Source organism: Pleurodeles waltl, chromosome 2_2 (genome assembly GCF_031143425.1).
Source record: "Pleurodeles waltl isolate 20211129_DDA chromosome 2_2, aPleWal1.hap1.20221129, whole genome shotgun sequence".
In the NCBI taxonomy this organism is placed as follows: Eukaryota; Metazoa; Chordata; class Amphibia; order Caudata; family Salamandridae; genus Pleurodeles; species Pleurodeles waltl.
The window spans coordinates 838895294-838967382 of record NC_090439.1 but is presented as its reverse complement, the minus strand read 5'-3'; positions in this window follow the sequence as shown (position 1 = coordinate 838967382).

Genomic DNA, 72089 nt, shown 5'->3' with positions numbered 1-72089 from the left:
ACTGTCCACAACCTCCACCGGCGCTAGTGGACAGGACACCCCACCACAGGACCACCACACCAGCACCCCAACCCCTTCAGAGGGAGAACCACCTCACAAACAGTCCCTGAGATCCAGGACAAAGACAGAGAACAATGCCAAGACCCCCACCAAGAAATGAGACCACCCTGATTGTCATCCTACTGTCCCACTTTGTCACCCTGTCCATCCTTAAAAAGCCCCAGCTCCACTTCCTATGCCCATATGGGCAATGCACCTGTGAGACTAATAGACTGGACTCTGCCATGGACATTCCTCCGCCATCACCCCTCACCATTTTACAACCCCCACCAATATTGAGCACTTAAATAAACACCCTTAAAGCACAAAACAATCTGGAGTCTGTCTGTAATTTCGGAATACTGTATTAGCAATAACTGTGGCAAAAAGCTTTTTCATTGGTAATGTCAACATACCTATGTCACACAGCTCTAGTCCATGAGGAATCAAAGCAGATGTCACACAGTGGGACCCACATCTGTGAAATCGTAAGGGAAAGGGACAACTCAGTGACCATACACTGGGTGAAAACGACAAACAGTAGGGAGGCAGTAGTGTTTAAGTAAATGTAGTAGGCAGGTCTGTATTCTTACCTGTGTGTCACTGGAAATATTGCTGGATCACTGAGTCCCTGTTGTCCATGTCTTCTTCCTCTGCTTCCTCGTCTTCACTGTCCACAGGCTCCACAGCTGCCACAACACCACCATCTTGACCATCCTCCTGCAGAAAAGGCACCTGTCGTCGCAAAGCCAAGTTGTGAAGCATACAGCAGGCCACAATGATCTGTCACACCTTCTTTGGTGAGTAGAATAGGGATCCACCTGTCATATGGAGGCACCTGAACCTGGCCTTCAGGAGGCCAAAGGTCCGCTCGATCACCCTCCTAGTTCGCCAATGGGCCTCATTGTAGCGTTTCTCTGCCCTTGTCCTGGAATTGCTCACTGGGGTCAGTAGCCATGACAGGTTGGGGTAACCAGAGTCACCTGCAAATGGCGAGGGACAACTGTTAGACACACACTAACCTGTAGGGATATCCCCAGACCCAGACAACCATTCCCACTGACTTGCTTCCAAGTGCTCACCTAATCGCCACACACAGTGCCTCTGGAGTTGACCCATCACATAAGGGATGCTGCTATTCCGCAGGATGTAGGCATCATGCACTGATCCAGGGAACATGGCATTCACATGGGAGATGTACTGGTCTGCCAAACATACCATCTGTACATTCATCGAATGATAGCTCTTCCAGTTTCTGTACACCTGTTCACTCCTGTGGGGGGGTACCAAAGCCACATGTGTCCCATCAATGGCACCTATGATGTTGGGGATATGTCCCAGGGCATAGAAATCACCTTTCACTGTAGGCAAATCCTCCACCTGAGGGAAAACGATGTAGCTCTTCATGTGTTTCAGCAGGGCAGACAACACTCTGGATAACACGTTGGAAAACATAGGCTGGGACATCCCTGATGCTATGGCCACTGTTGTTTGAAATGACCCACTTGCAAGGAAATGGAGCACTGACAGCACCTGCACTTGAGGGGGGATTCCTGTGGGATGGCGGATAGCTGACATCAGGTCTGACTCCAACTGGGTTCACAGTTCCTGGATTGTGGCATGTTCAAGCCTGTATGTGATTATCACATGTCTTTCCTCCATTGTCAACAGGTCCACCAACGGTCGGTACACCGGAGGATGCCGCCATCTCCTCATATGTCCCAGCGGATGGTGCCTATGAAGGACAACAGCGAGCACAGAGTCAAACAAGTCAGAGGTACGTACCCACAGCATACACAGAACACCATTCATAATCTAAAAAGTGGCCTGTATGTGTGTTGAGTTTAGGCCTAGGTATGTGTGACGCAGTAAAAAATGAAGCCATGTGGGCCCCTGAAATGGCGGCTGCCTGACCTGTAAAGTGGGACAATGGGATGTGAGGTAACTTCGCTGGCGTTGTACACCGTCGCAGTAGGCTGTCGAAGACCACGGCGCAATGCTGCATTGGTTAACATTGGACCCTATGGGTCCCAGGAGCCAATGACGATGTACGCCGGTGGTGACGGTACGCACCGCCGCGGACGTGACCACCATTTTCTATCTCTTCAATCACTCGATACCTGATCTTCGACAGGAGAGGACCTACACTGCAACTGCTGCTGTGACCTCGGTCTGGAAGAGACAATGGCTCGAGTGTCTGGGGAAAGGACCCCTGCCTTCACATCGGAGGAGTTGGAGAAACTCGTGGACGGGGTCCTTCCCCAGTACACGCTACTCTACGGTCCTCCAGACAAACAGGTAAGTACACTGGGAGCATGCTGTATGGGCTATGCCTGTGTGGAGAGGGGTGGATGTAAGAAGGAAGGGGGGAGAGTGTGGCGTGCATGAAACGACGGTGAGTGCATGTGCCACATGGCAAGGGTAGAGATGGGGGCCAATCACTTTGACAGTGCAGTTGGTAATAACTTTCTCTTCACCTTGTACAAATCATGTAGGTCAGCGCCCACCAGAAAAAAACATATTTGGCGTGCCTTCGCCAAGGACGTCCGGACCCTGGGTGTCTACCACAGACGGAGCACCCGCTGCTGGAAAAGATGGGAGGACATTTGCCGCTGGAGCAAGAAGATGGCAGAGGCTCAGCTGGGGATGGCCTCCCAACGTGGGAGGGTTGCCCGTCGCACCATGATCCCTCTGATGTTCAGGATCCTGGCGGTGGCGTACCCGGAGTTGGACGGGAGCTTGAGGGCATCAGAGCAGCCACAAGGGGGTGAGTACACTCGCATTCTGCTGATTTTGTGCGCAGTGGAGGTGTCTGGGTGGGGAAGGTGGGCTGTGGGTTTCCCTAGGCCAGGGCGAGTTCCGTAGGCAAGGTCCCTCCATAAGGCAGGCCATGTGGCACCCCACTGCACCTCTGTAGAGTGCCAACTACACCTAGTCATGCCCCTGTGTCATCCATGTGTCCAGATGTCGTCCATAGGCTAGTAGGCCATTTCCCAGGAATTGAACAGTGGAGCCCAAGAGCGTGGCGTAGTGCAGGGGCCTTCTGTGTCTGTTGTGTCCGCCAACGGTAGTGGTAATGCATGCACTCAACATGTCTTTCTTCTGTCGTCCCCCCCTTTTTGTGGTCTCCCTGTTCTTGTGTGCATTAGCATCATCAGGCGGATGAGCAGTGGCAGCGGAGCACAAGGGGGCTGCATCCCACATGGCCATGGAGGGCCACACTACGGAATCACACTTTGCCAGTGGGACGGAGGGCGAGGGGAGCTCCACGGCGGGGACAGGAGCAGAGACCAGTGACACGGACTCGTCCTCTGATGGGAGCTCCCTTGTGGTGGCGGCAACATCTGTGCCCACCCCATCTACAGGTACAGCCGCCACCCCCCCCTTCCAGCACCGCCCTCCCAGCAGCCCCTCAGCCTTCGCCCCGTGCCCGCTCACCCGGGAGGGTGGGCATCACCTTCGCCCCAGGCACCTCAGGCCCTGCCCCAGTCACCCCTGCTGTCCTCAGTGAGGAAGCCAATGACCTCCTCAGGTCCCTCACTGTTGGGCAGTCTACCATTTTAAATGCCATCCAGGGTGTAGAAAGGCAGTTGCAACAAACCAATGCATTCCTGGAGGGCATTAATTCTGGTCAGGTGGCCCTTCAGCGAGCTTTTCAGACTCTGGCCTCAGCACTGATGGCAGCCATTGTCCCTGTGTCTAGCCTCCCCCTCCAACTTCCTCCACCCAGACCCAATCCCCTCTACCTTAGCCTATCCCAAGCACAGCTACAGACCAGCATGCACTCACGTCAACACACAAGGGAAGTTCACTCAAACATAAGCACCACACAACCCACAGGCACTCACACAAGCATCACAGACATGCAGACACACCAACATCCATAGGCTCCACTGTGCTCCCCCTTCTCCTCGTCTCCCTCCTCCCTCCCTGTCTCGTCTACACTCACACCTTCATGCACTACCTCTACAGCCACTACTACCATCACCAGCACACCCACCACCACACCCTGCTCATGTGCAGTCACCACCCCACTACCATTCACACGTCCCCTGTGTCCTCTCCCAGAGTGTCTGTGACGCCCCCTCCCAAGACACACAAACGCAGGCACACACCCACCCAACAGCCATCCACCTCACGGCAGCCTCCAGCGCATGCACCTTCACCCAAAGTCAGCAAACGAACGCCTCCTACAACCACAACCTCTTCCTCCACTCCCAATCCCCCTCCAGCTACCCGACCCAGTGTGTCAAAAAAACGTTTCCTGTCCAACCTTGACCTCTTTCCCACACCTCCCCCACCCCGTCTGTCTCCTAGGTCCCGAACTAGCACCTCAGCCACAACATATCCGAGACCAGTGGTGCCTGTAGTCACCGGAATCTGGAATGCACCGGCCACCAGGGCAACCAGTGTGACACAGAGCCACAGCACAGACAGTCCCCCACCTGTGAAGCATCAGAAGTTGGCCAGTGCCCAGTCGGGATAGGGGGAAGACTCCAGCCACCAAAGCCGCTCCCAGGGGTACAGGTGGGAGTGTGGAGTCAGCTGCAACACCTTCCAAGGGGGAAAGGGGCACAAGAAAGTCAGCAGGTCTGGGAAGAGCAGCACAGTGGAGAAGACCGCCATCATCCCAGCTGCCCAGGAGGCCACCACCAGCACAAGCCCAGCTGCCCAGGAGGCCACTGCCGGCACCAGCCCAGCTTCCCAGGAGGCCACCACCAGCACAAGCTCAGCTGCCCAGGATGCCCCCTCCAGCACAAGCCAAGCTGCCAAGGAGGCCACCGCCGGCACAAGCCCAGCTGCTCAGGAGGCCCCCCCAGCACAAGCCCAGCTGCCCAGGAGGCCACCGCCGGCACCAGCCCAGCTGCCCAGGAGGCCCCCGCCAGCACAAGCCCAGCTGCCCAGGAGGCCACTGCCAGCACAAGCCCATCTGCCCAGGAGGCCACCGCCAGCACAAGCCCCGCTGGGCCATGAAGGACCGCCAGCAGAAGCCCCGCTGGGCCATGAAGGACCGCCAGCAGAAGCCCCGCTGCCCAAGAGGCTACCTCCAGCACAAGCACTGGGCCATGAAGGACCGCGAGCAGAAGCCCTGCTGCCCAGGAGGCCACCGCCAGCAGAAGGCCCGCTGGGCCATGAAGGCCCACCAGCAAAAGCCCCGCTGGGCCATTAAGGACCGCCAGCAGAAGCCCCGCTGGGCCATGAAGGACCGCCAGCAAAAGCCCCGCTGGGCCATGAAGGACCGTCAGCAGAAGCCCCACTGGGCCATGAAGGACCACCAGCAAAAGCCCCGCTGCCCAGGAGGCCACCGCCAGCACAAGCCCTGCTGGGCCATGAAGGACCGCCAGCAGAAGCCCCGCTGCCCAGGAGGCCATCGCCAGCACAAGCCCCGCTGGGCCATGAAGGACCGCCAGCAGAAGCCCCGCTGCCCAGGAGGCCAACGCCAGCAGAAGCCCCGCTGGGCCATGAAGGCCCACCAGCAAAAGCCCCGCTGGGCCATGAAGGACCGCCAGCAAAAGCCCCACTGGGCCATGAAGGACCACCAGCAAAAGCCCCGCTGGGCCATGAAGGATCACCAGCAAAAGCCCCGCTGGGCCATGAAGGACCGCCAGCAGCTGAGTCACTGCAATGGAGACCGCCGCTCCAAGCACTGCTGAACAGGGCACCGCCATCTCAAGCACCACTGAACAGGGCACCCCCGCCTCATGCACCGCTGAACAGGGCACCGCCGTCTCATGCACCGCTGAACAGGTAACCGCCGCCTCAAGAACCGCTGAACAGGGCACCACCGCCTCAAGCACCGCTGAGCAGGGCACCGCCACCTCAGGAACCGCTGAACAGGGCACCGCTGCCTCAGGAACCACTAAACAGGGCCCCGCCGCCTCAAGAACTGCTGAACAGGGCACTGCCGCCTCAAGCACCGCTGAACAGGGCACCACCACCTCAAGAACCGCTGAACAGGGCACCGCCGCCTCAAGCACCGCTGAGCAGGGCACCGCCGCCTCATGAACCGCTGAACAGGGCACCGCCATCTCATGCACCGCTGAACAGGGCACCGCCATCTCATGCACCACTGAACAGGGCACCGCCACCTCAAGCACCGCTGGCCCATGAGCGCAAAGGGCACTGACGCTACTGAGTCCGTCACGGGCAGAATAAAGCACTCTGGGCACCATGCCCCCTCCAGAACCAGTGGAGAACCAGTGGAGAGATCCATCCACTACCTCTGTCCTTAGCAGGGTGAAGCGCTCTGGGCACCATGCCCCCTTCAGAACCAGTGGAGAGATACATCTACTACCTCTGTCCTTAGCAGGATGAAGCACTCTGGGCACAAGGCCCCCTCCAGAACCAGTGGAGACTGTTATCCACTTGAGAGACTGTGGCTTTGCACTCCCCAGGATGGAACAGTGGGCAACCTACCCACTGTATAGACTTGAGAGACTGTGGCTTTGCACTCCCCAAAATGGAACAGTGGGCAACCCACCCACTGTATAGACTTGAGAGACTGTGGATGTGCACTCCACAGTATGGAACAGTGGGAAACCCACCCACTGTGTAGACTTGAGAGACTGTGGCTTTGCACTCCCCAGGATGGAACAGTGGGCAAACCACCCACTGAAAAGACTTGAGAAACTGTGGTTTGCACTCCCCAGGATGGAACAGAGGGCAAGCCACCACTGTATAGACTTGAGAGACTGTGGCTTTGCATTCCCCAGGATGGAACAGTGGGCAAGCCACCCACTGTATAGACTTGAGAGACTGTGGCTTTGCACTCCCCAGGATGGAACAGTGGGCATGTGGCCCTCTGGTGGATTTGGCGTCGTGCACTCAACCGGCTGAGGTGCCCCCCCTTTCCCTCCCCCTGAGGTGCCTGTTTTGTTGCTCTCTGATACCCCTGCAGTGTTCTCTCCGTCATGGTCGGGGATCTTGTGTGGGCCTCGCCCATACCGTGTGGGCCCAGTGTTCCACTGACTTAATTGGAGCACTACCTGGACTACTATGCTTGGTATATATTTTGTACATGGTGTGTATATATATATGTTTTTGCCTACTTGATTTTAATATATTACAATGGTTACACTCATTTCTGTTGTCTTTGCATTCTTCCGGAGGGATTGGGGGGAGTAACTGTAATGTATCATGCTGTATTGGTGTGTGTGTTGTAGTGGGTGAGGGTGGGGGTGTTGCGTGTTACGTGTATGTGTCCCTGTTTTTTCCCTCCCCCCTCCCCTGTGTCGTAGGTGCAGTACTCACCGTGGTCTTCGCCACCGGCGATCGTGCTCCTGGTAGAGGAGCACGAAGACTATCGCAGGGAGAATTTGGAGATCCGGGTCCATGGTGTCCTCGTTCCTCGTGGGGTGTGTAGAGGTGAGCGTTTTACCTTCGGAATCTTGTTTCCGCCGTGTTTTTATCCGCGTTGAATCTGCCCCGGAAAAGGTGGCGGATTGATGGGTTGTAATAGTGTGGGCGGTACATTATCTCCCGCCTGTCAGTTGGCGGTGACCGCCGCGCTGTTTGTTCGTACCGCCGTGGCGGTCGGAGTGTTAAAGTGGCTGTCTTTGTTGGCGGTTTCCGCCACGGTCGTAATTGCAAAATATTTGCCGCCGGCCTGTTGGCGGTTTTACTGCTGCTTTAACACCGTCCGCCATGGTTGCAATGACAACCATAGTTCCTTGAAGTCAATAGCTTTGTTTGGGACTATCACAGCGTTGTGCACAATGAATTCAACAGTTCAGGCCAAACGCAGGGTCGCAGGCCAGCTTCGATGTCAGGAAGACCCACAAACAGAACCATGGAAATGTAGGGCATAGTGATCCTTGCAATGAGATCCGGAATGTGGCGTCACTGGCATCAGCAGGAGTTTGCAGCTGTCCGTTCCACGGTCAGTGCAGGGTCGTTGGGCCCCTGAAGTCACATGCATTGCAGATCGAACTCTGGGCTGATGACGAAGTCAGGAGTGCTGGCATTGATGGTGTCGGGGCTGTGATGAGAAGCGCCATAATGTGATGTGCGGTGTCAACAGGTCACAGTGCAGGCAGCGGCTTGGTGACGGCATCCTTCGGTGTCAGTGAGACTAGGGCTGCGATGTGAAGCGGGCGGTGACACGTGCAGTATCTTCAGGTTGTGGTGCAGGCAGCGGCAGTGTCATTGCTGAAGTGCTGTCATCGGTAGGCCCAAGGCAGTGGTACGACACGGGGCAACCTCCGTGTGACACCCGATGATGCTGGAGTCATTGGCTCTGCTGTCGGTGGACCGGGGCTGTCGTGGGGGACAGGACAGTGATTAATGTATCTCACAAGAGGTGTGCTCAGGCCACGGTGCAGAAAGCAGTGTCGGTGTCAGCATAGTTAGGCATCGATGGGGATATCAAGGGTGCAGTGTGAGCAAGGCGATGCGGAGTGCGGGCCCACGGGTCACTGTGCAAGCAGTGGCTCAATGATGGTGTCAGGTGGTTGCATCGGCGAGACCAGGGATGCTGTGTGAAGTGGGGCACGGCTCCGTGTGGCATCGTCAGGTCACAGTGCAGGCATTGGTGTTGACAGCATTGTGGTGATTTTTCTTCTTTAGCAGCACAAAACACACAGTTTCCAGTGCTGTAGGCAGATGAATCCGAAGTCTTTGATATCACTGAGACTTCCAACAGGAAGCAAGCTCTACTTCAAGCCCTTGGAGAAACTTCACAAGCAGGATTCAGAGCAAAGTCCAGTCTTTGTCCTCTTTAAGGCAAAAGCAGCAGTTGCAAGCCAACCCAGCAAAGCAAACACAGCAAAGGGGCAGTACTCCTCCTCAAGTTCTTCAGCTCTTCTCTTTGGTAGAGGTCCCTCTTGATCCAGAAGTGTTCTAAAAGTCTGGGGTTTTGGGTCCACTACTTATACTCATTTCTGCCTTTGAAGTAGTCAAACTTCAAAGGAATGTCTCTGTTGTTCACAAGATCCTGCCTTGCCCAGGCCTGGCCCCAGAAAAACTCCAGGAGGTCAGAAACTGTATTGTGGGAGGACAGGCACAGCCCTTTCAGGTGCAGGTGTCAGCTCCTCCCTCCCCACTCTACTCCAGGAGACTTGTCAGGATATTCAGGACACACCTCAGCTCCCTTTGTGTCACTGTCTAGAGGGAATTCACAAACATCCCACTGTCAGTCTGACCCAAACATGGACTCCACAGGCAGACAGAGGCACAGAATGGTTAAGCAAGAAAATGCCCACTTTCTAAAAGTGGCATTTTCAAACAGATAATCTAAAAACCAACACTACCAAAAGATATATTTTTAAATTGTGAGTTCAGAGACCCCAAATTCCAGATCTCAACCTGCTCTCAATGGGAAACTGCACTTAAAAGATATTTAAAGGCAGTCCCCATGTTAACCGACAGAAGAGATAGGCCTTAGAATAGTGAAAACCGAATTTGCAGCATGGGGCTACCTAGGGCCTACCTTAGGGATGCCTTACATGTACAAAAAGGAAAGGTTTGGGCCAGGCAAGTGGTTACACTTGCCAGGCCAAATTGGCAGTTTAAAACTGCAAACACAGACATTACAGTGCCAGGTCTGAGACACGTTTATAGGGCTTCTCATGTTGAATGTCCATATAGCTGGACACGACTGAATTGAGCCAAAAGGATAATACCGGTCCCTAGACAGATAGTTTAGAATTTCATCAATATAGTGTGCTTGTGTAAAAAGAGGGAAACACACATACTCCATCAAGGAGTAAACACTAGCCGCCAAACCAAGTTACCCCATTTTGCTGTAATTAGGATGCCGCTTACCAAACAGTGAAGCAATTAAGCGTGCTATTGTGCTGTGGTGTTGGCGTGCGTGAGCAGCTTTGAGATGATGTACTGCTACGGCTTTAAAGAAATGTTCCAAAAAAATAATATTTTGTTATGATATTTAATTAGATAATGGTAAAGGCTGCAGTTAATTCAAGTGTGAAGGGGCCGTCGGAATCATTTCAAAAACATACAACACTTCTACCTTAGCGCATTAAAAAGGTGAATTCATCTATGTAAGGTGCTATTGATTACCTGGTTGGGAGTCAAACCTAATTAAAAAATATACTGTTGGAATTTAGACATGGAGTAAACCCAGAACAGTCACATACATTCTGTACCATAACAGGGCAACGTACCTGGAGGTGGAATACAACTAAATTCAATAACATATGACATAGAGCTGGTGTTTCTTGAATACCCTGATTACCTTCAATATTCTATATGATGGAGTAGCAGCAAAATAAATTCAAGCAGCTGCACCCTCTGGCTCACAGCGAGGTGCCATATATGCTGATTTTTCAGCATGAAACACGCTCCTGGCACTAAATCACAGCACAAGCAGAGCAATGTGACTATTTCCACCCATAGCAAGGACTCGTTTTTATGTAATTCTGTGGGATTCTGCAGAGTCAAATTCCACAAGTCCGCCCACCCCTATAAGTAATACAAGAATGATGTAAGATTATGATGAAATATCTTCAAAATTCAAGAAAGTGTGTTTTAACATAGTGCTATCAGATTCTATCACTGGGGTATTTATAGGTATTTATTAAAAGCAATAATTCCATGAACTAAGGGAACATTCCTACCTCCCTCCAACCCTGCCCACAACAATGCCATTTGTGAACAAAGAGGCCAAGATTCTTATCACAAAAGGAGAAACATTAAATGATATTAAATCAACTACAAGAGGTTTCTGTACAGCACACATCCTGAACTCACATCTTTGTAGATGCTCGCATATGTGATAATGAGGAAAAGGAGGACTGTGACATAAAGGTGGTCATTACAACCCTGGCGGACGGTGTTAAAGTGGCGGTAAGCCAGCCAACAGGCCGGCGGAAACCGCCAACAAAGACAGACACTTTAACACTCAGACCGCCACGGCGATACAGACAAACAGCTTGGCGGTCACCGCCAACAGCCAGGCGGGAGACAATGTACCGCCCACACTATTATGACAGGCCAATCCGCCACCTTTTCCAGGGCGGATACAATGTGGATAAAAACACAGCGGAAACAGGCATTTCAAATGAAAAATGCTCACCTCTACACACTCCACGAGAAAGGAGGACAGCATGGAGCCGGAACTTCATATTCTCCCAGCGCTAGTCTTCCTGCTCTCCTACGAGGATCACCAACGCCGGCGGCGAAGACCACAGTGAGTACTGCACCTACGACATAGGGGAGGGGGGAGGCAAAAAACAGGGACACACACACTCAACACCCCAAACCCACATCGACCCTCACCCACTACAACACACACACCAATGCTTATCAATACATTACAGTAACACCCTCCCAACCCCCCCGGAAGAATGCAAAGACAAAAGGAAATGAGTGTAACTATTGTAATATATCAAAATTGAGTAAGCAAATATATACATATATATATATATACACTATAAATAAAATTTATACCACGATTAGTAGTCCAGGTTTTGCATCATTCATAGTCCGTGGACCACTGGGCCCAAAATGCATGGCCGAGTCCCACACAAGATACCCGAACATGACGGAGAGAACACTGCAGGGGCATCAGATAGAAATACAACAGGAACCTCAGGGGGAAGGGAAGGGGGGGCACCTCAGCCGGATGAGTGCATGACGCCAGATCCACGAGCGGGCTTCATGCCCATCAATCAATCCTGGGGAGTGCAAAGCCACAGTCTCTCAAGTCTCTACAGTGGGTGGTTTGCCCACTGCACCATCCTGGGGAGTGCAAAGCCACAGTCTCTCAAGTCTCTCCAGTGGGTGGTTTGCCCACTGCACCATCCTGGGGAGTGCAAAGCCACAGTCGCTCAAGTCTCTCCAGTGGGTGGGTTGCCCACTGCACCATCCTGGGGAGTGCAAAGCCACAGTCTCTCAAGTCTCTACAGTGGGTGGTTGGCCCACTGGACCATCCTGGGGAGTGCAAAGCCACAGTCTCTCAAGTATCTCCAGTGGGTGGGTTGCCCACTGCACCATCCTGGGGAGTGCAAAGCCACAGTCTCTCAAGTGGATAACTTTCTCCACTGGTTCTGGAGGGGGCTTTGTGCCCAGAGTGCTTCATCCTGTGCAGGACAGAGGTAGTGGATGCATGTCTCCACTGGTTCTGGAGGGGGACTGGTGCCCAGAGTGCTTCATCCTGTGCAGGACAGACGGTGTGGATGCATGTCTCCACTGGTTCTGGAGGGGGACTGGTGCCCAGAGGGCTTCATCCTGTGCAGGACAGACGGAGTGGATGCATGTCTCCACTGGTTCTGGAGGGGGACTGGTGCCCAGACTGCAGCACTCACCCTGTGACGGTCCCAGTTACGTCACTGCCCCTGCCGCTAGTGGGCTAGCGGTGCTTGCCATGGCGGTCTTTGCCTTGTTCAGCAGTGCTTGTGTTGGCAGTCTCAGCCCTGTTCAGCGGTGCTTGCCTTGTTCAGCGGTGCTTGGCATGGCGGTCTTTGCCCTGTTCAGCGGTGCTTGAGTTGGCAGTCTCTGCCCTGTTCAGCGGTGCTTGCCATGGCGGTCCTTGCCCTGTTCAGCGGTGCTTGCCATGGCGGTCTCTTCCCTGTTCAGCGGTGCTTGCCCTGTTCAGCGGTGCTTGCCATGGCGTTCTCTGCCCTGTTCAGCGGTACTTGCCCTGTTCAGCGGTGCTTGCCATGGCGGTCTTTGCCCTGTTCAGTGGTGCTTGCCCTGTTCAACGGTGCTTGCCATGGCGGTCTCTGCCCTGTTCAGCGGCACTTGCCCTGTTCAGCGGTTCTTGCCATGGCGGTCTTTGCCCTGTTCAGCGGTGCTTGCCCTGTTCAGCGATCCTTGCCCTGGCGGTCCGTCATTGCCCAGCTGGGCTGTGGCTGGCGGTCCTTCATGGGTCAGCTGGGCTGTGGCTTGTGGGGCCCTCCTGGGCAGCTGGGCTGTGGCTTGCGGGGCCCTCCTGGGCAGCTGGGCTGTGGCTTGCTGGGTCCTCCTGGGCAGCTGGGCTGTGGCTTGCGGGGCCCTCCTGGGCAGCTGGGCTGTGGCTTGCGGGCCCTCCTGGACAGCTGGGCTGTGGCTTGCGGGGCCCTCCTGTGCAGCTGGGCTGTGGCTTGCGGGGCCCTCCTGGGCAGCTGGGCTGTGGCTTGCGGGGCCCTCCTGGGCAGCGACGATGGGGCTGGCGGTGGCCTCCTGGGCAGCGACGATGGGGCTGGCGGTGGCCTCCTGGGCAGCGATGATAGGGCTGGCAGTGGCCTCCTGGGCAGCGACGATGGTGCTGGCGGTGGCCTCCTGGCCAGCGACGATGGGGCTGGCGGTGGCCTCCTGGCCAGCGGGGATGATGGCGGTCTTCTCCGCTGTGCTGCTCCTCACTGACTTTGCAGGTTTCTTCTGCCCCTTCCCCACCTTAGGAAGAGTCACCGCCGAGTCCACACTCCCCCCCGGGACCCCTGTGAGCGGCTTGGCTTGCTGGAGTCTTCCCCCTCTCCTGCCGAACACTGTCCAACTTCTGGTGCTTCACAGGGGGGGGGAACTGGCTGTGCTGTGGCTCTGTGACAGACTGGCTGGCCTGGTGGCTGGTGCACTCCACATACCTGTAACAACAGGCACCACTGGTCCCGGAGATTTTTTGGCTGAGGTGCTAGTTCGGGACCTATGAGTTGGGGGGTGTGGTGGGAAATAGGGTAAGGGGGGACATGAAAAGTTGTTTGGACACACTGGGACGGGTAGCAGGAGGGGGTTTGGGAGTGGAGGAAGAGGTGGTGGTTGTAGGAGGTGTATCTTTTGTGGATTTGGGTGCAGGTGCATGCACTGGAGGCTGTCGTGAGGTGGATGGCTGTTGGGTGGGTGTGTGCCTGTGTTTGTGTATCTTCGGAGGGGGCATCACAGACACACTGGGAGAGGACACAGGGAATGTGTGAATGGTAGTGGGGGTGGTGACTGCACGTGAGCGGGGTGTGCTGGTGGGTGTGCTGGAGAGGGACGTAGTGGCTGTAGAGGTAGTGCATGCAGGTGTGAGTGTAGACGAGACTGGGAGGGAGGAGGGAGACGACGAGGAGGGGGACACCGTGGAGGCAGTGGATGTTGGTGTGTCTGCATGTGTGTGATGCTTGCGTGAGTGCCTGTGGGATGTGGTGCTTATGTTTGCCTGAGCTTCCCTTGTGTGGTGAGGTGTGTGCAGGCTGGTCTGATGGTGTGCTTGGGATAGGCAGAGGTAAAGGGGATTGGGTCTGGGTGGAGGAAGTTGGAGGGGGGAGGCTAGACACAGGGACAATGGCTGCCATCAGTGCTGAGGCCAGAGTTTGAAGGGTTTGATGAAGGGCAGCCTTACCAGAATGAAGGCCCTCCAGGAATGCATTTGTGTGTTGCAACTCCCTTTCTACACCCTGGATGGCATTCAAAATGGTAGACTGCCCAACAGTGAGTGACCTGAGGAGGTCAATGGCCTCCTCACTGAGGGCAGAAGAGGTGACAGGGGCAGGGGCTGAGGTGCCAGGGGCAAAGGTGATGCCCACCCTCCTGGGTGAGCAGGCATGGGGCACACGCTGAGGGGCTGCTGGGAGGGCGGTGCTGGTAGGGGGGTCGCAGCTGTACCTGTTGAAGTGGGGGGCACAGATGTTGCCACCACCACAAGGGAGCTCCCATCGGAGGACGAGTCCGTGTCGCTGGTTGCAGATCCTGTGACCGCCGTGGTGCTCCCCTCGCCCTCCGTCCCACTGGTGTATTCTGAGTCTGTAGTGTGGGCCCCCATGCCCATGTGGGATGCAGCTCCCTCATGCTCCGGTGCCACTGTACCTCCGCCTGATGATGCTAATGCACACAAGAACAGGGAGACCGCAAAAAAAGGGGGGGGAAACAGAAGAAAGACAGGTTGAGTGCATGGCTTACCGCTACCTTTGGCGGACAATACAGACACAGCAGCCCCCTGCACTACGTCGCGCTGTTGGGCTCTACAGTGCAATTTCTGGGAAATGGCCTACAAGGCTATGGATGACATCTGCACACATTAAATGACCCTGGGGCCTGAATTGCTATACGTGGCACTCTACAGAGGTGAGGTGGGGGGACACAGGGCCATGCCTTATGAATGGGCCCAGCCTACGGAACTCGCCCTGGCCTAGGGGAACCCACAGCCCTCCTCCTCCACCCAGACACCTTCACTGCTGAATGATAGTGTACTCACCACCTTGTGTCTGCTGTGATGTCCTCAAGCGCCCATCCAACTCATGGTAAGCCACTGCCAGGATCCGGAACATCAGGGGGGTCATGGTTCGACGGGCACCCCTCCCACGTTGGGAGGCCATCCCCAGCTGAGCCTCCGCCGTCTTCTTGCTCCAGCGGCGAATGTCCTCCCATCTCTTCCGGCACTGGGTGCTCTGTCTGTGGTGGACCCCGAGGGTCCGGATGTCCTTGGCGATAGCACGCCAAATATCCTTCTTCTGGTTGGCGCTGACCTACATGAAATGTACAGGGGAAGAAGAGAGGTCATTACCAACTGCACCATCAAAGTGAGTGGCCCCCATCCCTACCTTTGCCATGTGGCACATGTATTCACCGTCTTTCATGCACTCAGAACTCTGCCCCCTTTCTTCTTACAACCAGCCCTCTCCACACAGGCATAGCCCATACAACATGCTCCCAGTGTACTTACCTGTTGGTCTGGAGGACCGTAGAGTAGCGTGTACTGGGGAAGGACCCCGTCGACGAGCTTCTCCAACTCCTCTGCAGTGAAGGCAGGGGCCCTTTCCCCAGACGCATGAGCCATACCAGACTTCGGTCACAGCAGCACTTGCAGTGTAGGTCCTCTCCTGTCGAAGATCAGGTATCGAGTGATTAAACAGTTAGAAAATGGCAGTCACGTCTGCAGCGGTCAGGTCAGGTCCGTGGCGGTGCGTACCATCACCGCCGACGTACATAGTCATTGGCTCCTGGGACCCATAGGGTCCAATGTTAACCAATGCAGCATTGCGCCGCGGTCTTCGCCCGCATACCGCGACGGTGTACAACGCCAGCGCAGTTACCTCACATCCCATTGTCCCGCTTTAGAGGTCAGGCAGCCACCATTTCTGGGGCCCACATTGCCTAATTACCAACTGCGTCACACATACCTAGGCCTAGCCTCAGCACACATACAGGCCACATTTTGTGTATAATTGGTGTTCTGTGCATACTGTGGGTACATACCTCTGAGATGTTTGACTCTGTGCTCGCTGTTGTCCTTCATAGGCACCGTCTGCTGGGACATGTGAGGAGATGGCGGAATCCTCCGGTGTACCGACCGCTGGTGGACCTGTCGACAATGGAGGAGCGACATTTGATCATCACCTACAGGTTTGACCGTGCCACAATCCAGGAACAGTGTAGCCAGTTGGAGCCATACCTGATGTCAGCAATCCGCCATCCCACAGGAATACCCCCTCAAGTGCAGGTGCTGTCAGTGCTCCATTTCCTTGCAAGTGGGTCTTTTCAAACAACAGTGGCCATAGCATCAGGGATGTCCCAGCCGATGTTTTCCAACGTATTGCCCAGAGTGTTGTCTGCCCTTCTGAAACACATGCGGAGCTACATCGTTTTCCCTCAGGTGGAGGATTTGCCTACAGTGAAAGGTGACTTCTATGCCCTTGGACATATCCCCAACATCATAGGTGCAATTGATGGGACCCATGTGGCTTTGGTCCCCCCCCACAGGAGTGAACAGGTGTACAGGAACCAGAAGAGTTATCATTCCATGAATGTACAGATGGTATGTTTGGCAGACCCGTACATCTCCCATGTTAATGCCATGTTCCCTGGCTCAGTGCATGACACCTATATCCTGCGGAATAGCAGCATCCCTTATGTGATGGGTCAGCTACAGAGGCACCGGGTGTGGCTATTAGGGGACTCTGGTTACCCCAACCTGTCATGGCTACTGACCCCAGTGAGGAATCCCAGGACCAGGGCAGAGGAACGCTACAATAAGGCCCGTGGGCGGACTAGGAGGGTGATCGAACGCACCTTCAGCCTCCTGAAGGCCAGGTTCTGGTGCCTCCATATGACAGGTGGATCCCTATTCTACTCACCAAAGAAGGTGTGTCACATCATCGTGGCCTGCTGTATGCTTCATAATTTGGCTTTGCGACGACAGGTGCCTTTTCTGCAGGAGGATGGTCCAGATGGCGGTGTTGTGGCAGCTGCAGAGCCTGTGGACAGTGATGAGGAGGAAGCAGAGGAAGAAGACATTGACAACAGGGACTCAGTCATCCAGAAATTTTTCCAGTGAAACACTGGTGAGAATCCATTCCTGCCTACTACAAGTACTTTTACACTTCTACCTCTATCCTGTCCGTCTATTTCACCCAGTGTATGGTCACTGAGTTGTCACTTTCCCTTACGGTTTCACAGGTGTGGGTCCCAACGTGTGTCATCTGCTTACATTCCTCATGGACTAGAGCTGGGTGACATAGGTATGTTGACATTACTATTTCCTGGAAATTTTGTCACTGTAATTGCAAATACACTATTTCAAAATCACAGACAGACTCCAGATCTTGGTGCTTTAGGTGTGCTTATTTAAATGCAAAATATTGGAGGGGGAAGATAAATGGTGAGGGGTGATGGCGGAGGAGTGTCGATGGCAGAGTACAGTCTATTTGTCTCATAGGTGCATTGCCCATTTGGGCATAGGAAGTGGAGCTAGGGCAGTTCCAATATGGACAGGGTGACAAATTGGGACAGTGGATTGTCAATCAGGGTGGTCTCATTTCTTGTCGTGTGTTTTGGCATCGTGCTCTGTCTTGTTCCTGGATCTCAGGGACCGCTTGCGGGGTGGTTCTCCATCTGCAGGGGGTGGGGTCCTGGTGTGGTGGTCCTGTGGTGGTGCCTCCTGTCCACTAGGGCCGCAGAGGTGGTGGGCAGTCCATCGTCCATGCTAGTGTCAGGGGCCCCTTGGAGTGCCACAGTGTCCCTCCTGGTGTTTAGTATTTCCTTCAGCACCCCTACGATGGTGCCCAGGGCGGAGCTGATGGTTCTGGGTTCCTCCCTGAAGCCCAGATACTGTTCCTCCTGCATGCGCCGGGTCTCCTGAAACTTGGCCAGGACCGTTGCCATTGTTTCCTGGGAGTGGTAGTATGCTCTCATGATGGAGGAGAGGGCCTCGTGGAGAGTGGGTTCCCTTGGCCTGTCCGCCCCCTGTCGCACAGCAGCCCTCCCAGTTCCCTGTGTTCCTGGGCCTCCGTCCCCTGGACCCTGTGCCCACTGCCACTGCCCCCAGGTCCCTGTTGTTGTTGGGGTGGTGGGTTATCCTGGGTTCCCTGTAGTGGTGGACACACAGCTGATTGACGTGTCCTGGGTACGGAGGTATGGGCCCACTGGCTGGGTGCTGTGCTGATGTTACCAGAGGGTGGAAGGTCTGTGGTGGCCAGTGCCTGTGCGAGGGGAACTGACTGTCCCGAGGCCCACGATGGTCCGGGCTGGTCATCTGGATCCAGTTGGACAGAGCTGCTGTCATCACTGTAGGCCTCTTCTGTGGGTGGGGTGGAGATGTCTGGACCCTCCTGTCTGGTGACGTTGGGTAGTGGTCCTGCAGGAGTGTAAAAGCTTAATTATTGCATCTGTGTGTGTCATGGTGGGCAATGGGTGGGTGACCGGTGTACCCCAGTGCTTGCATTCCTATGTGGGGACTTGTGTGATGATGGTTTAGGGGGTTGTATGGGTATGTGCAGTGGGCATGCTTTTTGGTGATGGGTGTCCATGCGTTGGGTTTGCACAGGGCTTGGTGTTGGGATGGGTGGTTTGTTGTAGTGGGGTATATGTGAGTTGGTGGAGTGCTAAGGGTGAGGGTAGGAGTTTGTGATGGCATGCAGGAAGGGTGGGGGATATATTAGTTAAGGTTTGACTTACCAGAGTCCATTCCTCCACCGACTCCTGCGAGGCCCTCAGGATGCAGAATCACCAAGACCTGCTCCTCCCATGTTGTTAGCTGTGGGGGAGGAAGTGGGGGTCTTCCACCAGTCCGCTGAACCGCCAAGTGGTGTCTTGAGACCATGGAACGCACCTTGCCCCATAGGTCGTTCCACCTATTCCTGATGTCATCCCGATTTCTTGGGTGTTGTCCCACTGCGTTGACCCTGTTGACTATTCTTCTCCATAGCTCCATCTTGCTTGCAATTGAGGTGTGCTGCACATGTGATCCAAATAGCTGTGGCTCTACTCGGACAATTTCCTCCACCATGACTCTGAGCTCCTCCTCCGAGAACATGGGGTGTCTTTGCCGTGCCATGGGGTGGTGTAGGTGATATGTGGGGTGGTGTGTATGGTGATAAGTGTGGTGATATGTAGTGGTGTGTTGTGTTTTGTGCGTGGAAGTTGTGTGGGTGAGGGTTTTGAGTGCCTGTGGATGCTAGTTTGTGGATGGTGGTTTCTCTCTCTGGCCTTCTCTTTGTAATGGTGGTCATAGGGGTTTGTGGGTGTGTGTTTTATATTGTAATGGGTGTGTGGGAGTGGTGTGTGTATATGTCTCAGGTGTGTGTATTTGGAATTGTCCAATGTGGCGGTGTTTTGTATGTGTGTGTGTATTTTGAGCGCGGCGGTGTGTACTGTAAATGGAATACCACGGTTGAAAGACCGCCGCGTGGATTCGTGGGTCGTGATAGTGTGGGCGTATTTCTGTTGGGTGACGGTGGAGGTTTTGTTTTCGCCAGTTTAACACTGACCTTTGGTGTGGCGGACTTGTGTGGGTGTCTGAATTTTGTCGGATTCCGAGATGTGGGTCATAATAGCTGTGGCGGAATTCCACGGGCGCGGCGGTGTGTTGGCGGTCTTCTGCACGGCGGTAAGCGGCTTTTACCGCCAATGTTGTAATGAGGGCCAACGTATTTGCCAAGGATCACACAATGTGCAAGCTAGTGTGCTGGGATTGATCACAGATTTTATTGGTTGAAATTGTGCACTTCAGTCACTAAGTGGGTATTTTGTTCAGTCTCCCATTTTACATTGCATGTTTAATGCTCTGTCTTCAGTTCTTTGTGCATGAAGTTACTGGGCATTGGCAAGCAATAGCTGCACTCATTTTGGGCTCTGACGTCCAGGAGGACCTCAAGCTGAACCAGAGCCATGGAGCTGGCTCGAGTCTGGCACAAGCTTTCGGTGGCTCGCCCACCTATAGTATTGGGCGATATGCCATCAGAGAGTTAATCCTTTTTTAACAATGTTGCTATGTAAATTATATTCCATATCCTTCACCCCTTTAGCAATGTTGTTGGTTATCATTGCCATTCCAGGCACAAAATATCTGGAAAAAAAACTCATATAGAATACCATTGAAATTGCATCTGCCCCAACAACTTCACCAGTACATAGAACCTGTATTGCATTCAAAAGCTTCTGTACAGTAATTGCAATATCTAACATGACCTGATTCTCCTTGTCTAATTACGGCGTCAGTGTAAATATAAAATAAATATTCATTTTAGAATTATCCAAGCATTGCCCTGCTGTTTAATTTCTGATACAAATATTGCAATTGTTGCAGAATAACATTAGGCTCTCTAAGGGCTTAACCTGCCTCATCCTTAATTTGCAGTATTGATGAGGTATTCCTCTCTCCCTCGTTTTATATCCTAACTTATAACAAATTGATTCACAATGGGCTGACTGCCCCTGACTTGTCAAACAATATGCTTCAGCTTTTTCCTTTAGGCAGCAACCGATTTTATACCTACATGCAATTATCTCTTAATAAATATATTGGGGGTCATTCCGACCCCGGCGGGCGGCGGGCGCTGCCCGCCGGGCGGAAACCGCCCAAACACCGCCCCGCGGTCAGATGACCGCGGGGGACATTCCGACTTTCCCGCTGGGCCGGCGGGCGATCTGCAAAAGATCGCCCGCCGGCCCAGCGGGAAAGCCCCAGCAAAGATGAAGCCAGCTCCGAATGGAGCCGGCGGATTTGCTGCGGTGCGACGGGTGCAGTGGCATCCGTCGCGATTTTCAGTGTCTGCCAAGCAGACACTGAAAATCTTTATGGGGCCCTGTTAGGGGGCCCCCGCACTGCCCATGCCAGTGTGCATGGGCAGTGCAGGGTCCCCCAGGGGCCCCATGATACCCGTTCCCGCCAGGAACAGGCTGGCGGGAAGGGGGTCGGAATCCGCCGCCATGGAGGATTCCTTTGGCCAGGGGAAAACCGGCGGGAAACCGCCGGTTCCCCTTTTCTGACCGCGGCTTTACCGCCGCGGTCAGAATTGGCCAGGAAGCACCGCCAACCTGTTGGCGGTGCTTCCTCTGCCCTCTGCCCTGGCAGTTTCAAACCGCCAGGGTCAGAATGAGGGCCATTGTTTGCTATAATATGAATTACAAATGGCCATTGCATGTAATGTTTCTAATGTACGTAATCAAGTAAATTTATTTTTTTACCTGCTGATAATAAAACAAGTCTTCAATAGTGCTCAGTGAAAGGTCTGTCTAAAAGCAATGTCTTTATAGCACCCCCATTTATCGACTATAATAATGGATTGTCGTCAGATATAATCATTGGACATACCACAATACTGGTTTACGAAATGATACTCATTTACATGAATGTCATCAAAATGAGAGTAATGCTGTGATGAGATGAAAAATAAGTAAATCCCTTTTCATCCTCCTTCTATGCTCTCCATAGATCCTTAGGACCTTGTAATAGTATGTCTTAAAATAGCTCTACAATAGCAGTAGAGCTATGTCTTAAAATAGCTCTACAATAGCATTACATGTTCATTCTGCAACACACATACAAAGAGGAAAAAAACCTCCAAGGATAATTTTTGTGTAGGAAGATAGCAACTCTGGGACAAAAACTATTCTGACGATAACACTTCTACCCTTGTGCTTTTATGGGAAGACCGCCATGGTGGTGGCTGCCAAAACACCGCCATGTTGGTGGTAATCCAACCAGTGTGAAGAACGCCCAAAAAAGCCAAAATTCTGAAACTGCCATGACACTGGAGGACGGAAAAGTAGCAGTCCCACCACCAGCACCTCCAGCCTGACAAAAATCCTCCCATCTGATTACGATCCACAAATCACAACAGCGGTTCTTCCATGGTGGAAAACCATTGGTGGTGCAAACCACAGCAGCCTGAACTCACATCACACAGAACACCACGCCACATTGGACAGTTTGAATATCCCACATCTGACACACATCCACACACCAAACACACTTACAAGCTGCACTATGTAACACACCCCTACACAACCCACAGTCCTTTGCAAACAGAATGCCACTTACAACCATAGAGAAGGACTAACTATCCAAGAATTTTGCGGAAAAAACATTTGGCACCCATACACATTTTACCAGACATATATTCCACACCTGCACAACATACACAACACACAATTTACCATCACACACAATACACAACAACCATCATCCACTCATATCACAGCACCTACACCTCATCACTAACATTTCATAACACCTTTGTTTGTTACAGAACCTCACCGTCTTTAACACCATTACCATGTCCCCACAAAAATACCCACTTTTCAGTGATGATGAGTTGAGGGTCATAATGGATTAAATTGTCAGGGTAGAGCCACACCTTTTTGGAGCACAGGTCCAGCAAACATCAGTACCCAGGAAAATTGAGTTGTGGCAAATAATAATTGACAAGGTTAACTCTGTAGGTAGCTATCCACACACAAGGGAGGACATCAGGAAGAGGTGGAACAATCTCAGGGGGAAGGTATGTTCCATGGCATCGAGGCAACTGCTGGCGGAACTCAAAATTGGTGGTGGGCCCACACCTCTTTCCCCTACTTTCACATCTTGGAAGGAGAAGGTCTTGGACATACTGCATCCTGAGTGCCTGACAGGAATAGCTGGGGGAGCGGAGTCGGGTAAGTTCCCACAACATTCATGTCACAATTTTTTTTTTTCTTGCATGACCCTTCACAACCTTTCCCCACCTCAGTTACTAAACCACCCACCACCCCATGGTGCCAAATGTACAAATACCCCTCTCTGGCATGACACATTTCCACTAAACACACCTGGGTCCACAGCCCTTAGAAATGGCATGTTAAGTACTGGGATCTGACAGCACTGCAACTCCCAGAAGACCATAAAGTAAACCAGACCAGTGCACCAAATATGAGATGGCCTGCATGTAAAACTAACAAGCAATCTAACCTATCATGAATGTTCCAATATGAAACAGTTCATGGCAATAACTATAATGAAATGGCCCACTACCACAACCATTACAAGCAAAACACAGCTACAGGTGAGTGCCCCATCAACCTGCCATTGGAAAAAAATATTCCTAAAATTGAAATGTACTCACCCAAGGTGTAATCTAGATGCCTAACTGGATTAACTTGCAGTACATCCAGCTAGAGGGCAATGTTAATTGCTTACTCCTACACTGTGTGCCAACTCTGATACCATTGTGCATTGTTTGGCTGTTTTGTAACATGTATAATGTCATACATTTCACTAGGCAAAAAAAACCATGTCTGTAGTCCGACAGCATAAGAGGGTATCAGCAGCCTTATTACTAACAGCATAGTCTAACAGCTTTCAGCATGGTGTAAGGTATTGAAATATCGGAGTCTCATTTGTTCTAACTAAGAATTGACAGTAGCTATCATTGTCATTTCTGGGGATCATGTTAAGGCAGTGTGTGCATCTCAAACAATATCACTACTACTGAAACCTAAACATCCCATTGTGTCACTTTCAGCAACTGTGTGTTCCACTTTTGCCACAGGTATCCTTGCCATTATCACCATGGAGAGGATACCAGAGACTGGCATAACCCCTCTGAATGAAGGCCCCAGTGAGTATAACACACTTGGATGTTTGGACACTCAGGATAAAGCTGGCCCATCACGGACACTTGGTCAGTCTACAGCTGTCAGCCTCACCCTGCCCACATTGCCTCCTCTCAGCCTGGTTGCATCTACATCACAGGCAACCATACACCCCCAAACCTGTGTCCCAGGGACAGTTTCTACCATTGTGTGCCCCGAGTACAGGTACCTTAGTCTCCTCTTGTCACCCCTGACAATGATGGTCCTGCTACCACTGGGAGTGGGCAGACTGTGCCAGTGGCACAGGCACGTCGGGGTAGGGTGCATGGGAGGGAGGGTGTGGGCCACAGGATGGGGGCTAAAGGGACACGTCTGACCAGAACACCATCACCGAAGTCTTGGGAGCCTACCAAAATTCCCAAGGCATGATAAGCCAGGTAATCATGATTGGGGAAATCCAACAGCTGTAGAGGGACAACCACCAGAAAGCCATGCAGCAGTGGCAGCAACAAAAAGTCATTGTGGCTTCCATTCCTGGGGTGCTGAGGGACATCAACATTACCCTGAGTAGGTCTGGCCCCCAACATCCACTAGTAATGAGTCATCAGGCCCTTCAACATCTGTGGCTCCTAGTGGAATGGAGGCCCTGCCAGGGGAAGGAGAGGCCTCAGGCACGCCACCCTCTGTAGCAGAGAAACCTCCGGCAAAAGTAGACACTCACCCAGATATCTAGGAAAAGAAGATGCCAAGACCAAACCCACTGCCAGGAAGTGAACCTCTCCTTATTGGTTCCCCTTGTGTGCCACAGACACACTCTGTTGACTGTTCTGAAACCTAAATCCATTTTCCTATGGTGCAAGGAGACTGGGCTTGTGTTTCCAAATGGTGTCGCAGCTATCCTGTTGTTTCAGCCACCATGACTGAACCAGTCGTTCGTTAAACTTTATTTCGGCAAATATTGCCATAAAAGTCAAGACAAGAGATAAATACAACATACATATATACATTTCACAATTAAATATAAGATACAATACATACAGTTGGCAAGAGATATATAGATGTCTCCATGATTAAGCAGTACCGCGTATAAAAATATAAATAACAATTTATAAATTAGTTAAAAGCCAAAACTAAAAAATTAATTAACTTGGATCGAAGAAACAGTGCATCATATACCTTTACAAGGAAGGGGAAGAGCGGGACACCTAACAAAATATTACAGTTTGTGACCAAGTCGTTTTCTGATAAGGTACACATTAAATAAAAATCTACTCGTGCCAAACACCACTAATTGTGAAGTATTAGACTGAAATATGCGCTCTGCTTCTTTGTAGGATCTAACCCCCACATATTTACAAACGGGTTTGATCCAACAATCCCTTGGTTTCTTGTATACTGGGCAAAAGAAGAGTAGATGAACAACATCTTCTTTAGCCCCTGAAGTACAGAGGGTGCACAATTCACAACCTTTTACCCCTCCCCAATTGCATGTGTAAGCATTAATCTGTAAGACCCCATACCTAAACTGTAGATATAGTGTTTTTGCCAGTGGAGGACCGACCTCATCCAAAAATTGTTCGAATTTAGGTGTATCTTTTATGTTCAAAAAATTCAAAGTCAGAATACCAATCGATGAACTATGCAATAGCTCTCCGTTGACATAAGACCAAAAAGTGTCCTTTACATATTTCCTGGTACATGTTGTCATATTCTGAGGAACTTCCCATAGATGTGATAAACTTAATCTCTCATACCACTTAGATACATATTATAACCAAGGGGTATTTATATGACCATCTATCTGAGTTAATTCAGTCAATCCACTCTTGTAATCACTCAACTCCGGGGTTACCCATAACCTGACCCAATACAGCAGTGGTCTTAATAATGCTTGATAGTCTGCTCTTTTAAGATTAATATCAAGAAAAACAGGGACTAGAGGAGTTCTTGTCAGAATTTTAAGTAGCCTTCGTACAAAGTGGTTTTCCGTTTTTCCAAAGTTGTTGTTACAATAGTAGCCCCAGAGTTCAGCACCATAAAGGGCGGCCGATTGCGCCTTCACTTTATATACTTCAAGTGCCGGTGAGATTGCTTTAGAATAACTAGCTCCGTGTACTTTTAAAATAGGCATTGAGTTTTGTTTAAGGGATAAGATGCTTTTATCCATCTGTCCTTTCCAGGACAGGTTACTATCCAGCATTAACCCCACATAATTAAAACTCCCTACCTGTTCCAGTTTTTGATTCTCCAAGGACAGATTTTTCCTGAGGGATTTCTTGGGGTTTATGGACATATACTTAGTTTTGGTAGGATTTATTTCTAGCCCCTTCCCCACACAATACTTCTGGAAAGAATCCACCAAATTTTGCAAACCTCTCGGAGTTTGAGAAATAAGGATGGTATCATCGGCAAATAATAATGCCGTAACCGGCTCACCACCTAGCTTCGGGGAGTCATGTACACAATTCCTTAAATAGCTCGGAATATCATTAACATATAATGAGAAGAGTGTAGGTGCTAACACGCAACCTTGGCGCACACCACGGTCTACAGGTATGGCCCTTGAGGTTTCACCTTCTTTTCCCCATCTAATTTTTGCATAGTTCCCTGTGTGTAGCTTGATAAGTTCTTTAAGTAGTTCCCCAGGGACCGCCATGTTCCTTAATGTAATCCACAACAAATTGCGCGGAACAAGATCAAAGGCGGCCCTGAGATCCACAAATGCCACATAGAGACTACCCTTCCTTATGTTTATATACTTCCAGCAGATGCACATAAACCTAAACACCTGGTCAACCGTACTGATTTTTATTCTAAAACCAGCCTGATATTTGGTTAATATTTTAGTCTCTTCAATCCAATCTAAAAGCCTATTTAAAATGTGTCTGGCATATATCTTTTGAAAAATGTCTATTAAACTTATTGGGCGGTAATTACTTGGATCATAGCGATCACCTTTTTTAAAAATTGTTATGATTTCTGCCCCTTTCCATGAATCGGGGATCGGTGTGCCTGCCACAATGGAATTACTCAGGTAATTTATATAAGGCCCCCACACATCCACATCATATTTTAGTAGATCGCCGGGAATTTTATCAGGGCCTGGGGCTTTGCCCATTTTCACACCTAATAAAGCCTTATTAGTTTCTTCTAAACTAAAAGTTAATGGAGCAATACTCATTTCTAAGTTTGTCTCATAGTCCCCGAAGGGCAAACTCTCCTTTTTGTTAGCATAGAGCTTAGCGAAGTGATCACACCAAGTATTTTCATCTAGAAAAATATCCTTTGTTGATCTACCCTGCTTATTTCCCTTAGCGATTAAATTCCAGAACATGCTCTGATCCCGTAACTTAGCTGCATTCAAGAGATCCTCCCAAAAACTTTCATCCCATGCTTTTTTAGCTTGGGCCATAGTGTTTTTGTAGGCTAGTCTACCGCTTTTTATATCCAAACAATTCCCGGATTTTACTGCCTGGATCAATCTTGATTTTGCTATTCGACAATCTTTATTATACCATGGGTTCGCTGTCTCAAGATGGTTCCTTATCCTATTACCATCTTTTTTATAGATTTTACTCAATAGTGGAGTTAGTGCATCTACCAGCTTAAGATGTAAATCAAGAACACCTTGTGTTCCCACTAATGCTGACTGTAAGTCTCCTACCGTTTCAGAAAATACATTGTAAATATTTATCAGCGTCTTTTCTGTTCCCAAGATATATGGCCATCTTAGAGCACGCCTGTTATTGGTTACCTCTAGCTCCGCGATCGTGGTACTTAACAGGGTCTCTTCTTCGGATCTAATAATAAATGATTGAGAGTCTAGCCATAGTTGGAGGGGGAAATTATCACTCTCCGTCCTGTGGTCTATCTTGAAATCGATTATTTGGTCCCACATATTCCGGGTAGCCATTACAAAATCTATATGTGACCTGGAATTTCCCTTATAATAGGTTGGAGCTGCTGGTCTGTCAGATCGGAATCGACTATTACAAGCCCTTAGATCATGTACCACAGTCAACTGTAAAATCTGTAAGGCGGCTTTTGTGCTTTTAGCTGAATTTGCAGATTCTAAGGGCAGGATATCATTAGCAGCATCTTGTTCATCAAGTAATTCTTCCAACCCCAAGACAGGCTCATATTTACAGTTAAAATCCCCACCAACTAACACCTTTACATTATCTCCTAATGAATCTAAGAAGGAATCCAGGAGTTCCACCACCTCTGATTCCTTGTTAGATGGGGACGGTCTATTATGTATATTTATTAAATGTATAGTTTCTTTCCCTCTTGTATCAATTTTAAGGCCTATTAGGTCCGGAGAGGGGATGGATAACTGGGTGACGTCTATTTCTAGAGTCACCTTTACCCAGATAACCAGTCCCCCTGAGGCTCTACCTCTAGTTGATGGAATAGCAAAAGAGCAGTATGTTTTATACCCCAACCTATGGGGGGTTTCTACCATCCAAGTTTCCTTTAGGAATATGATATCGTAATTCTCAATATAGGAACACCAAACCACATCCTCAAGGTTCCTGGCTAAGCCAGCTATATTCCAAGATATCAATCTAATATTTGTTTTCTCTTTTACACAGGGTGAATCTAATACTATAGGTAAGTTGTCTTTTTCTGTAACATCCTCTAGTTCAACTAAAGGATTTAGCTCTTTGTCTTGATTATAGTCTTTGCTATCGTCATTACCCTCCCTAGTCACTGTGAGGCACTTATCAGGTACGCCCAAACTGATTACCTCACTCAAAATAGAATAAGGGGATTTAACGCTGTTTACAAATTTAACTGTCCATGAATTTCTGGGGCTCGAAGGTACTATAAGTTTCGGTTCTAAATATTCTACACTCTGTTTTTGTTCCCACGTCTGGGAGTATACTAACATTTCTGTGATAAATTCCCCTGCTCGTGGGAGTCAATCGTTTTCATCCAAAGTACTCAGTACCGAAAATCTATTTTCAATTGGAATATAAAAATTTGTGTTTCTTCTATTAGTCAAGAGTCTGTGTTTTTTAGAAAATTCTGATGTACTGGCTAAATGTCTATAAAAATAACCCAGAGGGTGCACACCCACGTCAGACTCCTCTACACCCAAAGAAGCTGCTCTGAGAAGAACAGTCGCAACATGTTGAGGGTGCCTAAAATTAACAATTACACAATCCCCCTTACATTTTTTCCTCGCGTTTCCGATCCATGGTACCCGTCTAGTAGACAGTATATGATCGGATAAATGTGGGGGGAAACCACAATTTTTGTTTAACCAAGCAACTGATTTCCGTTTGAGAGAATCATGTGATTCCTCACGGGAATTCATTGCTGTTGGGTCTAAGGGAGGAACATTCGAAAGGACTATGACATATGGTTCACAATCAGGTGGAAGATTAATATGATTTGGTCTGTTCACGGGAGTAGTGTACCTCGCAATATTAGATGCAGCTGCTTTCATATGAGAGGTACTATCCACCATACATGGTGGCTCCCTAGGTTCTGGTAAACATGACCTCTGTGCTACAACCAATTGTGCAGAGTTACCGAATTGGACGGGTAGCTCAGACTGTTTCATAGTCTGTTCCTTACACATCTTATCTAAAAGACCACCCAACCTAGATACCTCCGTAGATAACAATTCAATTTTTTCCATAAGAGGTTTAGTCATATGGTCTAGTTTTTCCTCAAATAGCTTAGCGATGTGACCCAAGAGATCACAATTCATATCATCCTTATCAGTTGTAATCTCATTATTAGCTAAATTACTTCTATGACCATATTCTATCGTTGGTTTAAGATGTATGTTCCCCCGCTTAATTTGCGTTTTTCTGCATTTTCTAACAGCTCTCTTAGGAGGAGAGAGAGACAATACAGACTCACTCGGGGGCTCCAATGGGTCTTGAATTGGTGGTTCTAAAACTAAGGGTAAAATGGCTGAGTTTTCCAAAGGGAAAGCTTCAATATTAAGGGGATCCACCATGATAGAACCGCTACCATCGTCTACAGAAGAAAAAATTTCTAAGGTGGACTCCTTCCCTTAGGATTTCCTTCTATCAGTGTTTATCTTGCTCACCATTTTAACCAAGTAATTATCCAAGGTGGAATTTTTTTTAGCCATTCTACACCACCCTCACGTATATAACAACCACTACTAGTATTGATAAAATACTCAATGGACTGTCTAATTTTTTAGCCCTGCCCTACACAGAGCTTATATATCGTAACAAAGTATAGGGCACCTACATATATCAGCAATAACACAGAACAACAAGTGTATATGACCCAGAAGACACAATAACTCAATTAAATGGAGCCCAAGTATACAGCTTACTAAAGTGTTATCGGATTAAATAGAAGCAATTAACAGTTTAGCGAAATGGCCCAACCCGACCCCTTCCGGCCCCCTAATGGCCACACAACGGCCCGTCTTTTGCCCGGGCTTAGCCCGGCGTGGTCCCGCTCAGCCAGAGACAAGAGACAAGATCAGTTTAATAGCGCCTTCGGGCGCGCAAAATGCGTTGGTTCTGCTTCCGGGGCGCAAGGGGACCTGGGTAATGTAGACCCGTCCTGTCCCGTCAAACGTTCCCCCCACACAGCGGTCGCGATGTCAAGCGACGGCGGGGGGGAGACGTGGAGGCCGACAGAAGGAACAGCAGCCCCGAGGACCACAGGGGCACACAAATATGCAACACGATGCGGGCGTAGGTAAATTCGCTGTAATCTCTAACTTGGCCTCGTGACGTAAATGACCAACCAAGACGTTTCCAGTACCGCTGCTTCCGTTGCTTACAAAAAGGAGAGGCGTGAAAGGAGACTTGGGGTTTTAGGTAACGAAAATGAGGATGGAGACAGTTCCAAAGACAGTTCAAAGACAAAGACAGTTACAAATGAGTAAGAACGACAGGCTGATAGGCTGATAGGCTGTAGTTTCAGCCAGACTGCGCCTTTGGCAGACGTGGTAATCGCTCCAGTCGCTCCAGTCAGAGTTGAGAGGCGCGTCGGAGTCTGGAGAGCTGCACTCAGCGGCCCGAAGGAGCACAGCTCACACCTCTCGCCACTGCAGAGCCCGGCGCACCGGGAGGACAGACCCTACCCGTGCCTTATCCCCAGAGGCGGACGATCTCCTCTCGAAGGGGCATCCAGTAGGAGCCAGCGGCACCTGCCCTCTGGAGCCCACGGATTGCTACTGGGTGTTTGTGTTGCTTTTTGTGGTTCGGTGGAAGGCGACAGCTGGGTGCCGCGCATCGGACAGAACCAGGAAGAAAACCCTGTGCGCTCGCGGGAGGCTGCTGGTGCTGTGCGCTTAGCACACGGTCCCTGAGCGGGCGCCCACCCCCTCCTGCACCCGGAAAGTTGGCACCAACCAGCGTGAAAGCAGCGGGGATCGCCCCTGCGCCTGGAGTACATGCACCAGCACCTGGAGTCCCTGTTGTTGCTGCAGCGCCCCTCTGGAAAGATGCCTCCGGCTCGGGCCCCTCTGCTTATGGCCGGGCTGCTGCTGCTGCTCCTGTGGGCGGGCCCCGGGCGAGCTCTGGTCTGCCTGCCCTGCGACGAGTCCAAGTGCGAGGAGGAGCCCCGCAGCGTGCTGCTGGGGGTGTGCGGCTGCTGCCTGCCTGCACTGCGCCCGGCAGAGGAACGAGAGCTGCGGCGGGGTCTACGGGCTGCACGGCACCTGCGACCGCGGGCTGTGCTGCGTGCTGCGGCCGCCGCTGCACGGAGCCTCTGTCACCGACGGAGTGGGCGTATGCGAAAATCCCAAATTACCGAAAGGAAGCTCTTTATATTGTACAACCGTTGTTATGGATATCATATGTGTACTGTATAACCAGGCAACATATTACATTGGGATTGTAACAAAGACCTTACCAAAATCAGCTGTGCTGTATATCTCCACACATTTATTAGTAGATTTGCAATCAACAGATAGAGTAGTACTGCTGGTGACTTCAGAATGTCAGCTTAGGTGTCATACACTACTAACCCAAAGGATACAGAAGTTAGGACATGTTAGTCTTTCTACAGCCAGGAGGCAAACAGATTGGTCCTGTGTATCACTAAGTAAAGCCTTATCACACACCCATACCTTAGCTTCCTAATAATCATACCCCATGATACAGACAGAGATCAGTATTGCTGTCCCCAGTCATGTAACCTCAGAGACATGCATATTGGTCTGCAAAGTAGTAACACACTGACAGCTATGTACAAGGTAAGTCACATAAAACACAATCCATTGTGATGGTAGAGACTCTAGTGGAACATAATGATGTGTCAGACACATATGGACACACATGGCACCATTTGACCACTTACAGTACCAAACAGGTATTCTTATTGGGAAAACACACCTCCATCCCTGTGTCCTGACAGTCTGCCCACATAAGTGACACTCTACAAACTCACGCTAAACAGTACTTGGTTTCATCCATGTAGACTTCTCATGTCTGCCTGCAAATCCCATTTGCCTTTGACACTATCAGTGATTTCCCAATGAGGATGAGCCAAACAGATACTCAGATATTCTGTGATTGACAAAGATAAAGGATAGAACATATTTGTAAACATACCTCACTTTGATAAATCAGTTGCACAAGTGTAACTTTGCTTGTGCAGTAACAAATCATGACACTGTATACCACGCTGCTCAGTACACAATACAACCTTACAATCTGCATGCATACCTGACTCATTGGTATTCAAGCTACCTAAGACTTCACCTATTATGGTAAATACAAGGTGACATGCCAGGCATCAATCATACATTACACCATGGAATCTCACTTTTAAGAACACATCACATACCTTTAGTCATTTGAAGTACTGATTGATGAGATCTGCCCTGATGTCTCCACCTTCATCTTCATCATGCTCATCCTCACTTGGCAAATCTGCTTTTCAACCCACAGGTTCTGGCTCCCCCTCATCTAGTACGAATGGTATCTGGCATCTTAGGGCAAGGTTTTGGAGCATGCATCAGGCAACAATAATTTGACATACCTTGTTGGGTGAATAGAGGAGGGCTCCTCCAGATTTGTCCAGGCAGCAAAATCTTGCCTTCAGGAGCTTAAAGTCCTCTCCACAAAATGCCTTGTTCTTCCGTGGACCTCACTGAAGCAGACTTCCCTTGGCGTGGTTGGATATCTCACTGATGTCAACAACCAAGAATCGTTTGGATAGCCAGAGTCACCTGTAAGGAATAGGTACAACAACACAAACAAATATCTTGGCCATGCACATTTGTGATAGCAGGAGTTAATCTTTACAGACAGACATGACATATGTAACTTACCAACCAGCCAAGCCCTCTCTGTGTACAGTCGTGTCATCACGAGTGGGATATTGCTGTTCTGCATGATGAAGGAATCATGGATGGATCCAGGATACTTGCCACATACTTAGGAAATGTACTGGTCTGCCAAACATACCACTTGCATGTTGATGGAAGTGGTAGTTTTTCCTGTTCCTATCTACCTGTTCGTTGGCACTGGGGGGAATCAAGGCTACATGGGTGCTATGTATGGCCCCAACCACTGGTAGAATGTGTCCCAAAGCATAATAATCTGCCTTCACATAGGCCAAATCCTCACATTGGGGAAACCTGATTTAGCTGTCCAGGTGTTTCAACAATACAGACAGTATAGCCTTCAAAACCAGACTGAACAGGGGCTGAAACATCCCTGCTGTTAGGGCCTCTGTATTCTGAAAGGACCCAGAGGCCAGGAAATGTAGCACTGACATGACTTGAACGATGGGAGGTATGCTAATAGGATTGCGAATGGCAGGCATCAGGTCTGGCTCCAAATGATGACAGAGATCCATAATTGTATGCCTATTCAGGCAATAGTTTTGTATAATGTGTCTCTCCTCCATGATGTGCAGGTCTACTCGTGGGCAGTACACTGGAGGTTGTCTTCCTCACCTCATTTCAGGGTAACTATGTGGGACAATAACAGATTATAGCATGTTTTTACAATGTACATATCATGAATATTTTCACATACAAGTCACACATATCCCGATATGATGTAAGATGTTACTTATGACATTTGATATACAGCACGTTGCTAGGCATTCTATGGCAGTTCCCAGGCCTCAGATCCCCTAAACCCTCATATGTACTTTACATGCATAAATATGTGGCTGGCAGTGAATGATATACTACCTAATTTACATGTGAAACTTATTAGCTGCACCTATACTCCATTTACGTTGCAAATAGGATGTTAAGAATAGATTATCATTTCCGTTACCAGCCATACCTCTTTTACACAGCTTTTACAACTCACATGAACATTGAGACTATGAAACATGAAGGCAGCACTGAAAATTGGTCCGTATAGAATAGTAAATAGTAAATGAAACACCTTCCTTTTCTTTCTGATACATATAATTGTCTCAAAATGACAGCTGCCTGACCTACTGTCCTGGACATGAGGAAGTGACCTAACTCCGGCGACAGATGTCGTATTGGCGTTAGGCGGTTACAACCGCAGTGTACATTGTCATTGGAACACATTGCTGCCTTTGCAGACTTGGGCCAATGGCAACATCTGCCGGCGGGGACGGTCATGTACATGGCGGACGTGACCGCCATCTTCTGCAGTATTGCTTACTAGACTCCTGACACTGCTGCCAGAAAGACCTCCACTACCTGAGCTGCTGTGAACTGCCTCTGGGAGCTATTATACCATGTCCTGCAGGTGATAGGGCCCCAGTATTCACTCCAGGAGAGCTGGACAAGCTTATTGATGAGGCCTAAACCTGTATAAACAGCTATGTGGTGCACCAGAGGTGCAGGTGAGTCCAATGCTATACCGATGTGTGAAAAGTGGAGTGTATATTGTTGTATATGAAATGTGCAGGACTGAAGGATTGGACAATCATGTGTGGGTGTATGGACAAGTGTACATGTGCATAGGCAGATGTACAGTACTGATAAATAGTTGATAGTGTGGAATCTTTCTTCCTTGATCCACAACATAGATTGCAGCATGTACAACAATAATGGTGTGAGAAATGTTAGTAGAGACATACCATGTTATGGGCAATCATTTGGCCTGTTCATATGTGTGCAGTCAATTCATGGTACCGAAAGTGCATGTTGTATAGGTGACTCCACTTCACATATGAGCTGGATGCAGATGGTAAATTGGGAAGGTATTTGAACTGAGAGAAAGGGAATGTTTGCTTAGTTGCTGTGACTGAAGTTTTATCACCACTTGTGTTGGGATGGTGCATGTGGATATAACTTTCTACTCTTGTCTGTGTCATCCATGCAGGTCTACACCCATCATGAAAAGGGAATCTGGTGTGACATCGCCAAGCAAATGTGGACCCTGGGGGTCCACAGAGGCGGAGCACCCGCTGTAGGAAGCAGTGGGAGGATCTGAGACACAAGGCCTGGAAGACCACAGAGGCCCAGCTAGGGATGACCCCCAAAGGAGGGAGGGGTGCCCATCGGACCTTGACCCCTACAATGGCCCACATTTTGGTGGTAGTCTACCCTGAGTTAGATGGGCATTTAAGGGCAGCACAGCAGCCACAAGGGGGTAAGTACTGGCTACACACATGTAAATCCCTCTGCCAGTTCAGTGTATGATGTGTAAGTATCTAAGCTGTGACATTATAGTAAGTGCTAAAGGTAAAGGGTCTCCTAGGAACACCTAGATATACATTTGTTAACATTGATACATAGGTGTGGACATTCTATTGTGTATAGGGACATATTACTCACCTATGTTTACCCTAGTGTATAAATGTATGTGTAAGTGCACATGTGACTGTGTGAAATGCGTACCTCTATACTGCTCTATATATGTAACCTGCTGGGTCATCCTTCTCACCTACTGATACATACTCCAAATATCCTGTTGGTAAGTAGCCCAGGTCTTTGGTCTCTGTCCATTCCAATGCCACTGAGTCTAGCTGTATGTTCAATAGAGGGTCTGACAGTTGAGAAACAAGCCAACTACAGCTGAGTTGTGAGATACATGTCAAGTTCCTGTGAGGGTGTGATCTTAATGTGAGATTTCACATGGCATATTTGCTACACCTACTCAGAAATGTGAGGAGGTGTCCCCATTGTTAAGTGTGGAGTGTATATTGGCAAATGTGATGCTTAATCAGGATGGACATCCTACACGATGAAGAGCATAGTGGTATAACAACATTTCTAGTGCAAGACATGTAATTGGCATGTGAGTTTAGACTATTTTTAGCATGGTATTGTGAAGTTACATGGCTAGCCTGCTTTTCCCTTAGCCAATGTAATTTTTCCCATGCTACATAGGGCAGTACATCTACTATATAGGTACAATATACAGTGTTTTCTGCCAACATCATGTGTACATTAGTAATTCCTGCCAGTTTACAGACTTGTGATTCAACTTTGGCATACTTAGGGGGTCATTCTGACCCTGGCGGCCGGTGGTCGCCAGGGCCACCGACCACGGGAGCACCGCCAACAGGCTGGCGGTGCTCCCACGATCATTCTGACCGCGGCGGTTCAGCCGCGGTCAGAAGCGGAAAGTCGGTGGTCTCCCGCCGACTTCCCGCTGCTCGGGGGAATCCTCCATGGCGGCGGAGCGTGCTCCGCCGCCATGGGGATTCTGACACCCCCTACCGCCATCCTGTTCCTGGCGGGTCTCCCTTTTCCCTACTCCTCTCTCCCCGTGATACCCCTAGACAATCCGTGTCCTTCCCAAAGTCAGTCCCTTCCACTTCCAAGTCCTCCGATGCCCCCTCAAAGTACCCATGCCCCTCCCCCTGCCAAGAAGTCTACCCCTCCCAAAAAGACCCAACCCTCCCCTAAACCTAAAAGTAAGCCTAAACCCACTCCCAAGCCAGATTCCAAAGGTTCCCCTCTAAAAACCTAAGCTAAACTCCCACCCCCCCATTAAACCCCTGAGGTGCCTGCCTGCCCCATAGATGCCCCACCTGTAGAGGTTACATAGCAGCATGGGAGTCAGGAGTCAAGTTCGGGGCACACATCTATACACTGTGTGCATACAGACTGTATTATTTTGGACTGGCCTACAGCCTTTGACATGCACAGTTGCACTACCTTTTAATATATTTCAAGCAACCTGTTGCTGGTTTAGTGGTTAAATCTTTGTCATGTATTTCTTTCCCTGTTATGGAGTTGTTCCTGGCTGACATTAGTTGTGTGGCTGCATCTGTGTGTGTATGGTGCTTGTGCTACCTGTGTTGTTTAGCCAGTATGTGAGGCTGTGTGCAGTGATTTTGTCTGCCAGTGCTAGGGTATGTGTCGTGTGATGCACATGTGTATGTTCAACACATTTTGTTGTGTTAGTATTGAGTGGTGTATGTGTTGACATGTGTGCGTTGTGTGGCTTTGTGTGCTTCGACTGTGTGTGTGTGTACGTGTTTTGTACATGGTATGTTAGGTATGATGTTGTGTGTTAGTCGATCGTTAAGTTGTATGGTTGTGTAATTGTGTGTGTTTTTTTTCCCTGTTGGTTGTATGTTGTGTTGTATGTGTGATGTGTCCCTGGGTGGTGTCCACTGTGGGTCTCTGCCAATAGATTGAGGATGGTGCGGTTGTGTTGTAGTTGTGACGTGTTCTGGTGTTGTGTGGTACTGTGTGAGGTTGGGCCTATGCCGTGTTTGCACAAATACCTGTGTGCTTGTGACGTGTGTATCTGTGTGTGTGTGTGGTGGCCATAGTGTGTATAGTGTGTATGTGCCAGTGTGGGTGCGTGGCTGTATGTGAGTGTGCGTGTCAGTGTATTGTTATGTGTGAGTGTCACCCTCGCACCGCCTTCACGAATGTATGTTGTGTGAGTGTACATAAATTGCCAAGATACAATAGTAAGTGATAAGCGTGCGTACCTAAGGTTGCTGTCGGTGGCGGTGAAGATTCCAAAGTCTTTGGGCAAGCAGGAGCAGTGGGATGACACGTCGTTCTGGTTTCATGGTGGCTCCGGCTGAATATGGCTTCCTGAAGGTGGGTTTCTCCTTTTATGCAATTCAATTCCGCCTAGGTTTCTGTGGTGGTATGACCGCAGCTGAAACCTTGGCGGTGTGCAACTTTATAATATGTCCCATGGAAACATGGTCTCCAGTGGACTGCAGGTGGCTACTGTCATCCGCGGCGGTCAGACCACAGTGGCATGACGGCTGTGCTTAGGCTGTATTCTGTTCTGAATACTGCCAAAGTAATTATTTGGTGGCTTCTCTGCCAGCCTCTTGGCGGTATGACCACCAACATGGCATTCCTAACACAGCCAAACTCGAAATGGGTCCCTAAGTGACAGAAATCAGATCTTGCAATTAATTTAAAGTCATTGATTGAGATCTAGGCTGTCAGTTTAGCTCTGGAATATATGTCTTGGCATAGAATAAAATTCCTGACACAAGCAAGGACGGACCTTGCTTGCACACCATAGATGGCATTTCTATAAAAGCGGAATCTGTGTCCTGCTGATTTTTTTAGTCCCAATCCCAGTCAGCTAAAGCTGAAATACTTGTTTGAGCAAGTCTGGCACAAATGAACAAGCATTTCTGCCCTTCATTCCTGTCTTGATACCATAAATGCATAGGTTATTTTAGTGTTGTCTATTTTCTAAATCTTCAACCTTACCTTCTAAGTTCTGTACTACTTGCCCTGCTTTTCTATGTCAGTCAGCCTCCAGCTCTGTGATGCAGTCAATAATGACACTAGTGTTATCAACAATTGCTTGTTCTGTCTTCTAAGATTTAGGTTGAACAGACTGTGTCTCTGCATTTTGGGGCTGAGGGTATGATTTAGATGTTGACAGTACTACTGCCAATCTGCTGTGGTGGTGGACCTGAGTACACTGTCAAGTAGACGGTGTTCTGACTACTGTATTTAGATGTATTACAGCTGAACCACTGACTGCCATGACGGCGTGCTCTTCCGAGCCATCAGAGGGTTCCCACCAACCCTATTTAGGTGTTACAGTCCTACAGGCGATGAACTGGCTGTGGATTGCTGACAGAGGGAGGCTATCACAGGATCCAATGGACATCGTACAATGGCAGTGGCTATGGAATAGAGGTATATCACACACACCGTACATTAGCCATATGTGTACCCCTGCACTGCACGCTACACAACACACCATAAACACACTATCATCCAGTGCCATTCCACAACAACACATATGTGCCAGAAATACACATTATCAGAAATCCATGACGCAACATACATGCAATCGGCACCACAACCATACACGACACAACCACAACAACCAACACAACTACACACTCATCTACACAAACACACTCACACAAAACCACAACTACACGCATCACAACAATGACCACCACACAATGACACTCACCTGAATATTACACGCAACAACACAACACCCAACCAAATGTACACAACAACATCAGAACCTGAAACTCACAATCTGAAACAACCAACATCACCCATTCGAGTTCCCCCACCTCAACCTGTCAATCCAGTCATATACACCTATATACATACTGACTCACATACACAACTGGAAGCACAACATCACAGGTACAGGTACTTGTACCATGTGCACACATGGACATATTTGACAAGTGTGAATGTTATGTCATTGTAGTGCCAGGAATCATTTGGCAAATTAATACTGACACCAAAATTAGATCTGTGTCGGTGTGCGATATGTGCCTTGTACCACTGTGGTCCCATCCATGTCTGACACAATTGTGTCCCCCACATATGCACGTCACAGAAATTTTAAAAAATTGCCTTGACATGCATATGACTGCAGTGGTTCCAAGCTCATATGCAGTGACCACACAACATAGGCCCTCATTTGGACCTCAGCGGTCTTTTACAAAGACCGCCAAGGTACCGCCGTGCTGAAGACCGCCAGCGCAGGTGGTTTTCTGCACAGCGTATTATGACTGCTGGCAGCCCTCTGCCCTTTTCTGTATGGAGAGCCATCAGCAGCCATTCTGGTGGACAGCGGTGAAGTGCCGCCACGTCATCAGAGCACCACCCACCGAATCACGTCCCAGGATTCGGTGTGGCGGTGTTCTGGTGATGGGGTGCTGGCGGTGGAGCAGCCCTCATGGATCCCGTTCCCTCCTGGAGGATCACTGGACCAGGTAAGGTGATCGTCTGTTAGGGAAGGGGGTTTGGGGATGTTGTTTGTTGTGTGCGTGCATGGGGGGAGTGTGTGTGAGTGTGTAGAGGGGGGTGTGAGTGTGTGTATACATGCAGGTGGGTGTTGTGCGTATGGGAAATGTGTGTGTGTGTATGTCTGTGTGCATGTGTGTGTGTATATCTGGGGTGCATGTGTGCCTGTATGTCTGTGTGCATGTGTGCGTGTATGTGTAATAGTTGTGTGAGTGTGCGTGTAGGGGATGGGGGTCTGTCAATGTTTTTGGGGGGTGGGAAGGGGGGTCCTGCCACCTTTGGGGGCTGGTAGGGGGGTTGTGGGTTTGGGAGGAGGACTCTGGGGAGGAGGAGGGGCATGGGGGAGACCCCTATCAGTGCCAGGGAACTAATTCCCTGGCAATGATAGTGCCTACCAGCATGGATTTCGTGGCGGTACAGAAACCCATGAAGTCCATGGCGGTATGCGGAGTCGTGATACCGCCGGCGGTCTAGTGATGGCTGCCGGGCTGGAGACCGAAGTCTCCAGCCCAGTGGTCGTTACCACCCTGGCGGTCGGAGTGGAGAAGTGGCGTTTTTTTGCATGGCGGTAACCGCCATGCTTGTAATCTCATTTTTTTTACCGCCGGCCTGTTTGCGGTATTACCGCCACTTCTGCTCCGACCGCCAGGGTTGTAATGAGGGCCATAGACTGGAAATGCGGATTCCCTACCTTTGAGTCTGACAGCGGGGGCGTGTTTTCTCTGTGGTCCAGTGGCAGCAGTGATGGGAGGTCTTGTTCAGTCATGTGCAGGTAAAAACGAAGTGGAATCAGAAAAAAAAGGTAGGTTTTTACCTCCTTTGCCAAACCAATCCGCCCACTCAGGTGTGGAGGTAGCACCATTACACTTGGCTTGGTGGGAGGACACATCCAAATCTGCGGCGTGGGAAGGGTGGCTGGAGTCCCGCCATCAGTCAGCAGGTTTTGGGCTATGGAAGTGCCAACATCTAAATCAGGAGGACAAACTGCAGAGTCGGCGACCAGGTTTTTCTTTTGAAAACTTGATGGCAGGACCATTATTGCAAAGTTCTAAATCAGGTCCTGAGTTTCCTCTCTGTGCATTTGTACAGGAAGATATATCTCAGTTAACATAGGCTTCTGACTACTAGTATTATGACTATTGCCTTTGTCATCTTGTTTCCGTGTCACTTGAAAGCCCTGAAAACCATCTCCTCCTTCATGCCTAGATCTGAATCAATACAGGTACTGACACTAGCTGCCTCAACCTGGGACTGCTGTGTTGAGGAGCCAGATGCTAAGCAGAAAACTGAGTCACGAGCCAAGCCATCTGATCTGGTGTCACCTCCTTTGTTTTGTCTGGTGGTGTCAATAGAGCCAATCATTAACATTGAATAAGCATTTGAATTCAGCCCAAACTCAACAGCAGCTGCCTGTAACTCTGGTTCCTTGGTAAGTGTTGTACAAGGCTCTTTTGATGACTAGCCCTCTTCCTAATTGCGATAGATCCAGTGCTGCTTCCACCTCCTGGGCCTATGTGAACTGCCAGTGGGCTGGCATGCACGAGACATTTGTAAGGCAACCATCTTGTGAGATGTTGCATGCAGTACTACGAAGATAGCTGAAGAAGTGGATGGAAAAATCAAAGCTATTACAAAAATCTGTCCATGTAAGATTTTGGGCTTTAGCATGTCCTTTAGATTTCATCCTGACTGCACTTCTGAAGGCACCTCAAGGAAGATACTGACCAAGGCTGTTTTCAGGATGTTTAAGTATTCATTGCCACTAGTGTCAAGCCACCACCTTTTCCCTAGTCTGCTCAACAATCCCCTTGGATTACAATGTAACAGCAGAACAGATTACGCTGTTCCTGCTTTAATCTAAACATTTTCCAGCTCTTAAAAATACTTTTTGGCAAGGACACTTTTGCAAGAAAAGGGGAATGTGTACCCCCAAAATGGTTTGAAGCTTTTTGCAATGAGGTGACAATTTAATGGGACAGTCTAACCAGATGATTGGCACTACCTTAAATGTACACAATAAGCAAGTAAAGGATCTTTTCAAAATATATTGATCAGAAAGTTCAATGCTGTTCACAAACCACCCTTCTAAAGTTACTACAGCCAAAAAGGACCTAAAACAGTGGTAAATGTACTCCAGCTTAGAGCTGTAGTAATCCCAGCACCATATGGAGGCAGGGACCTAAAATAAATCCAAATAGGAAATAATGGTACACTAAATTCAAGTATCGAAACACTTTAAAAATAGAAGCAAAGATATAAAAATAATTAAAAATAAACCATATTGTATATTTTATTTAAAGAATTGTAATAACCATTTTTATTTAAACGTTAGTGTAACATGATTTTTATTAAAATAAAATGAAATCACTTTAAACTAATGTTATGCATCACTTTAAATAATATTCAATACAACATAAATATATTTTTAAACTTTAGGTTGGACGTTTTTTAATTTAAACTTCATGAAAATATTTGTAATTTATTTTAATAGATTCAAATAATTACATTTTTAATTAATATTAAGTTAATAGTGCTGTGGTGTTTTTTCAATTTAGTTCTACATTTAAAATAAAAATAAAAAATAATTTAGATTAATAATTAACTCAAACATATTTTTACATTTTATCAAGGTTTAATAAACGTTTTTACATTTTGCCATACTTTCCCACACTTTACCATAGGGATATCTCTGTACCAGTGGCAGAGATATCCATATGGTATAATATAGGAAAAAGTACATAAAAAAGTGGCAGCACTATCAACTTGTATATAAATGAAATATTTAATTACTTTAAATATACTAAATGTCATTATTTTGGAATATATCAGTACATTGTTCATATTAATGATACATTAAATATTACATAAAATGTATAGGATAATTAACAGGCAATGTATTAGTTACATTACTTTTTAAATATAAAATGTTATTGAATGTTTTGTTATGAAATAATTTATATTTTTAATTATGGTTGCATTTTTTAAACAAAACAAATTTAATGGATATATTTAAAAAGTCAAATAAATTAATTTGATTTAACACTATTTTCTGTGGCGTTCTATTTTAAGTTCCTGCTTCCATTATTTTCAATGAGAGGGTGTAGTAATATCAGTAGCTGCCCTCGTGTGGTGCCGGACTTCTTACCATTACTTTATACATTAGAAATTTACATTCTTAGATTTGACTCCACCCACAGTCAAAAGTAGTAAACTTACTAAAAAGTGTAAGAATAAACTTACACATGTAAAATAATTACAAGTGCAAGTTAGCTTTCTGAACAGCCCTGAAACAATTGTATTTATATTTTGCAATTATTTATTTAACCCTTACGTAGATCATTCTAGATGCAAGACAAGTCAATATAAGCATTAGCACGAGTGAAAATTATAATGGTATACAAATTGAAAATAGATGCTTACTACAACCCACATTTAAATTTTTCCTCTAGTCCACTTATACTTTTCCTCATGTCAGTGAGGATAAGAGCACCCTTTATTGATCTGCTGTTAAAGTCTCATGGGCATGCCACTTAGCTGGAAACCCAGGCTTTTATACACTATTTCACCTGGACATCTTTAGACATGTCCTTATTATCTCCCTAACTGGAGATAATGCCAAAGCACTAGAAGCATTGTTTGCATGAGGTATTGAGAATTTGATACACACATCGGCATGGCATGTAAATAGACACAATAGCTATCTTCCACATTATTTTACCAAATGTGAAAAATGGTAAAACATTAATGAGATGAATTTATTATCCTATATTGTGTATGCAAACATACCAAAATAGTAATGACACAGCACAAAACTTTCTCAGTATGGATAATTTGCTACATAATCATCCATGTTATCTCACCAGTGTGGATGGCTCGCAGGCTACATCTTATAAATGGAAGTAACTGGTGATATTCACAACGTTCTCTTTGGTTTCCTGGTTTTCTATGGTGGTAAAATGAGCAGAGGAAAGGAGATGTTGCTATTTGGTTCCCCGTCTCTGATTCTAGATTGTCTTTGTATGCTGTTATTGTCAAGCCGATTCTGACTAGTTCTGTTTTTTTACATCAAATGCACATAGGTTTTTGCTCAACAGTTTCAACTGGTTGTAGATAATACCATAGTTACATAACAAGAAGGTAAATTGTAAGTGTTGATGCCACTGGTTAGCAGAATTTTAGGGTCTTAGGTTTGGGTTATGGCGAGGAACTTGGGTTAGCATATAGGTAGGTGGAATATTATATTGTTGCAATGATGAGCCTATGTATTTTTCAATCAAGAATTCAAATAACGTTTTGATCTGGTAGTCCTCTTCCTAAATTCATGAGTGGAAAAATAGATCAAAGCAACCCCACTTCCTCGCATCCTTCACTATATTTATACATCGTTTTGAACCTTCATGTGATAAAATCTTTTGAAACGATTGATCATCCATCATCAAACTTTGTTTCATTAAGACTTGGACTCTCATCGACAGTTCAGGGCTAAATTTCAGTAACATTGAAAACAGGTGTTTGCATATGAATTGGAATGACAAGTTGTGAGATAATTATCAAACACATACAGTTTTAACCTCATAGATTCCCGCAGGTTAAAGCTGTCAAAATGTATCATGTAGAAGAGGCCAGAAAAGAGGCAAAACATGAGGGCAATGGTGAGCTAAATACCAATTCAGCAGGTCATGCCTCATTTCCAAAACTTGTAATAGACAGTATTTACCATACCCAGTTAATATCTCACTGTAGTCTAATGGTATTAACTGGCTCCGCTACATGCAAGACAGTGTTCGCACAACTTGGAATTATGGACTAAGTGTGTGAAATTCATAGACACAAATGAGGTTATGGCTCTTGATAAACTGTCCCAAGCAGAATGGATATTCTTGGGCTCAGGTTTAAGAGTTGATGGGTTCTCTATTGTCTTTCTACACTCCTCAGAAAAATATATGTGCTTGACATGTACTTTGTGAGTTTGGTGTGTCCATTGAGATACTAAAATGCTTTGTGCTTATAAATGGTTCCTCTTTGGTGAGGGGCTGTGATTCAAGGAAAGTACTGGAGGTGGATTTGTGATTGTCATGTGAGGACACAAAGTATGGTGAGAATGATGGATGCAGGTTGACAATACAGTGTTGAATTGCTTTGATGCTTTGTCTTTGTAGTAATATTACTGTATGAATCCAGTGACAGTTTAAGACTGTATTGTGGTGGTTTAGCCAAGGTGGAATTTCTACTAAGAGATTTTGTGGACCTGCAGCGTCTTCTGTGATTTATTATCTTTTATTATCTTTTCTCAACTTTAGAACACAGGTTTTTCTAGGGAGTTGAACTTGTGGGCCATTATGAGGGGTGTAAACTAAAATTTACTTGGTTATGCCATTATGTTACAATGTACATTTTGTTTTGTTAAGTAGCTATGCCATTATGTTACTGGGTATGTCTGCTTTTGTTAAGTAGTGTGTATTTGTGTGGGCATGCAATATTCTATGTTTGTTGTTTCGCTGCTAGATTTGTTAAGTTTACAATTCAAAAAGCTGAAAAAGGATTCCCCAAAGCTTCTAAGATGTGTTTGGTGGCCTAAACCATAGCTGTTCCATTCTTGTAATATTTGATTGTATGCTTTCTGTACACAAAAGATGGTTAGTGTACAAGTTCTATAACACTCAAGGTTTGTTGTGCACAAACAACTTACTTACTGCGTTAATAGTTCCCTGAGACTTCCTATTGTTTGGACACAGTGAATTTTGATATCAATTACTTGTGCAAGGCTGATGGGTTGTAGGTTTAATACATGTTCGCATTTATGTGGAAATAGGGTTTATTATTTTGAAGCTATCTGAGCCGGCAGCCAGGAAGGTTTGCCTAAATGTATTCTCAAGTGGTTGGTTAATGGTATAGAACCCAATAAATAATTCTATGAAGCTGAGCGATGGTCTAGAGGTAGGTTTGCTTTTAAATGCTTCTGTTGGTAGGGTGTTGCAGACTCTTTGGGCCAGATGTACAAAATTCATAATGTGCAACTCACAAATACCGAAAGTATAGTAATCAGTGTTTGCAAGTCTCATTTGGCGATGTACGTGTTAAGCAGGTTTTTTTCCGATTTCGAAATGGAAGAAATCACAAATAAGAAATCGGTAATTAGAAAATTACAAAATTGTAATATCTTATTAAGAAATTATAATTTAAGAAATCAAGGCCCAAATGCAACTTGAGGCCCGGGTTGAAGTAATTAACTGGAGGTGGCCACACCCTGAGCCCTGACTCAGTTACAGGGAGCAGGAATCTGTTCAGACACACTGCTGCAGAACACAAGGAAGGAGGTGATCACCACACCATGGCTGGAGAGGAGACCAGGGATGCTGGAGGCAGCAGGAAGTGAAAAATACATTTTTCTGAGAGGGAGCTGGAGGTCCTCACTGAGGAATGTATGGCTAACATTGACAGACATTTTGGAAAGCGTTCTTTTGCTGTCCCTGAAGCCCAAAAAAACAAAGTCTGGAAGGACAAACAGGAGAATGTGAATGCCTGGGGAGTCACACAGAGAACCATCCTTGAGCTGCGCAAAAGGAGAGGCTGGCCAGCAGGATGGCTGAGGGGCATGCAACAGGAAGGGGACCATCCACCCAACCTCTACTGGCTGCCATGGAGCGCCTCTTAAAAGGCACATTGGAACCTGCCAGTGTTACTGGAGTTGGAGAGATAGACACTTCACTCCTAGCAGCCACCAGCCAGGGTAAGGACATACCTGTATGCTGTTTGTAGACTACACTGTTAGGCAAACCACAGTAGAGAACTGAAAGCCTGGACTACTCCAGTTAGTTGTTCCAACCAGTCATCTAATGTATCTTGGGAGTTGTAGTGCACTCCATCCCCATGCTGTACCATGTGCCAATGGTCACATGTAACAATGAGTCACAACTCCTGCAGCACAAACACACAAATCACAGCATCACAATATTGTTGTGTCCAAAATAGTATAATTTATTCATACTAAATGTGTGCTGCATATGTGTCCAACAGATCCCAGCCCTGATGTCACAGACACTACAGCAGCTACTGATCCAGAGATGGAACTGACAATAACACCATCACCTGGCCCATCCACCTCCACACCAACAGCAGTGAGACATAAGACCATAGCACTGCCAAGCTTCCAGGACAGTGAGGGAGAGCACTCCTCTGCAGCTGATAATACAAGAGCTGACCCACGTCCAGTCAGATTGGCCACAGTGTCCACTCCGTCAGCTGCAGCATGTTCAGTCACATATGGAGAGGCAATCATTAGAACTTGGCGCTTGCAAAACAGGAAAATCAATGGTGTGATCAGGGAGCTGCAGCACCTCACCAAAAGAGTTGAGAAGGGGCATGAGCAATGGACCAGTGCTATGGAGAGGGAGACGGTCTCCCAGGCTAGGTCCTGATCGAGGACTTCTGACAGTAATTTGTCATCTTGAGTCCTAGAGACGTTTGACCCATGGAACCTGTTCTCACCTAGGGGGTGGGAACCTGTATTACCAGTCATCTTAAGTAAGTGACCGGTTTTGTTGTATCTATATTGATGATACTTACTTAAAAGAGGTTAGTTATGTATTGATTTAGGTCCTGAAGAAGCGTCGATGGATCCGGATGGACCAACAGACGCGAAACATGTCGACCGTATTATAGAGACTCTTTCCTATTCGAAGAACACTCTACTATATTTAATCAATTTTTGAAAGGTGTTTTGAGCATAATCCTCTCTAGCACTTTCAACCCTTTTTTAATCTTGGTCCTCATCCTTCTAGCAGTAATCTGATTAAATAATGGAGTTTAATGGATGAGTAACCAATTTTAATTCTCCTCTTTTCTCTCTTTTTTTGATGGTGACTTATAGCACCTTTATCACATATATTTTTTTTTTATTCACTATCTTAAAAACTGGCTGAGAGCCCCCTCTTTGGGGTCCCCACTAGGCATTGCAGTGCCAGCCTAGTGAGGAGCTAATCCCGATGATGATGCTAGTCATCCATTAGGATGCTTGAGGGTTCTCGCTCCTGGAATTACGGGTTCTGTCTGTTTTAATGATCTTTGGCATATATATCTCTTTTTGGAACAGTGTACATTTATATTTTTGATTACTATGGAGAGGGAGCACAGGCAGCAGCACCTGTGTCATAGACAATTAATGGCCAGATTTGATGCCCACAACCGTGCAATGAAGCAGCTGGCCAATGCCCCCTCCAGCCTGCCAAGGCATGCAATAAATATACAGACAGAAATGTCACATTACTGCCAGGATGTCGCCAGGGGCCTTGTGCAGGTGACAGCGGCTCTTAAAAGTCTCCAGACCCACATTTTCACTCTGCCAGCCAACCCTCCACCCCCTGGGAGCGAGGATTGCTCAAGCAAAAGTGCGGTGCTTGCCCTGGACACCTGTGCCACTAGAAATGATCCCCAACAACATTCTGAAAGTGATACGTCTGCAGGACCCAGGCGCATTGTGCGTGGAAACAGAAGGGGGCATAAAAAATAGGCAGACATGACATATTCCATGTTGTTAATTTTTTGCATGCATGCAATTCTTGTTTTTTGTAAAGTTTTTTTTTCTAATGACAAAATTGACCCCTGAATTAAAGGTGGTGATTGCTTTGTGCACCAAGCACTAAGCCAAGTGTGAGTTCTCTCATTGATACCATGACATGTATTGCCTTATCTCAGAAGTAGTTGTTGGTGATATCTGTGTGTGTAGTCCATCCCTCAGCTGCATGTCTGCCTTCCTGTTGTCCCTGTGGTGGCTGTTGTTCATCATCAGAATCTTTCATCTGATTCTGGTTCAATGGTGACATCCTGTAGTGCCCTCCACATTGCTATGTTGTGCAACATGCCACAGGTCACTATTATCTTACAGCTTGTTTGTGCCCTGTATAGTAGTGCACCTCCTGTCTTATGGATGATCCTGAAGTGGGATTTCAGTATGCCAAATGTCCTCTCTATCACTGAGTGTGTTGCTTTGTGTGCTTATTTCTATCGTCGCTCACTTGGTGTCCGGGCAGTCAGGTAAGATGTAAGGATCCATGGACATAAGGCACGTGCACTGTCACCTTTGGGGCATGGTTGGGTAAACTATTAGACAGGTTCACACATACATTCCTGGCTACTGTATGCAATGAGTATGTGGTAAACTTACTAAGCAGGAATTCATCACCAAATTCTCCCTGTGCCAGTCGGTTGCAAATTCCACTGTGGTGAAACATGAATGAATCATGGGTGCTGCCTGCGTGCCTGGACACAAGGTCTATGATGATACAGAAAGTGTCACACACCACCTGCACATTCAGGAAGTGTGTTCTTCCTGTTTCTATAAATATATTCTGTTTCTGAAAGAGGGCATATGGCAATATGTGTTCCATCCATGCAGCCAATTACATTATGGAACTGTGCCATCCTTTAGAAATTCAATGTTGTCTGCTGCACTGTTTGTTGGGTGTTTGGGAAAAAGATGTATTTGTGCAACTTACCAACCATTGCATCAAGAAATTTGTGGAGGAACCTAGTTAATGCGTTTTGTGACGCCCCCCCCTGCCACGGCTATGACTGACTGCTTGCCGTGGTTGACTTGTTGTACGTAGATGTAGTGGCATACACTCACTGCTGGCAGACGGGATATAACAGCCTATGTCTTGTGTCATTGGTCTTTGACAATTGGTATGACTAAAATGATTCAAAGAGAGTAAAATCAGGAAACTCTTCATGTTTACCATGTGATTTAATTCGGTCAATTTTCTTGCAGAATGCAATTAGTCAAAGTAATATTTCACTACTTGCAAATTTCCATATCTGTGGCATATGGTAAGTGTTTGAGTTAGTTGTCAAAGGAGAGATGATGATTGAGTCCATTTTATGGGCTCTGGGGTGGTCCCGCATATATATTTAGAAGCCTAGTCACCTGACCTTGCAGGGCATGTCAGTGGAAGTTTTTTATGTAGAAGAGAACATACATGGGTGTGCCATTGCACCACATAATGCAATAGTAGTTCGTGGGTAGCCATTCTACAAGGGTTGGAATGGATCGGGTCATATGATGAGCATATGCTAAATAAAATAAAAGCTTTCTAGCAACTTCGGCAATGTATGGTAAAAGAAGCTGAGCTATTTAAGCTGGGGGCGAATAAAGGGCTGGTATGATGTGCGATAGAGAATCGGTGAATTACTGTTGTGTGGGTAGCTGAATGGAAGAACAATGGTGTTGGAATATTTTTCAGCACATTCCAGACAACATTATCAGAATTAGGATGATACCAGCAAAATAATTAAGATGTGCTTGGTCGGTTCCCTGTTCTTCGGCCCAAACTGCATCTGTTTTGTGTACATTCAGTTTTTTGACGTTTGCTGTGTGCATTAAAGTGCTGATGCAAATGGTTTTTAGGAAATGTAAGTAGATTTAACATTTGTGGAAATAGCTGTTGTGTAAACCTAAATCTGCCAATACAAGTTTGATTCATAAAAGAAGTTGTCATAGCCGTGCGCCTGTGACTTCTCCCCTATTCCATGAAATTGCAGATGTATACAAATAAAAATCAGCATTTGTTATGTTTTACCCATCACATTATTGCCTGGAATGTCCATAGTGTGGTTAGTCTACGGACTTGTGCTGTTTGAGTATTTTGTTTTTTCCCCTCCTGAATAATGAATTGTAAAGACCTCCCTTCTCTCACACACTATTAAACAATAGACAGAGTTCACAGAATTTCTCACATTTTCTGCACTACGCACAAATATTTCTTTGCTACTATTTAGAAGTGCAAAGAAATTTATATAGGAAAATAAAAAGTGACAGCTCTCAGACTGTTCACCTCATTTACATGGGCTTTGATCACTCCCTTAAAAACATTGATTTCTGTCACAACGATATAAAACTTAGAATGCACATCAGGAATGACACCTCCAGGTTCGAAAATATACAAATCCTGTCTTTGTGAAACCCGGTCAAGATTTTGCATGCAGAGGTTTTTGCTTTTCAGGCTGTATGTTGAACTTAGAAGCAAAAATGGTTTTGTGGGGCTAACCTGTTCATGTGGTCATAATTAAACTAGAATTACATTAGGTTTTTATGATATGGCCTACACCTTTGTGATGTCAGCATCAGCATTTTATTCTCAGGATGCCTAGGGAATGGAGCTATATATTAATTTTGATATGCATCATAGAACAATGACAGGCGCTTATCTGATCAGAATTGGTTTTAGTCTGTCAAAGCAGGCATCAATTCTTATCTAGGTAAGAATATCGTTCCTTGACATAGTTATTTTTTATTTAAGAGATTTTCTACCTCTACCGGAGAAGACAAATAGAAAAGCAAATAAAAGAATGATTGCAAAATGCAAAAATAGAAGATTGTCCTGGCTGGAAGAAAGAGAAGGGAAATAATTAGGGCCAGATGTATCAAACTATTTTGTATTTGCAAACGGTGTTAATTGCAAAATTCTACCTTTGCGAATGCAAAATAGCCTTACAGAATGTATGAAAGGCATTCGCAGTGCAATTTTAAGGAATCACTAAAATAGCTATCCCCTAAAATTGCGACTAATATTTGGGAATCACAATTTGCACTTTGCAAATAAGGAATCGCAAGTTAAATGTCTGAACCATTTGCAAATTGCGAATGGTCGCAAAACAGGAATGTTGCATGTCCAATTTACCACCAACTCATTTCAGGCAGTAATCAGGTGCAACCTATAAAAAGAGGACCAGAGTGTATCAGCCCTTTTCAACAATGGCTGCACTCTATGTCATGGCAAGGGGGATGAGGATCCTGGCAGGTTTGAGGAGAGGTAGGAGAAGACAGAAGGGCATTTTCAGAGTGTGCATTATTTTGTTTGACCAAACAGAGGAGAAGATATTTGATAAGTATAGGTTGAATTCAGCTAGACCTAATAGCAAATTTATACCCACAACTGCAGCGACACACACACACACAGACAGAACAATGCCATACCCAATCTAGTGCACGTGTTATGCTCCCTATACCTCTTAGACTCAGGAAGTTATCAGGGGGTTATAGCAGCAGCTGGAGGTGTGTCACAAAGTGCTCTCTCATGCTTCTTCCTTGCATTGCTCAATGCAATGTTATCGAAAATCAATTAACACATCAAATTCCCCAACACCTCACAGGACTTGCAGCTCACAAAATTACATTTTTACCAGGTAGCCCAATTCCCACATGTCATTGGCTGCATTGAAGGGACACGTCACAATCTGTCCACCATCTGACAATGAGTACATCTAAAGGAATAGAAGAACTAACCATTCCCTGAACATACAGGTCATCTGCAATGCCTCACACATCATTACTGATTTAGTGGCCAGATTCCCTGGTAGTAAACATGATTCACACATCTTCAGACATAGTAAAAAGTACACATGGCTTCTTGCTGGAGAGTTTGGAGAAGGGCACCTACTTAGTAATGTAACACAGAACAATGTAGCATATCGTACAGGTGAGTTCAGAGATGCCAGTGACACAATTTTCACTGCTGTTATTGTAGGAGACAGCGCATATGCAGTGCGGTCCTTCATCCTCACACCATACCTTAGTTCAGCCACACCAAGTGAACGCCATTACAATGTAGCACATAGGATAATGCAAAGTTTCATTCAGAGGACCTCTGGCCTGCTGAAGAGTCACTTCTGCTGCCTGCACAAAATTGGCTTGGCACTGCAATACAGTCCTGAAACTTGCTGTAAGATTGTGGCCACGTGTGCAATGTTTCACAACATCTCAACAACAAGAGGCATACCCCTGCAACCCACAGATAAGAGTCAGATGAGGATTATGACCCATTGCGATGCCCTCACAGAGCAGTCCGATCCAGAGCAACCGACAGCAGGCAAATATGTGAAGAGATTACGCACAACTATTTCTGATGTAAGTAATGAAAACACCATGTATTGTTTATTTTTTGCTACAGGTATCACATTTATTGCCTTAACATCAGGTCAAATATGTGAGCATAGAACATAGGTAGTCCCAAAACAATATTTCTTGATTGCTACAGGTATCACATTTAAGTGCTATCTGTACACAGTCGTACACTGCGAAACACCCACAGTGCTTATTTTAGCCTGGATGTCACTTCACAATTTTCTCTTCTCACTCTCCAGAACATGGAGTGAGTTTTTGCCAAATAGCTTATCATCGTTCTTGAAAACCTCTTCCGTGAGCACCTCCAATTCCTTCTCACTGAAGTTGAGATTTCTCTTTCTTCCTCCTGTCTCCTTGACATTCCACTCAGTGGCCATTGTATCTTCGTGTCCTGGCTCAGACTCCTGAGTGCCTCCCTGGTGCTGTGCTCACTATGTCTGCCTTCTCCTGTGGCTGAAGCTTCTTGAAACAGCATGCACTGACTCACTTCCTGGTTGTGATGTAATCATGCTGCTCCTGAATACAAAACTCACAATTTGCGATTACCAAATATGATTTGCTATTTTACAGAATCGTTATTTGGTAATTGCTAAATATTTTGCAATTGCATTGGTACATCGCATTTTGCAAGTTTCAAATAGCGATTCTATAAAAATCGCTATTTGGGATTCACAAATATGGTGCTTCATTCATTTGGCCCTTATTGTTTCTATAAGTATTCCTGACTAGGTGGTCCCTGTATACCAAGGCTCTCATTATAAGCACGGCAGGAATCCCCGCCGTGTTCATGCTGGTGGTCTGAACACAGAACGCCAGCCTGTTGAGGACCCCACCGGTTTATAATCAACATTCCGCTGGGCCGGCGGGCCGGCGGAAACAGTGTTTCTGCCCACCGGCCCAGCAGAACTCTGGGCCTGGACATTGCCGACGGCTCCATATGGAGCCGTCGTCAATGCCACCTTGCGACAGGTGCAGCAGAACCAGTCACGCAGATCACTGCCTGTAAATCAAGCAGTGACCTGCGCGATGGGGCTGTGCACCTGGGCCCCTGCACTGCCCATGCCTAGTGCAGGGGGAGTGCAGGAGCCCCCAGGGGGCCCCATAGCCTCCCTTCCACCAACCTTTCCCTTTCACTGAAAAAAACTAAAGTTACAGCGATGTTATAGTTTGGAGATAGAATTAAAAAAACCTTAAAAAATCACTGAATAAATCAAAGGTTACAGGGATGTTATAGTTAGGTCCTGAAATTACTTCCACAAAACCAGAGAAATTCAACAGCTATAGTTACCTGAGCTAACTATAACTTGTGCCCCTATAATACACTGCTTATGACATCACGTATTACATCACCAGGCAAGTGGTTGCATTAAAATTACTTTATGTTAGAAGAGCCATAGACTTTCACTGAAAAAAACAAAGGTGACAGGAATTTTATAGTCAGAAAATAAAATATTTTTTATTTTAAATTGCAGCCAAGCCCTTAGAACCACCCAGCCCAGGGCCACGCATGGCCTTTGGCCGTGCACAGGGAAGGTTGGCCACTGGGCCTGCCTCTATCAGTGGACGTGTGAGTGGGTGCGTGAGTGTCTGAATGGGTCTGAAAGTGGGTGTGTGAGTCTATGAGTGGGTCTGAGTGGGTGCATGAGTGTCTGAGTGGGTGTGTGAATGGGCGCCTGAGCCTCTGAGTGCATATATCAGTGAACGAGTTAGTGTACTAATGAGTCTGTGGTTTTTCTTTCAAAGCCTCAGATATAGGCAAGTCAAAAAACGCTTTTTCTATAGAAACTTGGTCGTAACTATAACTACCTATTGGCGACCGCCAGTAGGTAATATATATATATATATATATATAGATAAATAGATAGAGAAAGAGAGGGAGATAGATAGATAGATAGATAGATAGATAGATAGATAGATAGATAGATAGATAGATAGATAGATAGATAGATAGATAGATAGATAGATAGATAGATAGAGCAATAGATATAGCGCCAATAGGTAATTAAAGTTAGGTCTGTTGTTCCAAAGACAGAGCATTTAATGGTTTGCTAATAACTTTGGTTCCTTTTGATGAATCTTCACAAACCTTTCCAGAAATAAATACATCTATCTCAGCTACTTACTGGAAAGTTTTGGGAAGATCTGTCAAGTGGGGGCCAAGACAAAAGGGAGGTCACAAAACATAAAATACCCTTGCCTTTTCCATAGACCACCTTAGACACAGCTACAGCAAAAACTGCTGAACAGAATTGCACCAAATTTGTCAGGAAGCTGGATCTTGATCAGCAAATTGTGTTTTTTGTGATTGGGTGTAAAGTAGTTTGTGAGAAACTAAGGGTCAAATATGATTGTATATTTGGATGGTTGGGCTCGCAGGAGTCCTGCAAGTCTCCTGTGAGAGTGCAAATTTAAAAAATGGAGACATGTTGATTGGTTGAGAGGCCAGTTTTTCCTATGAGCCTTCAAGCTCTTATGGAAGCAATAGGGTCCTGTGAGTTTTGAGTGATCAAGTGCTCTGATTGGCTGCATGTTGAAAGTTTGGAAATGAAATGGTGGCCATTACTGTTTACTGTGAAAAATTCGAGGTATTGTGGAAATTATGTAAAAAAGTTCTTTAAGGGGGCAGCAGAAAGGCATGCTGTCCAGCTAGATTTAGGGACAAGGTGTTTAAGGGACAAAACTGCTGTGAAAAAAAGTAAATGTATTTTGCTTTAAACCGGTTTCATGAACTTGAGGGTACTCTCACAGCACCAAAAATAGTAAAAAGGAGTAAATGAGATCTCCATACACTATACGTTTTAATGCCCATTGTGGTGCTTTTTTTTGGGAAAGTATGTGAGAGATAAGTACTGTGATGGGAATGGGTAATTTTTATGAAGATTATTCGATCTCATGAGCATCCCGCAATACTCACATGGAAAAGACTGGGCCTGCTATGAGGTGGTTTAGGATCCTGTAAAGGAGGGCTTTCCTATTCTGTGATAGTCTCACAAGATCATATGAGGAAAAGTAAAAAATAAATAAAGAAAAGGCCAAGGCTCAACTAATAATTACCATTCATATTGTATTGTTGAAGAAATGCTGTGATTTGATTGGGTGGAAAACCAGAGATAGCCCACATTCCTCTTGGTGATTTGGAGGAGAAGAAGGCCTGCTGGAGTTGTGCTGAACAGAAGTGATTGAATTTTAAACTGAGACAGACTGGTGTCTTCAGCTGCATATCAGAAACTGCTCGAAGTTCACAAAATTTGAAGGATACTTCATGAACTTTGTTGAAAAGTGTCAGTAAGTGCACTACTGTTGGTAAATGTATTCTATACATGGTTTAGTAACTCAAAAGCTATTTGTAGAGGTGCATGTTTATTAATATAGGTTTTGGGAGGTAGAGTTTAGAATGTGCAGCAATATCACCAAGTATTAGATGTTGTGTTAAAAAATGAACTGTTCAATCTGTATGTAGTTGTATGTAAAGGAGGCAGTATTTCCTAAATTATAAAACAAAACATCAGCAATCAGTTACTACAAGGCATGGTGTTTTATGAACCTTACTGTGCACAAGTCTGACCACTAAGAGGTGTTTGAATGGCAATATTGCCATTTGTAGAGTAACTCACTATGTTCACTGTAAGGAAAGGTATGTAAAGAGGAATGTGTTCATTTTTCAAGCACTGTACTACAGTAATTCTGCTGGATGTATATGTATGTTTAAGGTACCATAGGGAGATTTGTGCTTCCTCCCACTGTGGAATAAAGATTTCTATAGAAGAGACAGGTTTTAGCACGGAGGCGAATGCATTCTCTGTGCATTGCTGTATGCTGGTAGAGAGGGCAGGCCTTTTGCACATCTTAGTATATATGCTTGCTACTCTGGAAAGAAGTTTCAGTGCAGAGCTCTGTCATTGTGGACACGGTACTACACATGCCTGTCCCATAAGGAGATGTCTGAAATAGAGGTGACTGTGTCCTTACATTCAAATGTGCACACTGGTTGTCCAAGACACAGTTGTCAACAGAGAAGATTCACCATTTCACACTCTACTAATGTAATTCATTATCATGAAGAGAGGTATTATACTAGAAAGCAGTCTCTACCCCAGGATATTTTGCACACGTGATACTCTGGAGAGGATGTCTCAGCTAAGAGGGCAGTGTATTGTCATATCATAATCTCTATAGTTGTCATGCAAGATATACTCATGATCATAAAGGAAAGTTTTAGTGGTGGACGGTGAGCTCCACTGGCAGAGTTAACAGAGTTTGGCAAAAGCTCCACTAACACCGGCAGTAGAGCAGAGATTACGGGCGTGTGGCCAAGGACAACTGGGCTGACTTTACACTTGGCCCAAAATGAAACAATTTCTCTGCCACAGGCAAGGAGACCCCTACCTAAGCTTTGCTTTCTGCTGGTCATTGTGCAGCTACTACTGCAGGCTGCTGCTGAGGGGGGCTGCACCGGCACAAGCTCCCTTTCCTGCCCCTCCTTCTTTTCACTGTCTTCTGCAGCCCAGGAGCAAGGGACAGAGTAAGCAGCCAGGCCGCTGGGAATGGGGACCCTGTACCCAGCAGCATTCAAACCCTCATTTCGCTTTCTCTTCTCTGTGCACACAGGGTCGCTGGGCCATGACAACATTTGCATATGACGGGGGGTGTGCTTGGAAAAAAGGAAACTTGCAGGGAGGGCTCCACAGAAAAGAACCTGTTCCCTCAGAGTCCCTGCGCTTTTTTTAGAGATTCTGGGGAGACAGGTTCTTTTCCGTGGAGCTTTGACTGAAATATTCATTTTTTTCAAGCACAGACCCCCACCCCGCCACATAAGCAATAATATCCAGGCCCAGTTCCCCCACCCCCTGTGCCTCTCATCTATGGGCATGGGGTTTGGGCTACTGGGCCTGGACATTATTTGCATATGTGACAGGGAGGGGAGATGGGGCTCTGTGCTCGCAAAAAATAAACTTGCCATCAGAGCTCCATGGAAAAGAACCTGTCTCCCCCAGAGTCCCGGACAAAGGAAGTGGTGTTAGAGGGTATGGTGCTGAGGCCTGCAGAGTGAGCTGGAGACTGGGTAAGTCCTAGCTGCTATTGCGGGCCCTAAAGAAAGGGTGGTCTGAGGCTGTGAGTAAGTGCTGAGGAAGCGACTGCAAGGCTGGTTCAAGCCAGGAGGTGTGCTTGGCCCTCTGTAGCAAGTTTGTGAAGGGGGGCAGTTGGTGAAGGGAAGTGTGCAGGTGTGGTTAAGAGCAGCAGGCTCCAGACCGGTGGGCTGTGTCAGAGGCCGACAGCTTTCACTGCCTAGGGCCCTGACCTGAATGCGCCTGATATGTGAAGCGCTTAGCTTCCACGATCTGTCAAATTCTGGCGAGGGTGCCAGTAGGGCAGGCGGCATGCCGCAACAGATCCTCTGTGAACAAGGAGTTAGTTCTCCAAAACGCGTTAGATTTCTCTTTTCTTTTGTTTGAGTAAAGCACGTTACTCTGCACTGAGTCCTGGCTTGTTGCTTTTCATTGCGGGGGAGATATCTTGTGATGTTCTGCTAACATTGGATGGATATATATATATATATATATATATATATATATATATATATATATATATATATATGACATTATAGTTAGGCTCACATTTTAAATGTACAAAACCATAGAAACTTGCCCTTATAGTTAGAGCTATTTCAAGTAACTGTAACTCATGCCCTAAGGTAACTATAACTTGCACCCTGCCAAGGAGTTTTCTCCTCTATAGTCTCACTGCAAATATTTAATCAATAATATGAATGATGTTATCAAAGATGTCATGAGTGTTACAATATGTGGGGTAATTAGCAGTACATGGCGGGGTGCAGTAGCAAGAGTCGGCCCTTGGAGCTTGCAGTCCCCAGGGCCATCAATGGGTTAGGAGGGGGGTTCCGTGGCCTGAGGGGCTTCCCAGGACCCCCCCAATCATTTTATTTTCACACCCCATTGAGGTGGAGGTCCCGGGGCCAGGTAGGGGGTGGTGCAGACACCTGCCATTTTTTTGCATGGTGCCCCTGGGTGGTGGTGGTCCCCGGTGATTTGAAAAGCACAAGGGGGGCATCTATGCATCCCCCTACTCATTTTTTGGAAGCCTGCATGCTTATGTGGGAGACTGTGCTTGCTTTATTTTTTTTTTAATCATGGCGAAAATCCCAAATATTCACAAATGTTGCCACTAATTTAAAAAAAAATTTATTTTTGCCAGGGACCCCCTGTACTATGTCTAGGGGCTTAGGATAAACATACTCTGCCCCATTTTCTTTTTTTTTACATTTGTTTTTGAGACTCGACTGAAGCTGAGTCTCAAAATGGCTGCCAACACTTCTTGGTTGAAGTGTTGGCAGCGCATCAGATCTCTTGCACAAGTTCTGGAGGATTTGAAAAGACTTAACGCCTATAGATATACACATTTTTTTTCTTTAATATTACAAAAACTATTTACCGATTTACACCAAATAACAAAAAGCACTCTTTCTGGTCCAAGAGCTACCTTCCTTGCAAATCTGGTGCAATTCCGTCCAGCAATTCAGACTGTAGTTTTGTTCAAAATCTCTTTGGAAATTAAAATGGGAAACTCACTTTGTTTGACCCCTCCTTCTTCTCAGCCCCCGATCAACAGATTACCCTAAAACATTCCACGCACAAGTCCCTTGGGCACGCTTTTTTTTGGAACATTTTACACCAGTGGTGGTCCGCACTTGGTAGATAGATTTCAGGCCATTTTCCATAGAAAAACATTTTGCTAATAACTTTGGTGTGTTCGTTTGATGAATCTTCTCAAAACTTTCCAAAAAGAGTCTCATCTACCTCAGCTCGTTGCTGGAACATTTCATGGTGATCCGTCACATGTGGGCTGAGGAAAAGAAAGAGTTCCAAAACATGTTTTCCCATTCATTTTTACATAGGAGTCTAGGAGATTCATTAAAGGCGATGGGGTGCAGCCATTTTAGAACTCAAGGCTCAGTCCAAGTCCTAGTAAAAAGGATAAAAAAAGATATAACCGGGCAGTGTAGCAATAGCCTGCTCGCATAAGCCTGGTGGGGGGGGGGGCTCAAGGAAGGACTCTCTCTGTGGCTTAAAATATTTTTTATTTAAATTTTGATCCACTTTTGTGGTGGAACTGCAAATTCCAGAACTATTTTTTTGTTAAGTTATTTTCAAGGGTAGGGGCTACTATGCTCCTCTCTTGAGTCTATTCAGGTCCCTTCAACCTTATCTCCTGGCACTGAATTAACATAAAAAGGGAGGGGGCGTGCAGTCTCCCTCCCAGAGCATGTTCAGCCCCCTGGGCCCCATCCTCTGGGGCCAAATATATTTAAAAAGTGGAGGGTGCTGAACTCCCCCCTCCCTGAGCCGATATTTGCTCCTGGGACAATGTGGTTTCCTGCCTGAAAGAGTGTCTGCACTTTCCTGGGCAGGGAACAGTTGTTTTCTCCTGCCCGGGCGGAAACAATTAAAAATTGCTGCACCCGACAGGGAAGGAAAGGTGCCAGCTCCCACTAGCATTTAGTATGGTGCTGGCTGGTGAGTCAGCTGGGGGCTTGTGCTTGGTTTCCAACATAAGTGGAATTGTGGGTTCTCTGGGTAGGCCGCAGGGTACCCACAAAATGTTTAGAAAAAGGTGGTCTCCTGCAAGCGAGTCAGAGGGGGCCATGGGCCCCTGGGGCTCCCTCCATGGCCCAGAAAAAACATTGAGCTGCGGCAACACCAGATGACCACTAGGCCACATTATAATACAAAATTGGCAGCTCCCACTGGTACCCACAACCCTGCGGCCCCAGGCAAACTTTAAAATGTGAATGCCCCCCAGTAACATACAAAAACAGTAAGGGCATCATTATGAGTCTGGTGTTTTTTAGACTGCCAGACTCCCGATGGGGATCGGGCTACTGCACTTCTGACGGTCCGACCATCAAATTATGACCCTGGCGGTCTGACCGCCAGGGGACCATCGACAGGAACATGGTGCCCAGCAGAGTGGTCAGAGTCATGGTCAGCCACCGCAGAGCTGAGTTCAGAGCTGCCTTTCTGATCACGAGTCCAGTTTCCACCATCCTTGTCATGGCAGGGACCCCACCATGAAAAGGATGGCGGAAAGCCAGTGCTGGGAGCCACAAGGGGCCCTCCACTGCCCACAGCCATGTTGTGGGCAGTGCAGGGCCCCCCTGCCCAGCACCCTCAGAATGCACACTGTCTGCTATGGCAGACAGTGTGCATTCTGAGGGTGCTGGGAGCGCCCTCTGTGCAACAGCATTGGCCTCGGCTCAATGAGGAACCACGGCCAATACAGCCGTACTGCTTCCAATGGGCTGACTGGGGGAACCTAAGATTTCTGAGATTTCGCCTGGTCAACCCAATGGAAACCTTGCAATCCGCCTGGTTGGGACACTGCCAGCTCCACTGCAGTCTAGTATCCACAAGGCTGGAGGGCCGACGGTCGGCACACCAACCTCGTAATGAGTCTCTTAGGTCCAGATTTATGAGAGCCTAGCACCATTCCAACACCACATTAGCATCATTTTTTTACGCTAATGTGGCGTTGGAAGGCCAAAATCACAGCGCCATATTTACAAAGTGGCACAATGCTTGCATTGTGCTACTTTGTAAACCCTTGTGCCACATTATGCCTGCGCCAAGCATAATGTATGCAAGGGGGCGTCCTGGTACTGGGGGGACACAAGAAAATGGTGCAAAGAAATCTATGAGATTTCTTTGCGTCATTTTAATCAGCATTTTTAACACCTGCTAAGAGCAGACATTAAAAAGAGGCTCCCATTGAGTTCAATAGGCCTCTGGGTGCTTTGCAGGATTAGCGTCATAATTTTTTACGCTAATCCTGAAAAGCGCCGGACTAGCATTAAAAATTATGATGCTAGTCCCCTGACTACCACCATGGAGCACTGTATTTCAAATACAGCACACACATGTGGGGGCGCAAAGGGGTGCAAGAAAAGTGTCTAGAGTTTTTCCCAATCAGGGGTCCATTACTGCAAGGAATTGTTGGCAGGTGACATTGTATCCTTTCAAACAGTATATCTCCCGCTTGGATCTGTAATTAGAAGCTGAAAGATGCCTCCTGAGCACGAATCACAGTGAAACTCTGAGATCCTAATGGCACTGACTGGTTTTGTTATCAATCAGTCTGATGCAAAGCATGCACAACAATCATATTGATTACAAAAAATATTCTCAGGATATGAACGAGGCTCTTTCTTCGCAACCCGGCTTTATTTTTTTAGAAAAAAAACCTTTTGATGCTCACACCAGAAAGATTTCCTTCCATTATGTAATGGAGAAACCATTAACGTGCATTCCACTACAAATGTAATGTGGTGGAGATGAACGGTTTGTCCACTCCATTTAAGTGGTTAGAAAAAAAATGTCTTGTTCAACACCAAACCTAAGAAGCCATACGCTCTGAAAAGGGCCCATCTGAACTATTCCAGTAATTCTCATCCTTCATACCAGTGTCGCAGGTTGGCATGATCTATGCCACTTTTGAGGAAATGATGCAACAATTATGCCTTTTACAGCTACACATGGATAAAACGTTTTAACCAAACATGTAGGTGATACTGAGATTTTAGAAATTTAAATTTTAAAAAAGATAATGAGAGGAATGCTTGCAATATGTCTAACCACTGGTAATCTCATGTAGCATTCTAAACCCATTGTTCTTTTGGCTAAAAATGCATCTCAGTTTGAACCTAGCCAAATGCAAATCAGTCTTGACCCTGCTTCAATAGGAACAGACCAACCTGAACTACCAGGCCAAGCCCTCCCTGACCCACCCGAATATAAGCAATTCAAGACTGCGTTGGCCCTGATTGGGGTTTGTTAGTTGTGCGTAGCTTGGTTCCAACGTAAATTTCAAGAATTATTATTTCCCAAAGCATCTAAATGTGCTTCTACATTACAATTCGTTTAATTGTTCCAGGTTACCTTTTTTGAGTAGATTCTCTATCAAATGTGATAAGTGTGAATCGCTCTTGAAGCAAGCAGGATGGAAATATCAAAAGAATACAAAAATCTCACAATGTCAGGCTGCACAGAAGAGTTTGATAAGTAGGTTATCTCTCTCTCTCTCATATGTTCTCCAATAGACCAGCGTCTTCACAACCGCATGCACAGAAAGCAATATACATTGTCACTGAAATATTTTTAAATGTGCCGCAGGTCAGTCTCTACTTCACCAGGGTTACAGGAGGGCAGACATCCCCCACTTTGTGGGTAGTCAGAGGATGGTGTGCGCTTAGAAGCAGCAGGCTCTAAAGATGTCCTCCGAGGTAAATGTGTACCTGGGCCCGTGCAATAGTAGCACTGACACAGAGTGTGGTTTAAGGCTTGCTTAAACCACTTTTTAAAAAGCATGGTGATTGCTGCAGGAGGTGGCTCTGCTGTGTTCAATGTGTGTGGAGGATGGTTGCCGGGAGCTAGCAGTGCACTTCAACTATGTTAACGTCTGGTCTTCCATTCGCCTCTGTGATGCAGGAAATGAGCGCTGCATGGGCAGGGGTCTCGATCTCAGCTCGGTGGGCAGTAGGGAGCTGCCCCAGCTGCAGCGCAGATGGGTGGCCGGGGTAGGCCATGCTTTGGCCCTCACTGCTCATCCTTTTCTTCACGTTGCATTCTTGTTTTCCTGACCATCCCACATTTAGGTTCTTTCTCATGCTTCCTCTTTTTCCGTTTCATTCCCTTTTCTTCACTCGCTCCCTCTCATTTTCTGTCTTTTCCTGTTTGCCCTCGATTTCGATTTCGTTCATCTCCCATACTTTCCCATCACTTTCTGATATTCACGTTCATTTTCATCTTCTTTTTTTATCCCTATCTCCTCATTTCCATATCTCTTTCTTCTCACTCATGCCCACTTTTACCATGCGTTTTCGACTGTAATTGTTTCTCCCCACTTGCCCACTTCCTTGTTCATTATTTCTTTCCTTCTTCCATCATTGCACGCCCTTGCCTCCTCAGTTTGGCTCCCTCTTTCCCACCTAAGGGAGGTTGCATTCTCTCTCACGAGGCCCTTGTGAGTGCTCCTCTGTAGGCCTCCCCAGCAGCACACATGGAGAGACAGGCAGTCGGTGGAAATGCCTGAAATAGTGAGTGCGAGAGAGAGAACGACTGTATGTGAGCGAGAGAGCTAGAGAGGAATGCAGGGGAAGAGTCAATTATTTGGAAGAAGGGGCTTTGAGAGATATTGGAAGCGATAGTTATCTCATTAAGGGAGGAGCTCTGTAATTTTCCTTATCATTTTTATTTAGTGGGGAGTATGGTGCGCTGTTACGCAGCTCTGTTTTTTGTATTTCTTATTGCTAGTGTGCCGCCAATGCTGCTACGTACGGCTGGGTCTGCAACCAACTCTACCCCACAATCACATTCCCTCTATCTCTCTATCCTCGCTCTCCCTTGCAGTGTATTACCCTAACTAGGACTGCAGTGACCCCTTCCATAGCGCCAGAAGCTCCGCCGGTGCGCTGCATACTTTACGTCACTTCTCTTTGCTAGTTATGAGCCTGGATTCTCAAAACGTCTTACTTAGTGGCCCGTATTAGCCCTGTTATTCTAGTCCTGCTAGTACTGGGATGGAGAAGAAGATCTTTTCAGAGAACTGCGTGTTTCAGTCCAGGGACAGCTCTGCCATTGCACCGCCAACCTTCTGACTTGGAAGACCAGATGCATCCTTGCTGAGGAAGGATGACCCCCTTGAAATGTTACTGAAATATAAGGCAGAGGCAAAATAATGTTCTGCTGGAGTGATACAGAACAGGCGTTAGGGTGGATTCAAATTCTCATCTGTGCAATGCATGTGTTCATTTCTGAGACATTTCAGAGCCGTACGTGTACTTACACACCAGTGAAGTGGGAGGACTGTGGGTTCCAGGTTGCATTGACGCAATCGTACAAGAAAGGTCTCAATGCAATCTTTAGGATTGGGATAGCGGGGTCAGGAATAGCCATATAGGGTTTGGCCAATTTAGGGGTAGGCCTCACAGTGACCCCATGCACATGCCTCCCCTCGGAGATTACTCGCCACCTCCTCCAAGCACTCCTTCCTCTGCGTGCTTCCCTTCTGAAGCGCCTATCTGTTGGCACCTTAATTGCTTCATGCTGGTGCCTGGTGGAGCAGGCCTCTAAACCGCTCTGAGCAGCTCCCAAAAGGTGATAGTTAGGCGCAGCCAGCATGTTTCATAATCTGTGGGTGATGGCAGTGTAAGGGTTCAAGGCTGAGGGAGGAGTGGACTGGGCGGGAAGCAGGGGATGAGATGATGATGAGCTGCCAACCAATGCCAGTCATTGTGCTGCCCTGATAAGCTCCTCACAGTGGTGATACGTTTCCCACTGTCTCACTGAGTCACTGACTCTGCCCATCAATAGCATGAAATGTCAAGTCTCTTTATTGCAGGGGAATTAAGCTGATAAAATATGCTGCTGTGGAAGACTCAACAGTGAGGGATGTCCTAGGGCTCTGTGACTGGTCTATCCTAAGCATTTGAAAAGCAGGAGGAAGGACGGAAAGTCAGATTGTCTTCATGCAAAATGTGACCCTTTGTAACGCAGTGAGCGTAGCTAGGCGAGAGGTGGGCAGAAAAGGTGTGTTTATAGCTAATTGTAGTTAGCAAAGCTCGGTTCTTCTGTTTCTGTGGACTGACAGGAAGGTCGATCTCAAGCCTGAAGTCACGGCAGTAAATGTATGGATAGGAAAGAAGTGTAGATGATGAGCAGCCGTGAACAATACACAGTGCCTTGAACTGCACTCTTTCTTTAACAGGTAATGAAAGAAACTAAATTTCACGTGTTAACAAATTTTACAATATAAGGTTGCCACTTTCATTAAGTAACACTAAAGCTGGCAAATGTGAACACTATAGCTCTTTGCACAAAAACTCAATAGCCAACGTCAGGTGAAGGCAGCCCTAATGCTAATAATCAAAACTGATGATAATGATTAAATTAGTAACTTGTTTTTTTTGTACTTGTTGCAAGCAATCACAGTTTTACCATTTTGAAGTATTGCAAACACGAGGTCTTATTAATAATGTCCAATGTAACGCTATTCAAAATAGCAAAGGCAGAAGGCGGACGGACCGCCAGCCCTGTGGGGATCTGGACCTGCAACCCCCATGTCAGACATTAGTAGGCTTAGTGTCGCTGGGAAGGGTCCTCCAGCTGCCAGACCTTCTATCTCTCTGTCTCATTTAGAGACAGGTGGACGTAAGATTTCTGTCAGTGGAGCCCTTGTTGGCTCCATCAACGGAAAACCTTCTCTGATGGGTCCGCAGAGCAGGGACTGTTGGATGGTGTAATGTTTTTTTCTGTCAATCAAAGCCAGGAAAAAGCAGGCAGTGAGGGACAAAAAATAGTGGTCCCCACACCTTGGGTCTAAACTGATCACAAACGTTCACCCAACATTTTATTGACTAAATGGGACGGCCATCATGAAAGTTCCTTTCAATATAAAGAGATGGCCCATCAGTCATCTCCAAATCTGATGGGCGGTAGTCTGTCAAGATGGTGGAGTAATGTCTTCTGTTACTCTGACAGATCACTGTCAGTAAATTGCTAAATCGGGCCCTAAGTCTGATAGGAACAGTTGTATACAATTTGACTGGCTGTGTAACTCTATGTGCTCCAGTCCTGTACACACAAGAGGTGTTTCCCTTCATAAATATGCATCTAGGTATATACATCCATTTAAATTCTGCAGTCGACCTACTAAGGTTTGAAATGGAGGGATATCTAGCAAATGGATCAGTGCAATTCTGACTAGGACAGCCACTAACTAGCTCAAACCACTGAAGTGACTGCTGAACCATCCTTCTTACTCTCAAAGCACTAAATATATAAATAAAATAATTTAAAGAACAGAAAATGACTAGTTGAATTTTTCACTATATCATAAAGTATTTTATTCTTATATTGCTAGTCGGACTAATAGGGATTTTAGATCTTAATCCATATGCTCGCAGAGGTGTGCATATGTTATGTCTGGCAGCAGAAATAGGTGAAACTGATAATGTTGTATTTAAATTAAAGTGAGCAATTGTTTTTTTTCAAACTATGCCTTTGCCGACATGCTCACTGAAATCTTCTTTACAAGAAAATTGATTTTTCAGCAACATTATGTGAAATAAACTCCAGGGGAAGGTTACAATGGTTTAGTGAGGTAAACATCTTCAAACGATACATTTACATACTATTTTTTCTCCCTCAATTTGTTTTATATATTTGTTTCATTTCCAATTGCTTTCAAAATCTCCACACATTATAATTGTGTACCACTGAAGCCAGGCACGTTCCCACTACCTTAAGTGCATTTGATTATTTGAAAGAACATTGAAAATGTGTGGTGTTCAACAGATCACGTATATTAGTGGATACTTTCTTGGTGTTTAAAAGCTAACAAAATTATCCAAAACTAGCAGCAAATCCTCCAGATGGCCGTTATCTCTTACAGTCATGCACTAAACCTTCACTGATGATCTGTCATTTCACATCACCGACTTCCCAAGTAGTGTTATAACTTGCTTGTCCTCATATTAATACCACCGTCAAGGAGAACATTTTGCGTGCTACATTCTGAGCATAGCTTGGATGGGGCCAGTATATACCTACTTCCTCTATTGTTTAAATTAGTAATATGAAACAGAAACCTATCAACGTCAAGAGATAAAATTCTGAGCAGAGACACAATCAAAAGTGACCTGATTAAACGTCTGTTAATCTCTTGGTTTGTCAGTATTGTGTTGACATGTGCTGGGGAGGTTCTTCCCACTTTTTTGAAGGCGACAGGCCCAACAAAGAACCCCGCGGCTAATGCTTCAAACTCCTTGCACAGAAATCTTGTTTGCCAGAAGCAGGAGGCACCTCCAGATGATGGGGTCCTTCCCCCTTCCCGCAGGTAAGTGTCAGTCAGACGGCATGCGAGGTATGATCTTTCCATCTGCAGTTCTCCGATTGTCAGCTTCATTCTTCTGCTCAGTAGGCCATGAATTGTGAAAACAGCCAGGACGGATGATTTTAAGTAATTGCTCTGACATCGACTGATTACTACAGTAACAACAGTCATTTATACTTAAAAAGTAGCCCAGGCATATTGCGTGCATTTAGCAGGAAACAAGAACTATATTGCTTTTTTTTCATTTTTACAGATTGCTTTATTGTTAGATTTGCTTCTTTTTTTCTTCTATGATTCAGTTTAAAAAAAGAAACCTTTGAACTCAGCATGTGGAAAAAAGTGAAGAATAATAAAATATTATGGATATAAAGTTAATATTTCAGTACTATTGGCATTCACACTGTGTGACCACAATTAGCCCCTGTTAGATGGACAACCCTTTCACACTTGAATAACTTGAGTTATGCACGTTAAGATATATATATTGATTTTCCACAATTGACCAAATTGGCACCACCTCCATATAATTGTTATGGGATGCGATGTGCTAATTATATTTATTTGCATCATTGCTCTTGCTTTGTGCACTTGCATTATGAAGCATCTGTTAGCAGCTATTACAAACAATCTTTCTTTCTTTTAGAAAGCTGTGTGTGTTCTACAGAGTTTTTCTTCTAAATTGCATTTATCATTTTTTCACCTATTATATGAAAATCTAGTGTTGTCACTTCTGACAGGTTTAGAGGCACAGAGTTTGCACCTCGGCGGAGGGTTGCATTCGTACTCACTAAACACATTAATTGAAGGGAAATACAAGCTTTTGGTAGATTCACAGAACATTGCTTTAAATATATGTAATTATTAAACATAATTCAAAGAGTATGAAACTTACACTTGCATCAGGAACCCTGGAAAGATTGTCTATGTCTAAGGAAACGCTGCTACAAGTCCGGATGTAAATTAAAAAAAGTATGGCAGTCGTTTAGTGCTGCACATGCAAAAATATTGCAAAAAGCATTAGCAAAGGCAAGAATTTGGCAGCAAACACCAGCCTAAATGGCTTTTTTAGGTCAGGTAGTAGTTTGACATTTCATCTTACTAAAATTATGTGTATTACATCACTACTTATTGGGGGCTTTGTGCCATACTTTATCCATAAGTCTGTTTTTGTGTCATTCTCATTTTCTCTCCACTCACTTCTCCCTTCAGCTGTTATCTGACTTCACTGTGAAATACAACTTGTTACCCTTTCACAAGAAGCACATCCAAATACAAATTAGTCCCTTTTAGTGTTGGGGGTTATAATGGGAATGTGTGCCTTTGGACCAAAAGCATTTTTTCCTTTACCCAGTGTTTTTTATATTGATGAGAGCCTAGAAGCTTCCTGAACAGTATCATTTTGCAGAAACGATGACAGAACAAAACAAGAATAGCCAAAGTCAAAACACTGGAGGCCAATGCTAGACTTCTTGGCTTTGCCAGTGCTTGTTGATAATGACAATCTGCAGTGTAGCTATCACCCTCAAATATGGCTTTATTAACACGTAGGAATAAAGCTAAAGCTTAAGGTGCATTGAGAGAATAAGAACACAAGTGATCTTTGTTTAAGTGAGTATGGATAACGCCGGTTTATGATTATAGTGTCTCTAGCTTGGAGTAAGTCCAATGAAATAGGCCAGTGATACATAAATCCCATTTACAATGGGTTTCTAACTTATTAGAAAGACATGCAAATAGTTTCTTAGTCACTATTCAGAAAATAAAACAAACTAAATACCTCTAAAGAATGATGACGAAGGCACTGATGAGAAACACCTATTTGGGATACAAATGGTGGTGCACCGATTTTTCCTCATAGGTGTGAATATAAAGCTGCCTTCTTTTGTGATACATCCATGTTGTTACACAAACCCTGCATATATATATATCCTTAAGGAGAGAGAGCTCTTTAAGCACGCCTCTAGAATTGATTCAGAATGTCAAAGGCACCAAATGATGAATACAGTGATTTTGAACACTAACTGGGGTTCGATAACAGAAAGGTGGGGTATGCAATATTGAGAAGGGAATATTAACATACCAGAATATCGTAGCAAAAATATTGTGGACCAAAATATCATATTATATTTAACTCCATATGTATGTGCCTTGACAATATGTAGATCTTCAAGCTAGGTAGATGTGGAGTTAAAAATAATACATATTTACTTACCTGTATGCACTTCTCTTGTTGCGATCTACCACAATATGGAAAATCAGCATTCCCTGCTCGACATTCTGGCCGACACGAAACACACAATAGCAAATGTTTAAGTGTAGACGTATCTCTACACATTACTAACGTTTTAATTTTTTTTATTCATCGCATTTGCAAACTTGTGACAGAGAAATCAACTACTTGTCCTTGAGTTCCATGCATACATTTACCCCCTTAATGTAAACCTGCGAATTGTCCAGGGAGAATATAATCGAGAGACACAGAGTTGGGGAAACCGTTTTTCACAGCTAAAAACTTTTTCTTTGAAACTGATACCATTCTCTGCATTTCCTTAAAGGATGAGATGCTCGGTTTACTTCCCATGCTCTAGCAGCTTGCACCTACTGGATTTTTGTGTAAACATAGAGGTCCACTGATACCTTCATTTCCAAGTGCAGGACAATACGGATTTGGGAACAAACACAATTATGCTCCTGTATTAGCATTAACAGATATCTAAAACGTTTAAACTGATGTATGGTTTATCGCTGAACAATTACTTCCATGTGAATCCTGACAAAATTTGTTTGGGAAAAATCAGAGTTTTGCTGTTCGGAAGAGGCGCACATATGGAATATAATTGCGCTATGCTCATTCTGACCTGGTGAACTCATAATGCGGAAGTAATTCCAGGTTGGGGGAAAAAGCCCCCAATATTTTTAATGCCCTGCATTGTCCTACTGAAAGGAATGAGACCCTGACTGTAGGAAAGCCTTGCCAAATGATACCGAACACCATCAAAGTCACAACTTTGCAGGCAGTTATCACATTTTCATTGTGATACAAAAAAAGGGAAACTGGTTTCCCCAGACCCTGTCTCAGTTTATGGCTGTGAATAAGTGTGACCGTGTGGATTATCAAGGTAGTACTTGTTAGAAATGGGGTCTTTGGTTGGCAGTCAGGTTACCTCCTGTCCAAGCAAGGACCCTCACTCTAGTCAGGGTAAGTCACACACAATCCAAATTATCCTGTGCTCACCCTCTGGTAGCCTGGCACTGAGCAGTCAGGCTTAACTTAGAAGGAATGTGTAAAGTATGTGTGCAATAAGTCATACAGTAATACCATAAAGCACCAAAAAAATACACCACACAGTGTTTAGAAAAATATATAATATTTATCTGATAAGCTGCAGGTCAAAACGATTAAAATGCAATAAGTAGGTGATGAGATATTTCTGTAAACGTGATATAAATTGCCTTAAGTCTTTGTAAAACAAATAAATGTCTCTTAAAAACAATAAAGTTCTCTTGCAAGAACAAAGTACATGGTTTGCACTCAAAATCTTCACAAGGGACTGCAGAGGAGGCGATGTGTGGAAAAACGGGGAGGTGTGCGTCGGTTTCGCCCCTTCGCACACCGGCTTGCATCGTTACTTTCCACGCAGGGGAAGGCTTTGTGTCAATTTCCGGCATGCAGACTTGGTTCATCTTCAGGTTGTGGGGTTTTCTGGCACCCCGGGGACTGTGCGTGGAATCCTGGGCTTCCAGAGCGAAGTCATAAGTGCTGCGTCGATCCAGTGGGCGTTGTGTGGAAATTTCTCCCACATGGAAGGCGCTGCATCAATTCCTCTCTGGAAGTCGGGCTGCATCATTCCGTCTTGGCTGTGGTCGATCCAGTGAACCGTGCATCAAATTTCCGGTCACTACGCTGGTGATGCCTCGATCTTCTCATTGCAAAGTCGGGCTGCGTCGTTCTGGTTCGGCGTGCAGTGACATTTTCACTGCGGGGCAGGCAGTGCGTCGTTTCTGGCAGGCTGTGAGTCGAATTTCACCGCATAAGGAGTCCTTCTTGAAGAGATTAAGGGGGTCATTCCGACCCCGGCGGTCCTTGACCGCCGGGGCCGGGGTCGGCGGGAGCACCGGCAACAGGCTGGCGGTGCTCCTGAGGGCATTCTGACCGCGGCGGTATGGCCGCGGTCAGAACCGGAAAACCGGCGGTGTCCTGCTGGTTTTCCGCTGCCCTGAGGAATCCCCCATGGCGGCGCTGCTTGCTGCGCCGCCATGAGGGATTCCGACCCCCTCACCGCCATCCTGTTCCTGGCGGTTTCGACCGCCAGGAACAGGATGGCGGTGAGGGGTGTCGTGGGGCCCCTGGGGGCCCCTGCAGTGCCCATGCCAATCGCATGGGCATTGCAGGGGCCCCCGTACGAGGGCCCCATTTTGAATTTC